The sequence below is a fragment of the Elephas maximus genome, chromosome 17, assembly GCF_024166365.1.
Source record: "Elephas maximus indicus isolate mEleMax1 chromosome 17, mEleMax1 primary haplotype, whole genome shotgun sequence".
NCBI lineage: Eukaryota > Metazoa > Chordata > Mammalia > Proboscidea > Elephantidae > Elephas > Elephas maximus.
In genome coordinates, this window is record NC_064835.1 from 21304202 (window position 1) to 21376290 (window position 72089).

A 72089-nucleotide genomic window follows, 5' to 3' on the forward strand; every position below is an offset into this window, starting at 1 on the left:
ACACAAATTCTAACAGCACTGCAAAGAGAAATAGATAGCTCCACAATAGTAGTAGACTGCAACACACCACTTTCGGTGAAGGACAGAGCATCCGGAAAGAAGCTCAATAAAGACACAGAAGATTTAAATGCCACAATCAACCAACTTGATCTCGTGGACATATAAAGAACGCTGCACCTAATAAAAAAAAAAAAAACAGGCAAGTATACTTTCTTTTCCAATGCACATGTAACATCTTCCAGATTAGACCACATTATTAGGCCACAAAGCAAGCCTTAACAGAACCCAAAACATCAAAATAACACAAAGCACCTTCTGTGACCAAAATGCCATAAAGTAGAAATCAATAACAGAAATAGCAAGAAAAAAAAAAAATCAAATACATGGAAACAGAAAAATACCTTGCTCAAAAACTACTGGGTTATAAAAGAAATCAAGGATGGAATAAAAAAAAATTCATAGACTCAAATGAGAATGAAAACACATCCTACCAGGACCCTGGGGACACAATAAAGCAGTGCTCAGAGGTCAATTTATAGCAATAAAGGCACATATCCAAAAACAAGAAAGGGCCAGAATCAAAGCATTAACCCTACAACCCTAACAAACAGAAAGAGAAGAGCAAAAGAAGCCCTCAGCCACCAGAATAAAACAATAAAAATTATTGAAACAGAGAATAGAAAAACTATTGAAAAAGTCAAGAGTACCAAAAGCTGGTTCTTTGAAAAGATCAACAAAATCAACAAACCATTGGCCAAACTGACAAAAGAAAAACAAGAGAGGAAACAAATAACTTGAGTAAGAAATAACATGGATGATATCAAAACAGATCCAAATGCAATGAAAAGGGTCATAACAGACTATTGTGAAAATCTGTACTCCAACAAATTTGAAAAACTAGAGAGAACGGACAAGTTTCCAGAAACACATTACCTGCCTAAACTAACACAACCCGAGGTAGACAAACTAAATAGATCTGTAACAAAAGAAGATGTTGAAAAGGTAAAAAAAAAAAAAAAATCCTAACCCTGATGGCTTCACTGGAGAATTCTACCAAACTTTCAGAGAAGAGCTGACATCACTCCTATTAAAGGTATTTCAGAGCATAGAAAATGCTGGAATACTCCTGAACTCATTCTATGATGCCTGCATAACCCTGATACCAAAAGCAGGTAAAAGCACCACAAATGAAGAAAATTATAGACCAATACCCTTTGTGAGCATAGATGCAAAAATCCTGAACAAAATTCTAGTCAATAGAATTCAACATGTCAAAAAAATAATTCACCATGACCAAGAGGGATTCATACCAGGCATGCAGGGATGGTTCAACATTAGAAAAACAATCAATGTAATCCATCACATAAATAAAACAAAAGATAAAAACCACACGATCTTACCAATTGATGCAGAAAAGACATTTGACAAAGTCCAACACCCATTTGTGATAAAAACTCTTAACAAACCAAAAATAGAACAGAAACTCCTCAGCATAATAAAGGGTATTTATACAAAGACGACAGCCAACATCATAAACAGAAAGAGTCTGAAAGCATTTCTCTTGAGAACAGGAACCAGACAAGGATGCCCTTTATCACCACTCTTATTCAACATTGTGCTGGAAGTCCTAGCCGTAACAATAAAGAAAGAAAAAGAAATAAAGAGCATCGAATTGCTAAGGCAGAAGTAAAAATATCCCTATTTGTAGATGCTATGATCTTATACACATAAAACCACAAAGAATTCACAAGAAAACTAGTAGAACTAATAGAAGATTTCAGCAAAGTATAAGGATACTAGATAAACATACAAAACTCAGGTGGATTCCTCTCCTTCGACAAAGACAACTTCGAGGAGGAAATCACCGTATCAATGCCATTAACAGATAAAATACTTAGGAATAAATTTAACCAGAGATGTAAAAGACCTATACGAAGAAAACTATAAGACACTACTGCAAGGAACCAAAAGAGACCTACGTAAGTGGAAAAACATACCTTCTACTTATGGAAAAATATACATGAGAAAAACATATTAAGTTAAATCATATGAAATTGTACATGATTCAGTCTAATATGATCTTCATCACTGGGCCTCGTGAGGATTAAATGTGTTAATGTAACAGGGTTAGTATTGTGTGTGGCATATAGTAAGTGTTCAATAAAAATAGTCTTCAAAACTACAAAGAGCAACACTAACAATTATTTCTCTAAACTTTAAATAAATAGAAAAAAAATAAAACATGCCTTCAAATATTTCAGAAATTACATTCACATTGGAAACTGTTGTCATGAGGACCTCCTAGAGCAATGCCAGGCCTTAATTTCTAGTCAATAATGCACTGACTACAATTTTTTTTTTTTTTACTATTTCTTCACCTAGAGAGAATATTACACACAAGGGAGCTAATGAGAGCATCATAAGGACAAGAAAAGGAAATTTTAATTGCTCCTTTTTCCCAACAGCTCATCCCTGGTGAACAAAAATCTTGAGGGACCTTCTATCTGTATGTTTTTGATGAGATCTCTTGAATTTCCAAACCCTGGATAAAAACACTCCACTTTGGCAAGCATCTCAGGTGGCACTATGAGGGAGCTACACTAGGGATCATGACTTTGATTCCTAATATTTACATTAGCTACTCAGAGGCTGAGATTTGCATTCTGAACCCTCCACAAAAGAGAACCAAGGGATCTCTATTTTGAACTGCCACCACCAACATTACTAAAAACTATTTCCTTTAGAGGGCACTCGGTCTAAAGAATACAGAGCACCCTGGCTAACCATTCCATGCAGAGAAACGGTGAGTATCTGAATCCCATGTGTCCTAGACAATTTTAGTCTTCATGAAGGCTTAATCTCCTTACAATAATATTTGAAATGCTTAAAGCCATCTCCGTCAAATGGTTACTCATTTTTCCATGTAATGCATTTGAAGACAAAAAATTATCTTTTTTTTGTATTTCAACCTATCCTACTTTTGGACATTTATCGTTAGAAAGGTTCTGATGCTGAGACATTATACATAGCTCCACCATCTGAGGTAACAATCCCTCTGCTGGTCATGTTGATATTTCTTATAAATCATTTGGATCCAAATCTTCAATTTTGCTGGATAATTATAATTTATAAATGGCCATCCTAAAATATAGCACCTAGAACGAAGCACAGTCCACCAGATTCAGTTGATCTTGTGTGACTATCATCTTCCTTATTCTGGATATTACGTTCCTTTTAATAAATCCTTTGGGATTCCTTGCATTTTTTAGATGCTTTTTTCTCTTGATGCAGATCTTTTGAAAATGAAGGTTCACTAGTTCACTGCTTCTCAATTGTGAATGTTGTGATAGACTGGCTTACTCCTACTTCTCCTTCTAGATTCAGGCTTCTCTAGGGAGTCTTCAATGATCCTGGGGTGAAGGCAGTGTAATGAGCTCACAGGGACGATCTCTAAGTTGCCCCCCACCAATTTCAAGATGAATAGATGTTGATAGAGGTGATGCATCAGCAAAAATGCCTTCCCCTGTCTTCTCTGGCCTCCTCAGTCAGGTGTCTTACATACTTGTGGTGTCTGGTGATGTCATTCCATGCCTTGTCTGGCATCTCCTTGGGCTTGCACTCAGAAGCAAGTGCCTCCCTGTGCCCCCACCCCCACCCCCACTATGCCTCTGCAATGACCCCCCATTCATATTCACTGTGTTACTCTAGGACCTGTGCAACCATAACATCCATTACAGTTTCTAGTCTGCCCTTCTCTCTTTCTAGATTGTGAGATTCTGAAGAGTAGGGAATTCTATCTTATTCATCTCTCTATTTTAAGTGCCCTTTGGGAGCCCTGGTGGTACAGTGGTTAAGAGCTTGGCTGCTAATCAAAAGATTGGCAGTTCAAATTCACCAGCTGCTCCTTGGAAACCCTATGAGAGCAGTTCTGCTCTGTCTTATAGGGTCACTATGAGTCAGAATTGACTCAATGGCTTTAGGTTTGGTTTGGTTTAAATAACTCTTGTCTCATGATATGTGCCCAAATATCTATGAAATGAATAACTTTATGTTCCATAGAAAATTTTATGTTTATTACTGTTAAATTTAATTTGCACAGCCTAACAAAATTTTCTTGAATCCTTATCATCATGAAAATATTCATTACTCTTTTCTATGTCGATGCTATCTATAAATTTTATAATAATTTCTTCTATGGCTTCATCCAATTATTCATAAAACAATTTCTCAAGACAAAACTATATATAAAGTCCTATGGAATGATAACTTGAGATTATTCACTTTATATTCAGTCTTGGGATCCTCTTTGCATTCATGTAATTATGAGATATTTTTCATATTTTCATCCACCACATATAACTACATCATGTACATAAGAATATTACAAGAGATTTAACAAATACTTAATTTTTTTTTTTTTTTACTAAAATCAGGATAACCTAGGACTAGGTCTTTTATTCTACAAATCAGTAAAACTCAAAACCAAAATGCGTGGCATTATTTAGCAATCTTATGCTGGCTTCGAATCATCCCTGCTTTCCTTTTTGAGCTCTCTGTCTCTCTCTATATATACACACACACATACATATATAATTTTTTTTCAGGATTCATTGCTCTCTAAGGTGAATCAGTCTACATAGGCTAAGACCCCTGACATAGGGTGGGTGATTTTGTGAATCCTCCAGAAATAGCAGTCACAGGGCGTTCAAACAGACAGGTGTTAAACAGAGTGGCCAAACAGAAAACAAGAATTAAACGCATGTGTCAGAGTCAGTTTTGGGGGGCGTTGGCCATGTGTACTATATTTTTACACAGATAACAAGTGCCTTCTATGTTTGTTTGCCAACCACTCCCTCCGCCCCGAGATATTTTCAGAAGCGCTTCTATGCCTTTTTTTTTTTTTTTACACATTGCTGTAAAAAATTAGCAAAGTGTTTGCTAAAATACCTCAAGGTGGGGGGGGGGAGGGAGTGGGTGGCAAACAAATGTAAAAGGTGCTTATTATTTATATAAAAATACAGTAACGGATCACAGCCCTATATCTGAGTTAGACTTACAAAGACAATAGATAATTGGGCTCCTCTGATGGGGGCTATTATTAGTGGGCCAGCCTTGTGAGACAAAGAATACAGGAAAACCAGTCAACTGGCCAATGTAAAGAGTCAGAGATATGAGGAATATAGCAGCTCAGCTCCTTTAAAATCAAAACCAAACTTTTTGCCATCAATTGTGTTCTGGCTCATAGCAGTCCTGTAGGACAAAGTAGAACTGCCTCCTTAGGGTTTCTAAGGGGCAGGTGGTAGATTCAAACTACTGACTTTTTGGTTAGCAGCCAAAAGCTTTATCACTGCACCACCAGGGCCCCTGTGTACAAAAGTGTTTGACGTATCTTAGCAATCTTATGCTGGGTTTGAGTCATCACTGCTTTCTTTTAGGAGAGCTCACTGTATATATATATATATATATATATATTTGCTCAGGATTCATTGGTCTCTAAAGTGAGTCAGTCACCATAGGCTAAGACCACTGACACAGAGCAGGTGATTTTGTGAATCCTCCTTTAATAGGGGTAAAGTAAAGGGACAGATTTAAAAGCATAACTGAGATTTTATGAACAGTAATTTTTTAACTGGTAAGTCACAATTTCTGGGTTTATAAGAGCAGCAGATTTGGCTTGATCATGAATGGACAGGTTTGTAATGTAAACCTGTTGCCCTCGATTTGATTCTGGTTCATGTCGACTGCCTGTGTTACAGAACAGAACTGAGGTCCACAGAGTTTTTTGGCTCTAATCTTTATGAACACAGATTGCCAAACATTTTCCCTGGCACAGCTGAATGGGTTCAATCCACCGACCTTTCAGTTGGTAACCAAGCACAAACCGCTTGTACTCTAGACATCTTTAAATTCTTCATAGTAAAGTATGGAACTGACCCAGCGTCAGGGCATATTGCTGTCTGCAGATGGCTGACTGGCTATCTGGGAGTCACAGGAAAGCTGATGTCAGGTAACCCTTTACTAGATAAAAGATACCTCGCTTAAATCTGCTGGGCATTTTCTGACACTCTATGCAGCTGTATTGTGATTTCGGACCTTCTAAGCTACATTTGGAAACCCTGGTGGCATAGTGGCTGAGAGCTACAGCTGTTAACCAAAGGTGGTATTGTTGTTGTTAGGTGCCATCAAGTCGGTTCCCCCTCATAGCGAACCTATACACAACAGGAAGAAACACTGCCCGGTCCTGCGCCATCCTTACAATCATTGTTATGCTTGAGCCCATTGTTGCAGCCACTGTGTCAATCCACCTCATTGAGAGTCTTCCTCTTTTCCGTTGACCCTGTACTCTGCCAGACGTGATGTCCTTCTCAAGTCTCGCCATCCTTGCTTCTAAGAAGCATTCTGGTTGTACTTCTTCTAAGACAGATTTGTTCGTTCTTTTGGCAGTCCTTGGTATATTCAATATTCTTCACAAACACCACAATTCAAAGGGGTCAATTCTTCTTCGATCTTTCTTATTCATTGTCCAGCTTTCACATGCATATGATGCGATTGAAAATACCATGGCTTGGGTCAGGCGCACCTTAGTCTTCAAAGGTAGCCAGTTGGAATCCCCCATGTGCTCCTTAGAAACCATATAGGGCAGTTCTACTCTGTCCTATAGGGTTGCTATGAGTTGAAATTGACTGGACGGTAACAGGTTTGGGTTTGTTTTTTAGTATGCTACATTTAGGAGTCCTTGTGGTGCAGTTGCTATGAGTCGGAATCAACTAGAGGGCAATGGATGTGGTACAGTGGTTAAAGCACTTGACTGACTACCAAAAGGTCAGCTGTTCAAACCCACCAGTCACTCTGTGGGAGAAAGATGTGGAAGCCTGCTTCTGTAAAGATTTACAGCTTTGAAAGCACTATGGGACAGTTGTATCCTGTCCTATACAGTCACTATGAGCCAGATTTGATTCAGTGACAATGGATTTATTTTTATGTTTATTTTTACATTTCTTGATTTGTTTTCTCTGATAATAGACATAGAAGAAAATTTTAAATAGAATATGTGCCTATCACATGAGTGTAGCTTATTAATAATTCCTGATTGAAAGGCCTATATTTTTCTTGCTAATGTATTAGAGAGAAAAAAGAAAAGACTATAATTTTAAAAGATTATCAGAGTTTTTGAGCCAATATAGCTTACTTTTGGGGGGCTGCAAGGTTACTTCATTGTTTGGAGAAGACCTTAATGGTAGGTTTGAAATAAATAAAGAGGTGTACACCAGGTGCAACCTAGATGGGAAAGGCTTAGAGAAGGAGGGTAAACTATCATCATTCAGTTATTATTTTGTTGATGTTGCTTTGGAGATGTTGGTTAATTTTATTATTTATACCATCCTTGACAAAGAATCACATACCACAAAATTTAACCATTTAAAGGGTACGGGTCAGTGTTTTTAAGTATGTTCATAGAGTTGTACAACCCTCACCACTATCTAACTTTTGAGCATTTTCATCATCCCCTCCAAAACAATCCCCATACTCACTGGCTGTCACTCTTCACTGTCCCCTTCCCCTACCACCTGACAGACACTAAGTTCTTTTCTGTCTCTACAAATCTGGCTATTTTGAACTTTTCATACAAATGGAATCATGCAATATGAGGCCTTTTGTGAATGGCTTCTTCCATTTAATGTAATATTTTCAGGTTTCATTCATGATGTGACATGTCTCAGTATTTCATTCCTTCTTATAATAGAATATCATTCCCTTTTATGGATATACCATATTTTGTTTATCCATATATCACTTGGTGGACATCTGGGCTATTTCCACTCTTTGACTGTTATCAATAATTCTTCCCTGAACTTTCATGCAGAAGTTTTTAGGTGTATGTTTCAATTCTCTTTGTTATGTACCTAAGAGAGTAATTGCTGGCTAACTCTGTTTAAGATTTTGATGAACTGCCAAAGCAGTGTACCATTTTACAATCCCACCAGCAATATATGAGGGTTCCAATTTCTCCATATCCTTGTCAAAACTTGATATTGCCTGTATTTTGAGTTACAGTCATCCTAGTGGTTGAGAAATTGTGGCTCATTGTGGTTATCTCTCCATTCTCCTATTGATCAATGATGTTCGGTATCTTTTTTTTTTTTTTAACAACTTTCAAAGTAATTTTTTTATAATTTTTTTTGTGCTTTAAGTGAAAGTTTACAAACCAAGTCAGTCTCTCACAGAAAAACCCATATATACCTTGCTACACACTCCCAATTACTCTCCCCTTATTAATGATACAGCCCGCCCACTCCCTCCACTCTCTCTTCTCGTGTCCATTTCGCCAGGTTCTAACCCCCTCCACCCTCTCATCTCCCCTCCAGGCAGGAGATGCCGACATAGTCTCAATTGTCCACCTGATCCAAGAAGCTCACTCCTCACCAGCATCCCTCTCCAACCCATTGTCCAGTCTAACCCATGTCTGAAGAGTTGGCTTTGGGAATGGTTCCAGTCCTGGGCCAATAGAAGGGCTGGGGGCCATGACCACCGGGGTCTTTCTAGTCTCAGTCAGGCCATTAAGTCTGGTCTTATGAGAATTTGAGGTCTGCATCTCACTGCTCTCCTGCTCCCTCAGGGCTTCTCTGTTGTGTTCCCTGTCAGGGCAGTCATCGGTTGTACCCGGGCACCATCTAGTTCTTCTGGTCTCAGAAGGATGTAGTCGTTGGTTCATGTGGCCCTTTCTGTCCCTTGGGCTCATAATCGCCTTGTGTCCTTGGTGTTCTTTCATTCTCCATTGATCCAGGTGGGTTGAGACCAATTGATGCATCTTAGATGGCTGCTTGCTAGCGTTTAAGACCCCAGATGCCACTCTTCAAAGTGGGATGCAGAATGTTTTCATAATAGATTTTATTATGCCAATTGACTTAGATGTCCCCTAAAACCATGGTCCCCAGACCCCTGCCCCTGCTACACTGGCCTTCGAAGCATTCAGTTTATTCAGGAAACGTCTTTGCTTTTGGTTTAATCCAATTGTGCTGACCTCCCCTGTATTGTGTGCTGTCTTTCCCTTCACCTAAAGTGATCTTATCTACTATCTAATTAGTGAGTGCCCTTCTCTCACCCTTCCTCCCTCCCCCCCTCATAACCACAAAAGAATGTTTTCTTCTCAGTTTAAACTATTTCTCAAGTCATAATAGTAGTCTTATACAATATTTGTCCTTTTGCAGCTGAGTAATTTCACTGAGAATAATGCCTTCCAGGTTCCTCCATGTTATGAAATGTTTCACAGATTCATCACTGTTCTTTATCAATGCGTAGTATTCCATTGTGTGACTATACAATAATTTATTTATCCATTCATCCATCGATGGGCACCTTGGTTATTGTAAACAGTGCTGCAGTAAACATGGGTGTGCATGTATTTGTTCACGTGAAGGCTCTTATTTCTCTAGGATACATTCCAAGGAGTGAGATGGCTGGATCGTATGGTAGTTCTATTTCAAGATTTCTAAGGAAGTGCCAAATTGATTTCCAAAGTGGTTGTATCATTTCACATTCCCATCAGCAGTGTAGAAGTGTTCCAATCTCTCCACAGCCTCTCCAACATTTATTATTTTGTGTTTTTTGGATTAATGCCAGCCTTGTTGGAGTGAGATGAAACGTCATCGTAGTTTTGATCTGCATTTCTCTAATGTCTAAGGATCGTGAACATTTCCTCATATATCTGTTAGCTACCTGAATGTCTTCTTTAGTGAAGTGTCTATTCATATCTTTTGCCCATTTTTTAATTGGGTTATTTGTCTTTTTGCAGTTGTTTTTGCAGTATCACGTAGATTTTAGAGATCAGGCGCTGATCAGAAATGTCATAGCTAAAAACTTTTTCCCAGTCTGTAGGTAGTCTTTTTACTCTTTTGGTGAAGTCTTTGGATGAGCATAGGTGTTTGATTTTTAGGAGCTCCCAGTTATCTAGTTTTTCTTCTGTGTTTTTAATAGTGTTTTGTATACTCTTTATGCCATGTATTAGGGCTCCTAATATTGTCCCTATTTTTTCTTCCATGATTTTTATTGTTTTAGATTTTATATTTAGGTCTTTGATCCATTTTGAGTTAGTTTTTGAGCATGGAGTGAGGTATGGGTCTTGTTTCATTTTTTTGCAGATGGATATCTAGTTATGCCAGCACCATTTGTTAAAAAGACTGTCTTTTCCCCATTTAACTGTTTTGGGGCCTTTGCCAAATATCAACTGCTCATATGTGGATGGATTTATATCTGGATTATCAATTCTATTCCATTGGTCCATGTATCTGTTGTTGTACCAGTACCAGGCTGTTTTGACTACTGTGGCCTTATAATAGATTCTAAAATCAGGTAAAGTAAGGCCTCCCACTTTGTTCTTCTTTTTCAGTAATGTCTTATTTATCCGGGGCCTTTTTCCCTTCCATATGAAGTTGGTGGTTTGTTTCTCCATCTCATTAAAGAATGTCATTGGAATTTGGAACAGAATTGCATTAAATGTATAGATCACTTTTGGTAGAATAGACATTTTTCTAATGTTAAGTCTTCTTATCCACGAGCAAGGTATGTTCTTCCACTTATGTAAGTCTCTTTTGGTTTCTTGCAGAAGTGTACTGTAGTTTTCTTTGTATAAGTCTTTTACATCTCTGGTAAGATTTATTCCTAAGTATTTTATCTTCTTGGGGCCTACTGTAAATGGCATTGATTTGGTGATTTCCTCTCGATGTTCTTTTTGTTGGTGTAGAGGAATCCAACTGATTTTTGCATGTTTATCTTGTATCCCAATACTCTGCTGAACTCTTCTATTAGTTTCAGTAGTTTTCTGGAGGATTCCTTAGGGTTTTCTGTGTATAAGATCATGTCATCTGCAAATAGAGATAATTTGACTTCTTCCTTGCCAATCTGGATGCCCTTTATTCCTTTATCTAGCCTAATTGCTCTGGCTAGGACCTCCAGCACAATGTTGAATAAGAATGGTGATAAAGGGCATCCTTGTCTGGTTCCTGATCTCAGGGGGAATGCTTTCAAGCTCTCTCCATTTACGGTGATGTTGGCTGTTGGCTTTGTATAAATGCCCTTTATTATGTTGCGGAATATTCCTTCTATTCCTATTTTGCTGAGAGTTTTTATCATGAATGAGTGTTGAACTTTGTCAAATGCCTTTTCTGCATCAATTGATAAAATCATGTGATTCTTGTCTTTTGTTTTATTTATGTGGTGGATTACATTAATTGTTTGTCTAAAGTTGAACCATCCCTGCATACCTGGTATGAATCCCACTTGGTCATGATGAATTATTTTTTTGATATGTTGTTGAATTCTTATGGTTAGAATTTTGTGGAGGATTTTTGCATCTACATTCATGAGGGATATAGGTCTATAATTTTCTTTTCTTGTCGTGTCTTTACCTGGTTTTGGTATCAGGGATATGGTGGCTTCATAGAATGAGTTTGGTAGTATTCCTTCTTTTTCTGTGCTCTGAAATACCTTTAGTAATAGTGGTGTTAACTCTTCTCTGAAAGTTTGGTAGAGCTCTGCAGTGAAGCCGTCCTGACCAGGGTTTTTTTTTGCTGGGAGTTTTTGGACTGCCTTTTCAATATCTTCTTTTGCTATGGGTCTATTTAGTTGTTCTACCTCTGTGTTAGTTTAGGTAGGTAGTGTATTTCTAGGAATTCATCCATTTTTTCTAGGTTTTCAAATTTGTTTGAGTATAGTTTTTCACAGTAATCTGATATGATTCTTTTAATTTCAGTTTGGTCTGTTGTAATATCGTCCATCTCATTTCTTTTTTGGGTTATTTGCTTCCTCTCCTGTTTTTCTTACGTCAGTTTGGCCAGTGGTTTATCAATTTTGTTGAGTTTTTCAAAAAACCAGCTTTTGGTCTTGTTAATTCTTTCAATTGATTTTCTGTTTTCTATTTCATTTAGTTCAGCTCCAATTTTTATTATTTGTTTTCTTCTGGTGCCTGTGGATTTCTTTTGTGGCTCTCTTTCTATTTGTTCAAGTTGTAGGGATAGTTCTTTGATTTTGGCCCTTTTTTCTTTTTGGATCTGTGCATTTATTGATATAAATTGGCCTCTGAGCACCGCTTTTGCTGTGTCCCAAAGGTTCTGATAGGAAGTGTTTTCATTCTCATTGGATTCTATGAATTTCTTTATTCCATCCTTAATGTCTTCTTTAATCCAGACTTTTTTGAGCAGGGTATTGATCAGTTTCCAAGTGTTTGATTTCTTTTCCCCGCTTTGTCTGTTATTGATTTCCACTTTTATGGCCTTATGGTCAGAGAAGATGTTTTGTAATATTTCAGTATTTTGGATTCTGCTAAGGCTTGCTTTATGACCTAATATGTGGTATTCTGGAGAATGTTCCATGTGCTCTAGAAAAGAAAGTATAGTTGGTTGCTGTTGGATATCTACAAGGTCAAGTTGGTTGATTGTGACATTTAGATCTTCTGTGTGTTTATTGAGCTTCTTTCTGGATGTCCTGTCCTTCACCGAAAGTGGTGTGTTGAAGTCTCCTACTATTATTGTGGAGCCGTCTATCTCACTTTTCAATGCTGATAGAATTTGCTTTATGTATCTTGCAGCCCTGTCATTGGGTGCATAAATATTTAATATGGTTATATCTTCTTGCTGTATTGTCCCTTTAATCATTATATAGTGTCCTTCTTTATCCTTTATGATGGATTTAACTTTAAAGTCTATTTTGTCAGAAGTTAATATTGCCACTTCTGCTCTTTTTTGATTGTTGTTTACTCGAGGTATTTTTTTCCATCCTTTGAGTTTTAGTTTGTTTGGGTCTCTAAGTGTAAAGTGTGTCTCTTGTAGAAAGCATATAGATGGATCTTGTTTTTTAATCCATTCTGCCACTCTCTGTCTCTTTATTGGTGCATTTAGTCCATTTACATTATGGAGAGGTATGAATTTAGTGCTAACATTTTGATGTCTTTTTTTGTATGTTGACAGTTTCTTTTTCCCGCTTGATTTTATGTGCTGAGTAGATTTTCCTCATATATTGTCCTTCCTCATAGTAGTTGTTGTTGATTTTGTTTCTGCTGAGTCTGTATCTTTCCCTTGTATTTTATTTTGATGAGTAGGATAATTTGTCTCCTTTGTGGTTAACTTATTATTTACCCCTATTTTTCTAAATTTGAAACTTTTATTTTTTTGTATTTATCTTTCTCTCCATATGGAAGGTGTAAGATTACATTTCTTAGTCCCTCTTTATTATTTTAATGTTGTCTTCTTTGATATAATAACATGACCGTTACCATGTTTGGAGCTTTCTTTTTTTTTTTTTTTTAATAATCTTGCTTTGTTTTTTTGGATTTTCCTGTCTGGGTTGACTTTTGATTGCTCTGCCCAGTGTTCTAGTCTTGGGTTGATACCTGATATTATTGATTTTCTAACCAAAGTGCTCCCTTTAGTATTTCTTGTAGTTTTGGTTTGGTTTTTACAAATTCCCTAAACTTGTGTTTATCTGGAAATGTCTTAATTTCACCTTCATATTTAAGGGATAGTTTTGCTGGATATATGATTTTTGGCTGGCAACTTTTTTCCTCCAGTTTTTTAAGTATGTCATCCCATTGCCTTCTTGCCTGCATTGTTTCTGCCAAGTAGTCCGAGCTTATTCTTATTGGCTCTCCTTTGTAGGTGACTTTTAGTTTATCCCTCACTGCTCTTATAATTGTCTCTTTATCTTTGGTCTTGGCAAGCTTGGTTATAATATGTCTTGGTGTCTTTCTTTTAACATCTACCTTATGTGGAGTTCGATGAGCATCTTGGATAGATAACTTCTTATCTTTCATGATAGCAGGAAAGTTTTCTGCCAACAAATCTTCAACAATTTTCTCTGTATTTTCTGTTATCCCTCCCTGCTCTGGTACTCCAATCACTCGTAGGTTATTTTTCTTGATAGAGTCCCACATGATTCTTAAGGTTTCTTTATTTTTTTTAATTCTTTTATCTGATTTTTCTTCATATGTATTAGTGACAAGTGATTTATCTTCGAGTTCAGAAATTCTAGCTTCTGCTTGCTCAATTCTACTCCTCTGATTTTCTATTAAGTTGTCTAATTCTGTAATTTTATTGTTAATCTTCTGAATTTCTGATTGCTGTCTATCTATGGATTTTTCCAGCTTATTAAACTTTTCATTATGTTCCTGAATAATCTTTCTAATTTCTTCAGTTACTTTATCTGTGTGTTCCTTGGCTTGTTCTGTGTATTGTCTCATTTCTTTCCTGATGTCTTGAAGGGTTCTGTATATTAAACTTTTGTATTCTGCATCTGGTAATTCCAGGAATGCACTTTCATCTAGAAGATCCCTGGATTCTTTGTTTTGAGAGCCTGTTGAGGTGATCATTGTCTGTTTCTTCATGTGACTTGATATTGACTGTTGTCTCTGAGCCATCTATAAGTTATTGTATTGGTTTATGCTTGCTTACTGTGTCATAGCTGTTTGCTTTGTTTTGTCTTGGTATACCCCTATGGGTTGCTTGAGTGAGCTATCTTAATTATTTTTGCCTTTGGAGCTCTGGTGTCCTTTCCCCAGCTGGCTAGAGCTGTTATCAGGTATATCAGTCTAGGAGTCCATTCAGTCTTCTTGTATGAATGCAGCTCAGGTTTCAGGTAGCTGATCATCAAGTGTGTGGTACAGGCTCTGTCCTACCGTCTTAGAGGGGCAGGGGTGATTGGCGTTTATACCAGTATCTGATTGCAGCAGGCGGTCATGCTCTGAACAAGGCAGGGGGCTGAGAACCAACCCCCAAGTGTCTCTGAGAAAAACACGTCTAGTTCCCTACAGCATGCTGGTGGCTGGGTTCTGCAGAGGGCCATGGGCATCCAAAGTTTTCAGTTGTAAAGACTGGGAGGTACCAGTTATCTTTGGATCCCTGTAGCGGGTTTTTGGGTGACCTGAGTGGCGCTATCTGTTCTTAGGTCCTGGATGTGGGTAGGTGAGGACATTGTTTAATAGGCAAAGCAATGTCAAACATCAAACACCCACCTCTCTGCTGCACAGCATAAATGGTTGGAGTTTGCCAACAAGGGTCTATTCTTCCGAAATAGGCTCACACAGGTCCATGCAGAAGGTAAAGGTGCTCAAGGTCCATGGACGGTTTTTGCCTGGACAGGAGCCACTTTTGTCCTGAGCTCCCCCAGTTACCGGAGCTAGCAAATTATCTTTTCCCCCCAGTTGCAAATTTTTTCCTTCCCCAAGTCTGGGGAGGTGGCTGCAGGTGCTCACCAGGGTCTATCTCAGGCCCTGGGATTCAGCCGTTGAAGCCAGCTTGGCGGGGGGGAGGGGGGAGCTCGGTAAAATATATGTGAGTACTTAGTTTATGCCGAGAGCGCCATTCTCCTCAGGTTCCAGAGGTGTGGGTAGGCTGTGTGGCTGGCTGCTTCTCCCTGAGGAAACTGTGGCCGAATGCTAGTATCGGCTCACCTCCACTGCCACCGCCGCTCTGGGAATGGTGCCTGAGGGGTCCCCGCGATTCAGGTCCTGTAACTCCTCTCCACTTCTGAACGATCTCCTCTTCCCCCTGCCCCTCAGTTCATTGTCTAAGCTTGCCTTTGATGCTCAGGGCTCCCAGCTTGCCTCAAATATACTCATTTCACTTGTTTTTTTGAGTCTTTGTTGTAAAGAGGGCTCTCCGGAAGCACCTGTCTTTTTCACAATCTTGACTTCGCCTTCCGATGTTCAGCATCTTTTAATGTGTTTATAGATCATTTGTATATCTTCTGCTGTGTGTTCTTCTCTTTTGATTTTCTAACTCCAGATCTTGGCACATTTCATTATAATACTTTACTTTGTCTTCTTGATTCACCCTTTGAAATCTTCTGCTCAGTTCTTCAAAAGCAAGTTTCAGTTCTCTTCTGACATCCATTTTTGGTCTTTTTTCCTCCCTTTTCTTTTTGTTTATGACCTTTTGCTTTCATCATGAATGATGTCCTTCTACAACTTGTCTCCGATCGTTAGTGTTCAATGTGTCAAATCTACTGTACATTCACGTTGGATATATTCAAGGTTGTATTTTGACTCTTGTGAACTTGTTTTAATTTTCTTCAGTTTCAATTTGAACTCACATATGAGCAATTGATGGTGTGTTTTGTAGTCATCTCCTGGCCTTCTGATGAATGATATTGGGCTTTTCCATCATCTTTTTTCCAAAGTACAGTCAATTTGATTACGGTGTATTCAGTCTGGCAATATCTACTTGTTTAATAGTGATTTATGTTGTAAAAATGCATTTCCAGTGAATAAGTTGTTGGTCTTGTAAAATTTACAATGAAATCTTCCAAGCCATTTGTATCATGAAGGCCATGTTTTCCAACTACAGATCTTTTTTCTTTGTTTCCAACTCACATTATTTTTTAAAGCAAGTTAATTAATTGTGTACCTGAGAAGGAAAGCAGTTTTTCCTGGCACTATTACTAAATTCTAGGCAAATCACTTCTAAATCATAATTTTGCAGTGCAGTGATGTAATCTAAAGACTAACAGACCCTCCCTCTAGGATTCCTTCACAATCATGGGTAAACTCTACTCCTATAGATAAGAAGCTTCAACAACAAAACTATTTCCTAATAATAAACAACAAAAAAATCTTTCAAAACATAATTATTTAAAACTTTAGAGGACTTCAGTTTCAAGGATTACCCATAAAGTAGTAAGCATGTGAAAATTGCTAATACCAAAGACTGAGATTACTTTACAATAACCTTCATCATTAGTATTGCACTTGGAACATCTTGGAACATGAAATCAAAGGACTCCACAGAAGGTGACATTTTAGCAATAATTTATATTTGCTTGTTTTCATGTAGCACTTACACAGTGTAAACAAGGATAACTTCAGTAAACATTTTAGTGGCAGAATGGTACCTTACTCTTATAATTGGAGAATTTTAAATGAAATTGACAATTTGGGAAAGATAATGGCTTTTTTTAAAATTTCAAATTGTGTACGTATTTATTTCCCTTTATCCATCTACCATTCATTGAGCAATCTGAGCATGGATAAATAACAAGTACAGGATTCATCTCTGTGTGATCTGGTCTAGATGCTGGTCTAATTGGAATCACACAAAAAATGTTAATTATTGCTATCACAACTTTTTTCTAGCTCTTACGTTCTTTGAATCTAGCATGCATTTTGCACGTTATTATTATTATTTAGCAGATTGGTACTTCCAGAAGATGTCAGCATTCATTCAAGACTTTTATTATAAATTTTATTCTCCATAGATAGATCAGATTTACCTGTAGTATTATGAAACCATCATCCACATCTGTATTGAAAATCCAAAGGGTCACCATTAATAACTCAAGCCTCTAAAGTTTCAGTTATTCCACCTATAAAATAGGAATAATAAGCTCATACCATGTATAGTTGCTGGGGAAAATATACCAAATAATATTTATGAAGTACCTGGACAGTTCTAATCATATGATGTCTTAGCTAGTGCTACTATAACACAAATACCACAAGTGGATGGCTTTAACAACAGAAATTTTTTCTCTCACAATTTAGCAGGCCAGAAGCCTGAATTCAGGGTGCCAGTTTCAAGGGAAGGCTCTCTCTGTCAGATCTGGGGGAAGTCCTTGTCATCAATCTTCCCCTGGTATAGGAGCATTTCAGGTAAGGGATCCCTGGTCCAAAGGACACATGTTCCTGGTTCTGATTCTTGGTGGTATAAGGTCCCCTTGTACTTCTGTTTGCTTCTTTCTTTTATATGTCAAAAGAGATTGCCTAAAAATGCAACCTAATCTTGTAGATTGGGCCCTGCCCAATTAACATAACTGCTGCTAATCCATCTCATTAACATCATAGTGATAGGATTTATAACACACAGGAAAATACATCAGGTGACAAAGTCTGCACAATCACACAATACTTGGAATCATGGCCTAACCAAGTCGACACATTTTTGAGGTACAAAATTCAATCCATGATAATACCCCAGCTAACAGGGGACACAATTCAATCCATGACACATTGTAAACACGGAATAATATCACATCGCCCTCACATTCAGTCTTATCTCAACACTCTTTCCATTGTTTTTGACACACCACTAATCTTTTTTTTTTTTGTAGTGATGTCACTTATTGGTCCAGTCGTGAAGATTTTTTTCTAATTTTTATTGTGTTTTAAGTGCAAGTTTACAAATCAAGTCAGTCTCTCATACAAAAACGTATGTACACCTTGCTATAAACCCCTAGTTGCTCTCCCCCAATGAGACAACACATTCCTTCTCTCTACCCTGTATTTCCGTGTCCATTTAGCTTGTTTCTGTCCCCCTCGGCCTTCACATCTCCGCTCCAGACAAAAGCTGCCAACATAGTCTCATGTGCCTACTTGATCCAAGAGGCTCACTACTCACCGGTATCATTTTCTATCTTATAGTCCAGTCCAATCCCTGTCTGAAGAGTTGGCTTTGGGAATGGTTCCTGTCTTGGGCTAACAGAAAGCATGGGAACCATGAACTCCAGGGTCCTTTTAGTCTCAGTCAGACCATTAAGTCTGGTCTTTTTATGAGAATTTGAGGTCTGCATCCCAATGTTCTCCTGCTCCTTCAGGATTTCTCTGTTGTGTTTCCTGTGATGGCAGTCATTGGCTGTAGCTGGAAACCATCTAGTTCTGACTCAGGTTGATGTAGTCTCTGATTTATGTGAGTCTTTCTGTCTCTTGGGCTCATAATTAACTTGTCTCTTTGGTGTTCTTCATTCTCCTTTGCTCCATGTGGGTTGAGACAAATTGATGCATCTTAAAATGGGATGCAGAATGTTTTCTTAATAGATTTTATTATGCCAATGGACCTAGATGTCCCCTGAAACCATGGTCTCCAAACCCTTGCATCTGCTATGCTGGCCTTCAAGGCATTCAGTTTATTCAAGAAACTTCTTTGCTTTTGATTTAGTCCAGTTGTGCTGACCTGTCCTGTATTGTGTGTTGTCTTTACCATCACCTAATGTAGTTCTTATCTACTATCTTATTAGTGAATACTCATCTCTCTTTCTCCCTCCTTCTCTGCTCTCAGAACCATCAAAGAATATTTTCTTTTCCTTTTGAACTATTTCGTAAGTTCTTATAATAGTGATCTCATACAATATTTGTCCTTTTGCGACTAATTTCACTCAGCATAATGCCTTCCAGATTCCGCCATGTTATGAAATATTTCACAGATTCATCTTTGTTCTTTATTAATGCATAATATTCCTTTGTGTGAATATACCATAATTTATTTATCCATTCATCCATTAATAGGCACCTTGGTTGCTTACATCTTTTTGCTATTGTAAACACTGCTGCAATGTACATGGGTGTGCATATATCAGTTTGTGTAAAGGCTCTTATTTCTCTAGGATATATTCTAAGGAGTGTGATTGCTGGATCATATGGTAGTTCTATTTCCAGCTTTTTAAGGAAGCGCCAAATCGATTTTCAAAGTGGTTGTATCATTTTACACTTCCATCGCAATGTATAAGTGTTCCAGTGTCTCCACAACCTCTCCAACATTTATTATTTTGTGTTTTTTGGATTAATGCCAGCCTTGTTGGAGTGAGATGGAATCTCATTGTAGTTTTGATTTACATTTCTCTAATTGCTAATGGAGGAAACCCTGGTGGCATAGTGGTTAAGTGCTACGACTGCTAACCAAAGGGTGGACAGTTTGAATCCACCAGGTGCTCCTTGGAAACTCTATGGGGCAGTTCTACTCTGTGCTATAGGGTCGGTATGAGTTGGAATTGACTAGACGGCAATTGGTTTTTTTTTTTTTTTTTTGGTTAATGGCTAATGATTGTAAGCATTTCCTCAGCTATCTGTTAGCTACTTGAATGACTTCTTTAGTGAAGTGTCTGTTCATGTCCTTTGCCCATTTTTTAATCTGGTTATTTGTCTTTTTGTTGTTGAGTTTTTGCAGTAACATGTAGATTTTAGAGATCAGCCGCTGATTGGAAATGTCATAGCCAAAAGCTTTTTCCCAGTCTGTAGGTAATCTTTTTACTCTTTTGGTGAAGTCTTCGGATGAGCATAGGTGTTTGACTTTTAGGAGCTTTCAGTTATCTAATTTCTTTTCTGGTGTTTGTGCATTGTTAGTAACGCTTTGTATACTGTTTAGGCTGTGCATTAGGGCTCCTAGCTTTGTCCCAATTTTTTCTTCCATTTTCTTTATGGTTTTAGATTTTATGTTTAGGTCTTTGATCCATTTTGAGTTGGTTTTTGTGCATGGTATGAGGTATGGGTCTTGTTTCATTTTTTTGCAGATGGATATTCAGTTATGCCAGCACTATTTGTTAAAGAGACTATCTTTTCCCCATTTAACAAACTCTGGGCTTTTGTCAAATATCAGTTGCTCGTATGTGGATGGATTTATGTCTGAATTCTCAATTTCATTCCATTGGTCTATGTATCTGTTGTTGTACTAGTACCAGGCTGTTTTGACTACTGTGGTGGTATATGTCCTAAAATCAGGTAGTGTGAGGACTCCCACTTTGTTCTTCTTTTTTCAGTAATGCTTTACTTATTTGGGGCCTCTTTCCCTTCCATATGAAGTTATTGATTTGTTTCTCCATCTTATTAAAACAAAGTCACTGGTATTTGGATTGGGATTGCATTATATCTATAGATCGTTTTAGCCAGAATAGACATTTTTACCATGTTGAGTCTTCCTATCCATGAGCCAGATATGTTTTTCCACTTATGGAAGTCTCTTTTGGTTTCTTGCAGTAGTGTCTTACAGTTTTCTTTGTATAGGTCTTTTACATCTTTTGTTAGATTTATTCCTAAGTATTTTATCTTCTTAGGGGCTATTGGTAATGGTATCAATTTAGTGATTTCCTCTTCGATGCCATCTTTATTGGTGTAGAGGAATCCAACTGATTTATTTGTGTTTATCTTGTATCCTCATACTCTGCTGAACTCTTCTATTAGTTTCAGTAGTTTTCTTGAGGATTCTTTAGGGTTTTCTCTGTATAAAATCATGTCATCTGCAAACAGAGATACTTTTACTTTTTTGCCAATTTGAATGCACTTTTTTTCTTTATCTTGCCTAATAGCTCTGGTAAGACTTCTAGCATAATGTTGAAGAAGAGTGGTGATAAAAGGCTTCCTTGTCTGGTTCTGATTCTCAAGGGGAATGCTTTAAATCTCTTTCCATTTAGGATGATAATGGTTGTTGGCTTTGTATAAATGCCCTTTATTATGTTGGGGAATTTTCCTTCTATTCCTATTTTGCTGAGAGTTTTCATCATGAATGGGTGTTGGACTTCGTCAAATGCCTTTTCTGCATCACTTGATATGATCATGTGGTTCTTGTCTTTTGTTTTATTTATGTGATGGATTACATTGATTGTTTTTCTAACCTTGAACCATCCCTGCATACCTGGTATAAATCCCATTATGTCGTGGTGAATTGTAGTTGGGTTTGTTTTTGATGAGTCTTTATGTTTTTCCTGTTTTTTATTTTGATGTGTAGGATTGTTAGTCTTCTTTGTGATTACCTTAATATTTACCCCTATTTTTCTAAGTTTAAACCTAACTTGTATCTTGACTTCCTCTCCATATGGAAGATCTATGCCTACTTTATTTAGTCCCTCTTTATCAATTGAATGTTGTCATCTTTTACATAATGTCATCTCTGATTCCTCATTTTAAGCACTTTTTTTAAAATCTTGATTTGTTTTTGTGATTTCCCTATCTGGGTTGATATCTGGTCACTCTGTCCAGTGTTCTAGTGTTGGGTTGATATCTGATATTACTGATATTCTAACCAGAGAATTCCCTTTAGTATTTCTTGTAGTTTTGGTTTGGTTTTTGCAAATTCCCAAAGCTTCTGTTTATCTGGAAGTGCTTTAATTTCACCTTCATATTTGAGAGACAGTTTTGCTGGATATATGATTCTTGCCTGGCAGTTTTTCTCCTTCAATGCTTTATATATGACATCCCATTGCCTTCTTGCCTTCATGGTTTCTGCCGAGTAGTCTGAGTTTATTCTTATTGATTCTCCTTTGTAGGTAGCTTTTGGCTTATCCCTGGCTGCTTTTAAAATTTTCTTTTTATCTTTGGTTTTGGCAAGTTTGATTACAATATGTCTTGATGATTTTCTTTTGGAATCTACCTCATATGGGGTTCAAAGAGCATCTTGGATAGATATCCTTTCATGTTTCACAATGTCAAGGAAATTTTCTGCCAACAAATCTTCAACAATTCTCTCTGTATTTTCTATTATTCCCCCCCCCCGTTCTGGTATTCCAATCACTCGCAGTTATTCTTCTTGATAGAGTCCCACATGATTCTTAGGATTTCTTCATTTTTTAAAAATTCTTTTATCTGATTTTTCTTCAAATATATTGTTGCCAAGTGTTTTATCTTTTGTCTCACTAATTCTTCCTTCCACTTCCTCAATTATGCTCCTCTGACTTTCTATTGAGTTGTCTAATTCTGTAATTTTATTGTTAATCTTCTGAATTTGTGATTGCTGTCTCTCTACGGGTTATTGCAGCTTATTAAAATTTTCATTATGCTCTTGAATAATCTTTTTAATTTCTTCAACTGCTTTATCTGTGTGTTCATTGGCTTGTTCTGAATTTTGCCTGATGTTGTTCCTGATGTTGTTCCTTATGTCTTGAAGAGTTCTGTATATTAATCTTTTGTACTCTACATCTGGTAATTCCATGAATACTTCTTCATCTGGGAGAGTCCTTGATTCTTTTGGGAGTTTGTTGAAGCAATCGTGACCTGCTTCTTTATGTGATTTGATATCCACTGTTGTCTCTGAGCCATCTATAACTTATTGTATTAATTTATTTTATGTTTGCTCACTGTGTCCTAGTTTCTTGCTTTGTTTTGTTTTGATATACCAGTATAGGCTCCTAGAGTGAGCTAACTTGGTTATTGGAGCCTTTGAAGCTCCAATGTCCTGCTTCCAGATGGCTAGAGCTGTTACCTGGTATATGGACCAAGGAATCCATTCACTATTCTTGTATGGATTCAGCTCAGGTGTCCTGATAGTCAGTCACCTAGTGTGTGGTGTAGGTTCTCACCCACTATCTTAGAGGAGCAGTGGTGATTGGTGTATACACAGGTTTTTGGTAGCAGCAAGGGGTCACACTCTGAGGAATGCAGGAGGCTGACAACCTTCCCCTGAGTGTCTGTGAGGAAGGCACATCCCTATTCTCTACAGCACTCTGGTGGTTGGGCTCTATGGCCATACCATAGGCACCCAATGCTTTTACTTGTAAGGACTGGTAGGCACCACTTATTCTTGGAGCCCTTTCATGGGTGGTTAGGTGGCATGGTTGGAGCCTCCAGTCCTCAGGCCCCTGCTGTGGGTAGATGAAGGCCTTGTTTAATAGTCAGAGTGGTGTCATATATCCAAAACCTGACTCTGCACCACACAGCTGAAACGGTTACAGTCAGGCTTCAAATAGATTTGTCCTATCTGGTTTAGTCAAGTCACCAAATCCATGCAGGGGTGAAAGACAAAGTCTGTAGATTGAGCTGCTTCTGCTCTGAATTTCCAGTTTAGGGGAGTTGAGAGAGTATTTTTTCCCTATTAGTTAACTTGCTACTTCTCCAAGGCCAGAAGAATGGCTCAGGGAATGCAGCAGGACCTATTTCAGTCCCAGGGAAATCAACTGTTAATGAAGCTGGCTGGGGCAGAGGGAGGAGGGATCATTTATATAGGATAGAGTTCTTTCAAAGGAGGAGCTATTAGATCCTCTCAGTAAATTAGACAAAATCACTTATCTTGTGCCGAGTGCGCTGTTTTATCTCAGATTCCAGAGGTGTGTGTAGCCTGTGCACAGTGGCTGGTTCCCCACCAAGATCGCCCCAGGGAGTTAGGGCTGCATCCTGACTTGCCTTCTTCAATTGAAGCTGCCCTGTCCTAAACACCATGGCCAGCTCTGCTTCTGTCTCACAAGGGGGCGAAGAGTGCTGGCACTTCAGTTGCCTTCTTTTGCTGAAGCTACCTCTTCCTAAACACCATGGCCTGCCCTGCTGCAGACACGCCACAGGATTAGGGGTGCGCCACTTTGCTTGCCTTCTTTTGTGGAAGTGGCAGTGTCTCTGAAAACTACCATCAGCCCTGCCACAGTCGTGTCCAGGAACTGGGCTGAGGCACTGCTGTGGGCTCGGCAACTCCTCGCTGTTTCTGCACCGACTCTCCCAACCCCATCACTGAGCCCGATTTCTTAACTTTGCCTTGATGCTCAGGGTTCCTAGCTTGTCATACATATAATTGATTCACTTGTTTTGGGGGGGGTCTTTGTTGCACTGGAAGTGTTTGACTTCTCCACCATCTTGGCTGTGCCTCCAATCTTTTTTTTTACACCAACAATCTTTGATGATATTTTTGAGTCTCTTTCTTTTGAACGTGGAACAGTCGTCTGGGTATCCCATGCCAGAAACTCATCAATTTTCTTCAAAACTCTCATCTCTGAGATACACACATTCTTTCTGCTTTGCTCTTTAATGCCATTGAGGGATTAGTAATAGATCTGATTTGAAGGTGAGAACAAAACACACCAAGACAGCATGCCTAAAACATGCAAAGACAACGTTGTCTAAACACCATGCAAAATTTCCATTCTGTAGCTATGGTTCTCCAGAACAAAAGCCCCAAGGGTCATGGACCACATCAGGTTATACGAGAATATGTAGCACATGATGCTTTGGGAATGAATGAGTTTTACCTTTACTCATAAGAACTTTTGGATTCTCTTCATTAGAAAACACACTTCTTTCTTGGATGTGGCACTCAATTTGAGTGATATACTTAATGTTGGCCATTCAGTTACTTTCCAGAACCATTATTTCTATATTTTTGAATTGGTTCCGGTATTCAACGTGCTCTCTAAAGGGAAACCAGCCTACATGAGTGGTCAATATATTATTTTTTACTTTCCATTAATACTTGTCTCTCATTAATTGCAGTGAATGGTTTCTCTGATATGACAGATATAAGACAGGAGAGCAGACATGAGTAGCTAAAAGAAGAAATGGAAGGTGAAATGGGGAAGAACCCATATAGAGATAGACAGGCCTTCTGTCATATACTGATGACTTTTTACAATATGCCCAACTATGGGAAAAAATTAAACCATTATAAGCCTTAGTGACCTAGTACATAAAATAAGTATACTAGTAATTGTTGTGCAATCCCTATATAGTGCAAATGTTTAAGGTGCCAAAGAAGAAAGTCCTGGATATACACTTCCAAAAAATCTGCATTGAAAACCCTGTGAAGTGTAGCTCCATTTTGACACACATGAGGTCACCATGAGTCAGAATCAACTCAATGGCAACAAGTACTTAGTAACTGGTAGTATATGTTTTCCAGAAGAGTTGAGAAGATTGCAAATAAGGCATGGAAAGTGCTTTGTTTTTGATGCTGTTAGGTATCACTGAGTAAATGTTCAATACTTATTGATCCCATGTGACAGATCAGAACTACCCCATAGGGTTTTCTAGGCTGTAATCTTTACAGAAGCATATTGCCAAGTCTTTGTCCTGCAGAGTCACTTGGCGGGTTAGAACTGCCAACATTCCAGTTAACATCTGAGTGCTTAACCATTGCACCACCACAGCTCAGAACACTCTTTATACTAAGTTGTTAGAACAGTTCTTTAGACATTCAGAGACTGGTCAGAACAAAGACCCACTCTTATAGCACAGAAAGAAAAAAGATATAATTCCATCTGTTGTTTATTTCCATGACCCATAATACAAGGATCCCAGAGTCTGTAACTTCCCACATAGAAAAGAGACAGGGAGGAAGAATTGGAGATATCTGCATAAGAATTGGATCTGTTTCACAATGCATAAATAAACATCTACCTCAAATTTCCTCTTCTCTTCCTCCATAAAATTCCCAGAGGAAAATGGCAGCAGGCAATGACTCCACAGTGACTGAGTTCATCCTTGCTGGGCTAACAGACAAACGAGAACTCCAGCTTCCCCTCTTTCTTTTCTTCTTAGGGACCTATGTGGTCACAGTGATGGGGAACTTGGGCATGATCACACTGATTGGGCTCACTTCTCACCTGCATACCCCCATGTACTATTTCCTCAGCAGTTTGTCCTTCATTGATCTCTGCTATTCCACTGTCATTACCCCCAAAATGCTGGTGAACTTTGTGACAGGGAAGAACATCATCTCCTACCATGAATGCATGACTCAGCTCTATTTCTTTCTTGTTTTTGCTATTGCAGAGTGTCATATGTTGACTGTAATGGCATATGATCGCTATGTTGCCATCTGTAACCCATTACTTTACAATGTCACCATGTCTCACCAAGTCTGCTCTTGGTTGATACTTGAGGTGTATATGATGGGCTTAATTGGTGCCACAGCTCACACAGGTTGCATGCTAAGAGTGATTTTCTGCAAGGCTAAAATAATCAATCATTACTTCTGTGATCTTTTTCCACTACTGGAGCTCTCCTGCTCCAGCACATATATCAATGAACTGGTACTTTTGTGCTTCAGTGTGCTCAATATTCTTGGGCCAGCCTTGACCATCCTTGGCTCGTATGTCTCCATCATTGCCAGCATCCTGAAAATCCACTCCACTGAGGGCAGGTCCAAAGCCTTCAGCACATGCAGCTCTCACATCTCAGCTGTTTTAATTTTCTATGGTTCTCTAGCATTCATGTACCTGCAGCCATCAAATGTCAGCTCCATGGATCAAGGCAAAGTGTCTTCTGTGTTTTACAGCATTATTGTGCCAATGCTGAACCCCCTGATCTACAGCCTGAGAAATATGGATGTCAAAGTTGCCTTAAATAAAATCATTGAGAAAAGATTATTTTGCATTAACAAAGATTTATAATTTTTGGAGAAGATTCAAGAAGGAAGGAGTCCAGAGACAGTAACATATGTACACAAGTAGTGAGATTATTGCCAACCCTTGATTATTTGGAGGAAAGTTCCCAAGGATAAGACTGGATTCTTAGTATCACTTGGAGGACAGTCACATGGATGGTAGTGTCAATTCCAGATTTTCCATAGGTCACCCATAGTAACCCGAATTACCTCTAATCATTTTTTTTTAAATCTTCAAAGGCCTTCATGTGGGGAGATTATAATTTGTGTACATGGAATTTGGCAATTTGTTAGATAAGATTTACCTATCATAACTCATAAAATGATCTGTTTGGTCTGTATCCTTTGAACCTCTTAATACTTATTGTATTGGCCCTTGTTTATTAATAAGTGTACAAATAAACTGGAAAAAAATAAAGTCTCTAAAATAAATTTTAATTCATTTAAAATGTACAAAATTCAATCCTATTAGTTACTAATTGCAGAGAATTTTATTAAGGAATACAGGGGCAGGTAATGGATAATAAGACATAATTACTATACACAAAATGATAACTCTGTGGTAGAAGAGATTGATAGACTAAACAGAGCTGAAGATATTATGTGTGTTTTTAATTATTTCTTTTGCAACATTCTTTTCTTCAGTTTTAGTATCGTGCTACCACCTCCATTTCCCAGAGAACACTATATTCATTTTTCTCTAATTCTAAAAGGTTTTTCTTTTCACACATATTATAGAATCACAGATATAGAAGTGACATTCTCTGACTATGCATTAAACCATATGGATCACTTACGTGACCCTAATACCTCACAGCATGTTTTTTCCTTTCCAAAAAGGACATGAGGTTGGACAAGACACTGGTGAGGTTCATGGTTACAAGTGGGTATCCAGGGAAGTAAAGTTCTGGCCACGAGTCCACTAGGAACTGGGCTTATTTCAGAGGGGATTCCCTAATGAAGAGACATCTTAAAATTTTGTGTAATCAAGTGTGGCCTCATACCAGCTCCCTGATGGGGTCAGATGGCCTATGAATGATCTGTTTTGTTTTTGAACTAACAAGTGAGATAAAAAAAAAAGCTGCATGTAGAATGTTTTATGACATTATGGAATGAGAAAAAGGATAAAGCTTTTGTTTTAGTCCTTCCTCTGCAGACCAAAAATGAAGGTGGAGAAAGGAATGAAGAACCATTGAATGTTTTTCTCATTCCCCCACATCGAAAAGCCCCCATCAGCACCTAAGAGTGACTCCTGTCTTGTGGTATCAGAGGATGAGGTTGAGAAGCTTTAAAAGGGGGTGGAGGAGGTGAGACATATATGGTCTCCACTCCCCATACCAGGTGTTGGGTACAATTCACCCCAGTTCCCCCAGGAGGGCTTTACCCACTCTGGAAGGTGTCAGTCCCAGCTGCAGGAGGGCCACCTCAGATAATGGGGGTCCATAATCCATTCTGAAGCATGACAGCAGAGATCTAAGAGAAGGTAGAAAAAGTATGAAGATGAAGGATAAATATGGGTGGAGAAAAAAGAGATTCTGGATGATAGGTATTATAAAAATATTTACTGAAAATTGTAAAGTCAGGAACAGCCTATTAAATAGAAAGGGGATTTTCAGAGTTTTAAGAAAGGGGAAGCTCTTCATAGATATAAGAACATATAAGTAACCATGAGGGAATGACATTTTCACTTCAGAGGAAATTAATTAGAGAAGCAGGCTGAGCACCTGTGCATTCTAGGCTACTTCAAGTGCTGGGGAAAATGGTGGTTAAGAAAGAAATAAACTCTGCCTGAACTGGTCTTGGTTTTCCAAGTGCTGCTTTGGAAACAAGGACCTTGAAATGGGGAATTTATGGTAGTTCATGAAACTAAACATATCCTTCTTTTGCTTCTGTTAATAAATCACCTTCAAGCGTACAAGCCTGCATAATGAAGAGCACTGTATGCAAGTGGAGTGAAAAAATGAATAAATGAGTATGTATACTACTGAATTGGGAGGGGGTAGGGGCTAGAAAGGAGGCTAAGAAAAAGAAAGAGACCAGGACATGAAGAAACAGGCCACTGCTCTAGGAACATCTAGAGGAAAACAATGAGACCAAGGTAAGGATAGGCCCTTCCCAGCCAAAAAATGTGCATTTTGCACAGAGGACAGACACTAGAAAAATGAGTCCCCCAAAAGAAAGAATGGAAAAGGGCCAGAATGGAAAAGGGGGAGAAGCTTTTTCAAGGAGTTATGAAAGAGCAGGAGGAGGACTCTGAATGACAGAGACTGGGGGAGACAGCTTTTAACTTCCCTCCTACCAACCCCTTAGTAAAACTTAGATGTCAGAAGAGACTCTGAAACTTACTTTTGAACATTGAGTAGCTAACGCGAAAGGAAGAAATGATGATCTAAAAGAGTCGAACAGAAGATTTCAAAGGAGACCTTGAGAAGACAAAGTATTATAATGACATGTGCAAAGAGCAGGAGACAGAAAACCAAAAGGGAAGAACATGCTCAGCATTTCTCAAGCTGAAAGAATTGAAGAAAAAATTGAAGCCTCAAGTTGCAATAGTGAAGGACTCTGTGAGGAAAATATTAAACAACGCAGAAAGCATCAAAAGAAGATGGAATGAATACACAGAGTTATTATACCAAAAGAACTGGTTGACCAACGTTCAACCATTTTAAGAGATGGCATATGATCAGGGACCAATGGTACTGAAGGAGGAAGTCCAAGCTGCACTGAAGGCACTGGTAAAAAACAAGGCTCCAGGAATTGACACAATACCAACTGAGATGTTTCAACAAATGGATGCAGAACTGGAAGTGCTCATTCATCTATGCCAAGAAACTTGGAAGAGAGCTACCTGGCCAACTGACTCGAAGAGACCCATATTTATGCCTCTCCCCCAGAAAGGTGATCCAATCGAATGTGGAAATTATCAAACAATATCATTAATATCACACACAAGTAAAATTTTGCTGAAGATTGTTCAAAAGAGGCTGCAGCAGTATATCCACAGAGAACTGCCGGAAATTCAGGCCAGATTCAGAAGAGGACATGGAACCAAGGATATCATTGCTGATGTCAGAAGGAGCCCGGCTGAAAGCAGAGAGTACCAGGATAATATTTACCTGTGTTTTATTGACTATGCAAAGGCATTCGACTGTGTGGATCATAACAAATTATGGATAACATTGCAAAGAATGGGAATTCCAGAACTCTTAATTATGCTCATGACAAACCTGTACATAGATCAAGAAGCAGTTGTTTGGACAGAACAAGGGGATACTGCATGGTTTAAAGACAGGAAAGATATGTGACAGGGTTGTATCCTTTCACCATACCTATTCAATTTGTATGCTGAGAAATTATCTGAGAAGCTGGACTATACAAAGATGAACAGAGCATCAGGATTGGAGGAAGACTCATTAACAACCTGCATTATGCAGATGACACAACCTTGCTTGCTGAAAGTAAAGAGGACTTGAAGCACTAACTGATGAAGATCAAATACCACAGCCTTCAGTATGAATTACACCTCAACATAAAGAAAACAAAAGTCTTCGCAACTGGACCAATAAGCAGCATCATGATAAAGGGAGAAAAGATTGAAGTTCTCAAGGATTTTATTTTACTTGGATTCATTATCAATACCCATGGACGCAGCTGTGGCACGATGGCAGTGTATTTGGTTTTTGGAGTTTGGATGATATAAAGAATATATCTCGGGTGGTGGTGGGGAGAGTGCTACCAACAAAACTGCATCTTTAGGAAATAAACTAGAATTTTCTCTTTGCAATATTATGTTATTACGTTCAAATCATAAAAATTTTATTTTTTTTAAATTTTTTTTCCCTAAGTGCTTTCAAATAGGAGTCAAGTCATTGCTAATCTGTTCTCTTTAACAGGAGAATCATTCCAGGGTCATTTCTTTGGTAAATACTAATTACACAAAGGCAGGGGATTTTTTTTTTTTTTTTAGGGGAACTTATACCTTAAAACTCACAATGGCATTCACAATAAAATCAAAGAGGCATGTATAGAATATGTGAATTAAGGAGGGAATTTTTTATTCCCAAGAGGGTAGCAGCCTGCCTGATACTGAGATTCCCTGGAACTCCAGTCTGTGTTTTCCATTTTCTGTGCTATATCAAAATTAATTTTTGCTACTATGCTTATTGCTAAGGGGTCCTGGTGGCACAATGTCTAAAGAGCTCAGCTGCTAGCCAAAAGGTTGATGGCTGAACCCTACCAGCCACCCCTGGAAGAAAGATGTGGCAGTATGATTCTGTAAGGATTTACAGCATTTTAAATCCTATGGGGCAGCTCTACTCTGTCCTAAAAGGTCACTCGGAATAGGAATCAACTCCACAGCAACAGACTTTTTTGGTCTTCATAGTTACTGTTCTAAATGTAGAGATTATAGCAGATGGCTACAAATGGAACTGACTTGACTTACACTTACCTCTCAAGATATAGAAAAGTAGCCAAAATAAAGGCATCATTGCTGTATAATGATAAATGCTGTTAATAGTTTAGACTCAGTGTAAATATTACCTTCCTGAATTTTGACTTCTATCTGAGAGAATTAAAGCCTCTGATGTTTATGACTAATAGAGACTCAGAGATATTTTTCCTACTCAGTCCTAAAGGGTCGCTATGAGTTGCAATCTACTCAAAGACAGTGGGTAAGTATTCCAGGTAGCCCTGATGGTGCAATGGTTAAGCTTTCAGCTGCTGACCAAAAATATTGTCAGTTTGAATCACAAGACACTCCTTGAAAACTCTATGGAGAAGTTCTATTCTGTCCTATAATGTTGCTATGAGTTGAAATCAATTTGACAGCAATGGGTGTTCTAAGTATTCCTGAGAAGCTAAACAACATTTAGATTGATCTCAAGGTTCCTTGTCTTCTGGGAGTCCAAGGTAAAACTGTACTGTGAGATGAATTTCTTTTTCAGGCTATAATCTATATTCAGTCCAAGGAAATAGCAGATCTGAGAATGAACGTGGCCAAAACCATGGAAGGGGGATGTTGAAATGTTTCAATTTTCAAACGTGAGAAAAAGCATAAAAACAAGAAGAGACAATCAGTAAGTCAATTGTCTCTAAGGAGAAATGAAAGTAAACCATAAATTACATAATTTTTAGAATTTCCAAGAAAGGCATTTATAGTATTCTTAGTCGTGTAGACCAATGTGTTATAACCCTTCAACCCCTTGTTCTGCGAATTCCATTTTTCTCAAAGCTTGGTAAAAATGGAAGGGACCTCTGAAGCAATAGAGTTCAAGTCTTTTTCTTTGGAAATGAGGCAACAAAGGTAATGACAAGTCCAAGTCACATAAATAGATACTTTTATATTGTGACTTCTCCGCACTGAATTAAATACCATTGAAGGAAAATAGGCTATTGAGTCCCAAAAATGCAACAGTAACTGAAAATATAGGTAAGCTTATCCCCACACAGACTTAGGACTCATCATTCAGAAATGCGTCTCTGTCCAACTGGATTCATTCCTCATTTCCAACAACCAATGTCGAATTCATATCACATCTAGAAAATAAAATGGAAATAACTAATTATGGTTATATTTATTCTTCATGGTTCTATAAAGAAGCAATTAATTTTAGAGAATAGTTATTCACTAATCAACACAGTCAACTATAGAGCTAGGGGAAAGTAACTGAGGCAACAAGGAGGGAAGAATGAAGACAGAATTAGAAACCAATAGAAAAATAAGTAAATGTCTCCTTACAGCCTCGAAGAGTAAACATTTTGATAATGGCGTCCATGTCTAACTCATTTTTATGTCCCTCATGACATCTGGTTTATTGTTTGACACATAATAATAATTTGGTGTTTACCAGATAATGAAAATAAATGAATTAATAAATTTCGTGTCAAAAAGTCTCCATATGGTTTTCAAAGCCCTATCTACCTAATGCCACCAATTTCAACTCTTACTATTCTAAAGGAAAAAAAAAAGCTTATTCTCCTCAGAACAGTCTTCATATTCCTCAGGCACACTGCTTCATCCCATGTCCTATTTACAAATATTTTACTCCATTCATTTAAAATTATAATTTCTATATCCTGTTTAACTTTTATTTCTTTGTCATCAAGACGTAGTTGATACTTTCTCCATGCTGCTTTCTCTGACTTCTAAAGCACATAATGAGTGGTCTGTCATTCTAATTCTGACTCAAGTATACACTTGAATCTTACATTGTTTAACTGTTTTGTGACAGGTTTTAGTCTAGCCTTCTAACTGAACTCCATGAAGGCATGAGTCTTTCCCGTATACCTTCAGGGCAAATCTCATTTTAGTTGCTCAAACAATATTTCTTGATTTTGTATGATTCCCTCGTGGTGTAGTGGCTAAGTGCTATGGCTGTGAACCAAAGGGTCGGCAGTTCAAATCCGCCAGGCGCTCCTTGGAAACTCTATGGGGTGGTTCTACTCTGTCCTATAGGGTCACTATGAATCAGAATCGACTCGACGGCACTGGGTTATATGATTCTTATAAATGTAGAGGTAGCCCTAGTGAAAGGGTAACTTTAGTTTAATTCAAGGGCACTACATATTCATATCGCAGTGTATATTTCAATGAATAAATCCAGTCCTTTTGAGAGTTCTGATTCCAACCATCATGTTGGATTATTTAGAATTTTGATTTGACATGTGAAGGAAACAAATATACTGGATTAAAATTAACAAGATAATTCCAATAAAGTCCCTGCAGCAGACAGTGTGAGGTTATTCTGAGAGCATTAGATGGCCATCAACCTCATCCCCTGAGCTCAGGCTACTGATTTGTCAGCTTCGTGGACAGCACTGGACAATACTTTTTGTGAGCATCGTGGTCAAGGCACTAAAAGTAGCAGTGATTTTTGGACACTCTTCAGATGCAAAAACGAACAAATAAACAAACAAAACAAAAAACAAAAAAAATTGAAATCAAGAAGTAGAAAACCTGAAACATTGGTCCTGTAAAGAAAAGGGACTTGAAAGAATATAAAGAGGTTCATTGCTTTTAGAAAATTTAGTGTAGCTACAGAAAATCAATTAAAGCTATGTCTAGAATAATTTTTCTGGAAGTACTGTTGAGTCCACTTTAGCCAAAGTGCTAATGTATACTAATAATTACTAACACTTCCCACATACTTACCATGTTTTAGGCATATATACTATGTTATTAATTCTTACAATAAATCTATGACCTAAGTACTGTTATTAGTGCCATTTCGAAGACAAGAAAACTGAGTGTTACAAAGATTAAGTCACTTTTCCTGTGTCATGCAGTCAGTAAAGGGCAGGACAAGGGCTTAAGCTACAATTCGTGTGACTCCAAAGTTTGCATTCTTAACTAGTACTAGCTCCCATAAGATAGAAACGTGTTTCTAGACAAAATCCTATAAATGATGTACGTGACCAAAGAGTTTTAAGCTCAGGGAAGGCCTGAAGGCACCAACTGGTAGGTAAAATGCAATACCCTAGTCAGATTACATATGTCATATTTTGATAATTTCTGGACAATATCTTGAAAGGGAAATTGACAAACTAACAGGACCCACCTAAGTGGCCAGAATGTTGAGGACTTGAGAAATGTTACATGAAACGTGACATGAGAAATATTTGACAGATGGAGATACTTTAATGTAGTGGAAACCAGAAGTTCCCCATACCTCTTCCACTTTGCTGTCAAGATGGATATAACATAACCTTAGAGTAGAACTTCTGGGCTCCATCACTTGAGTGATATCATCTAGTTATGCAAATACGTGATGCTTGAGGCCTCATTGGAAAATGGACCTGTACTTCACAGCAAGTATCATTGTTATGATTTTATGTTAAATTATTCATCATTTCTTCCTGTTCCACTAGACTAGCACTGTCCAATAGAACTTCTAGCAGCAATGGTAATGTTCTCACTGTATTCCCCAACATGGTAGTCACTAGTCATGTGGCTACTGAGCACTTGAAATGTGCTAGCATGACTGTGAAAGTAAGTATTTAATCTAATTTAATTTAGTTAAATTTTAAATAGCCCCATGTGGCTACTGGCAGCCATATTGGAGAGCACAAAACAGTACTAGACAGTCATCTCTCTAAGAAAACATACTACATTTAGTTTGCTCACCATTATAAGCTTTGCACCCAGCACAAAGCTTTGCACATAATAGGAAATAAATACCTTTAGTGGACAAGTGAATGAATGATTTTATGAGTATTTAATGATAGCATAAATTCAGTTTTATTTATTTTTCATAATGGGTAACCACATATCTCAGCTTACCATGCACAATTTTTGTTTATAACTTGTCTTTGCATAATTATTGATAGTGCCTTCATGCTCAAAAGTTGTTTAACCTCTGTCCTTCAGTTTCCTCACTCATAAAAGAGAATAAAGCATATTGATAAGCATGGGAGGGCTAAAGCAGTAGAGTGCTTCAAACATTTGATGAACAAAACCAAAATAACCAAACTCACTGCTGCCCAGTGGATTCTGACTGCAAGGTTTCCATGGCCCTAAATCTCTAAGGAAGCAGGCTGTCACCTTTTTCTCCCTTGGAGCTACTGGTGGTTTAGAACCACTGGGCTTTTGGTTCGCCGTCGATTGTTTTAACCACTGCTCCACCAGGGTAAGTGTTATGTAACTGTTTACAAAATATATATTAAGCTCAGTTAAAGACAAATTTGTTTAAAAATATAGTTTTTTTTTTTTTTTTTTTTATTTCTAAGTGTATATTTTAACACACAAAGCCCTGGTGGGGTGCTGGTTAATAGCTCGGCAACTAACCAAAAGTCGGCAATTTGAATCCATCCGCAGCTCCTTGGAAACCCTATAGGGCAGTTCTGCTCTGTCCTATAGGATTGCTATGAGTCGGTATTGACTGGATGACAATGGGTTTTTGGTATTGTAACACAGTACATGATACTTTGCCTGTGTATTAAATGAATAAATGATTGAATCCTTTAAAAATGTAGCATACTAAATGTAATCATTTATGAGCAAACGGAAGTTCATCTTACTACCTGGGTAAGTATAGGCAAATTATGTTTCTGTGGTTCAGCTCCATTATTTTTTAAGTGGGCATACTATATTAAGTTAAAAAAAGTCATATGAAATTGCCACTTGATTCAATCTAATACAATCTTCCCCAATGGGCTGTGTGAGGATTAAACGTGTTAATAAATGTAACAATTTTAGAATTGTGTATGGCACATAAGTGTTCAATAAAAAATAGTGTTCAAAACCACAAAGAGAACACTAAAAATACAATGATCTATTTCTCTAAGCCTTAAATAAATAGAAAAAAAATTAAAACATGGCTTCAAATATTTCAGAAATTATATTCATGTTGGAAGCTGTTGTCGTGAGGACCTCCTAGAACGATGTCTGCCAGGACTTAATTTCTAGTCGATAATCTAATGACTGTCTACTGTTTAACGCCGAGAGAGAATATTATACACAAGAGAGCTAATGTGAACATCATACAAACAATGAGAAAAGGAAATATTAATTACTCCTTTTTTCCCAATAGCTAATCCCTGGTAAACAGAAATCTTGAGGGACCTTCTATCTATATGTTTTTGATGAGACCTCTTGTATATCCAAACCCTGGATAAAAACATGCCACTTGTGTGTGTCTCAGATAGTACTTTGAGGAGTTACTCTAGGGAATCACAACTTGGATTCATAATATTTACATGAGCAACTCAGAATCTGATATCTGCATTCTGAACTCTCAGTAAAAGAGAACCAAGAAGTCTCTATTTTGAACTGCCACCACCAACATTACTAAGAGCTATTTCCTTTAGAGCAGCCTGGCTAAGCATTCCGCTCAGAGAAATGGTATCTGAATCCCATCTGTTCTAGAATGTTTTAATCTTCACGAAGCCTTAGCCTTCTTACAACAATATAGGAGTTTCCTAAAGCTACCTGTCAAATGGCTACCCATTTTTCCATGTAATGCATTCGAAGACAGAAAATTATCTTTTTTATATTTTAACCTATCCTACTTTCAGACACATTTATCATTAGAAATGTTTTGATGTTGAGACATTAGGCATAGCTCTGCCACCTGAGGTAACATACAGTAAGTCCAGTCTCTGTACTGTGTCATTAATCATGTGGATATTTGTTGTAAATCATCTTGATCCAAATCTTCAATTTTTCTGGATAATTATAATTTGTAAATGGCCCTCCTGAAATACAGCACCTAGAACTAAGCACAGTTCAACAGATGCAATTGATCTTGTGTGGTTATCACATCCCTTATTGTGAATATTATCATCCTTTTAGTGAATCCTTTGGGATTAATTGCATTTTCAGGTGATTTTGTCTTGATGAAAACCCTGGTGCCATAGTGGTTAAGTGCTATGGCTGCTAACTAAAGGGTCGGCAGTTCAAATCCACCAGGCACTCCTTGGAAACCCTATGGGACAGTTCTACTCTGTCCTATAGGGTCGTTATGAGACAGAACTGACTCGATGACAATGGGTTTGGTTTTTTTGGTTTTTCTCTTGATGCAGATTGTTCATGCAGAACATGAAGATCTTTTAGATCAATGCTTCTCAATTTTGAACATTGTGCAAGAGAGGCTTACTCCTACTTAACTTTCTATATTCAGGTTTCTCTTAGAAGTCATCAATGACTTAGGGGCAAAAGAGGGTAATGAGCGCACAAGGGCAATCTCTAATTTGTACCTCCACCACATTTTCAAGAATAGACATTGATAGCCATGACCTGTTAGCAGAAATGTCTCCCCCTTCCTACACACCCCCCATTAGATTGCTTCAGTCAGGTGCCTTTCACATTTGCCGTGCCTCTTAATGTTCTGAGCCTTGTCTGGTATGTGCAAGCAAGTGCTTCTCGCTGTCCCTCCTGCTATGTCTCTGCAATGACCACCCTCCCGCCCCAATTCTGAGTTAGTACCTTATTCACTTTGTTCCTATAGGGCCTGTGAGGTCAAAACATTGATTGTAGTTTCCAGTCTGCCCTTCTCTCTTTTCAGACTGTAAGATTCTGAATAACAGGGAATTCTACCATATTCATCTCTCTTTTGAGTGCCCTAAATAATTTCTGGCTCATGCTAGGTGTCCAGATATCCATGAAGTGAATAAATTTATGTTACACAGAAAATTTTATGTTTATCACTGTTAAATTTATTCTTTTAAATCTCAGTCCATTTGCACATACCTTTTTGAATCATTATTATCATATAAGCATTCATTACTATTTTCTATGTTGATGCTATCTATGATTTTGTAATAATTTTTTCTATGCCTTCATTCAATTATTCAAAAAATGATTTCTCAAGACAAAACTATGTATAAAGTCCTATGGAATGGTAACTCCAGATTATTCACCTTATATTTAGTCTTGGGATCCTCTTTGAATTCACAGATATTTTTCTATATTTCATCCACCACACATAACCACATCATGTACATGAGAATATTACAAGATATTTAGCAAATACTTTACTGAAATCAAGATAACCTAGGACTATAACATTCTTTTATTCTACCAATCCAGTAAAACTCAAGACAAAAATGGTTGACATACCTTAGCAATCTCATGCTGGCTTTGAATCGTCACTGCTTTCTTTATGAGAGCTCAAAATATATTTTTTCTTGAACTGTTTTGCTCAGGATTCATTGATTTCTAAGTTGAGTCAGTTAATGTAGGCTAAGACCACTGACACAGGGCAGGTGATTTTGTGAATCCTCCACAAACAGCAGTTACAGGAGATTCAAACAGACATGTGGTGTTAAACAGGGTGGCAGGATAGAAAGCAGCAGGAATTAAAGAGCATATGTCAGAGTCAGATTTCAAGGGCGGGAGTGCTCCTCACATATGCTTCATTTTTATTTAAATAATGTGTGCCTTCTAGGTTTGTTTGCCAACCAATCCCTTCCCCTGCAAGCTGTTTTCAGAAATGTGGCATGCCAATTTTTTTTTTTAAACATAATTCTGTAAAAAAAAAAATTAGCATAGCACACTAACTAAAATACCTCGGGTGTGGAGGGAGGGAATGGTTGGCAAACAACTGTAGAAGACACATGTTATTTATGTAAAAATATAGCAAAGGATCACAGCCCTACATCTGCAATCAGAGTTACAAAGACTGTACAATGATAATGGGGCTTCTCTGATGGGGCTATTATGAATGGGTCAGCCTTGTGAGGCAAAGAATACAGGAAAATCAGTCAACTGGCCAATGTAAAGAGTCAGGGATATGGGAGGATACAGCAACTCAGCTTCTTTAAAAGAGATCAAATAAAGGGACTGATTTAAAAATGTAACTGAGATTTTATGAAAAGTACCCACCCACTGCCATCGAGTCGATTCCAACTCATAGCAACCCTACAGGACAGAGTAGAACTGCCCCGTAGAGTTTCCAGGGAGTGCCTGGCGGATTCAAACTGCTGACCTTTTGGTTAGCAGCTGTAGCACTTGATCACTACGCCACCAGGGTTTCCTATGAAAAGTAACTAACTGGTAAATCACAATTTCTGGGGTTATGAAAGCAGCTGCAGTTTTGGCTTGATCATGAATGGGCAGATTGGTACTCTAAACCTGTTGTCCTCAGTTTGGTTCTGATTTGTGGTGACCCCCTATGTTACACAATAGAACTGAGGTGCATACAGTTTTTGGCTATAATTGTTATGGACACAAATTGCCAAGCATTTGGTTCATGGCACTTCTTGTTGGGTTCGACCACCAACCTTTCAGTTGGTAACCAAGTGCAAAGCACTTGTGCTCTAAACATCTTTAAATTCCTCATAAAAATATACAGAACTGGCCCAGACCTGAGGAACGTTGCCATCTGCTAATGGCAAGCTATCTGGGAGTCAGAGGAAAGCCTATGTCAGTTAACACATTACTGGTTACCTCACTTAAATCTGCCTGGAAGTGGCAGTCCAAACCTATCAGCTGCTGAATGGAGAAAGATGTGGCAGTCTGCTTCTGTAAAGATTTATAGCCTTAGAAACCCTATGGAGCAGTTCTACCCTGTCCTAAAGCGTCACTGTGAGTTGGAATTCACTCATTGATGATGGGTTTGATTTGGTTTGAAGCTATAATTTTATTTTTATATTTGTTCATCACTGTTCTGTGATAAATGACATAGGAGGAAATCTTAAACAGGATATATGCCTACCGTTATATATGCCCACTCTAGAAGCTGGGTCCTTGTCTGGAATGCTCAGACTTGCCAAGTATCTGGACACTGGTCTTTGAGAAAGAGAATGGAACTTTATTGCAGTGCCCAGAGCAAGGAACAGGGAAGAAGTTCCTGAGATCTATCTACCTGAGCTATGGAGAAGCAGGGCTTATATGTGATTTGGGCAGCAAGATGGAAGCCACACGGGCATACTGAGAAGGGAAAATTCTAGAAGGCAGTCAGGAAACAGGAGGTGATGTGGTTCTTTTGGATCTCTTGCTTTGGAATAGGGTTCAGATGATGATTTTCCTTCTGATTGGTTCCCCCTGTTGCTTCTCCCTCTCTTGATGCCAATTAGTGGTCACAGTTGGCCTTTCTGAACATGCAGGACAAGACAAATCTGTCTTGAGCTAGTTTAAAGATAATGAAATTTTACTGGCATTCATAGGGTCAGGTTAAAATACCACAAATATGTAATTTATTAATAATTCATGATTAAGAAACCAAAACCAAACTTGTTGCCATTGAGTGGATTCTGGCTCATAGTGTCCCTATAGGACAGGGTAGAGCTGCCCCATAGGGTTTCCAAGCCTGGTGGACTTGAACTGCTTATCTTTTGGTTAGCAGCTGAATTCTTAACCACTGTGCCACCAGAGATCCCAATTCATGATTAGCAAGACCTATATTTTCCTTCTAATGTATTAGAGAGGAAAAACCGTTATAATTGTAAAAAAGTCACAGTTTTTGAGAACTATAGCATACTTTTTTTTTGACAGGAGAATACTTCAATGTTTGGATAAGAACTTAAGGGTGTGTTTGAAATAAATAAAGAGGTATACACCAGGTGCAACCTAGATGGGAAAGGCTTAGAGGAGGGTAGAAAACTATCAGCATTCAGTTACTATTTTGTTGTTGCTGTGGTGGTGGCGGTGCTTTTTATTACTTTTATAGCAGCTTTGACATATAATCTCACACAACAAACTTATCCCTTTTAAAGTGTACATATAATTCAGTGTTTTTAAGTATGTCCATAGAGTTGTACAACCCTCACAACTATCTAGTTTTAGAGCATTTTTATCATCTCCTTCATAACAATTCCCATGCTCATTGGAGTCATTCTTCACCTCCCCTTCCCCTACCACCTGGCAGACACTAAGTTATTTTCTGTCTCTATACATCTGCATATTTTGAACTTTTCATATGAATGGAATCATACAATAGGTGGCCTTTTGTGAATGGCTTCTTTCATTTAACATAATGTTTTCAAATTTTATTTATGATGTGTCCGATCTTAGTACTTCATTTCTTCTTATTGCAGAATAACTTTCCCTTTTATGGATAAATCACATGTTGTTTATTCATTTATCACTTGGTGGACATTTGGGCTTTTATGAATAATTCTTCTCTGAACATTCATGCACAAGTTTTTGTGTGTTCTTATGTTTTCAATCCTTTTGCTTATATACCTAAGAGTGTAATTGCTGGCTAACTCTGTATTTAGCATTCATTGAACTGCCTAAGCAGTTATAACATTTTACAATCCCTCCAGCAATGTATGAAGCTTCTGATTTCTCCACATCTTTGGAAAACTTTTTATTGCTTTTCTTTGTAATTATAGTTATCCTAGTGGGTGAGAAGTGGTGTCTCATTCTGGCTTTGATTTCCATTCTTGTATTAGCTAATAATGTTGAGCATTTTCTAATGTGTTTATAGGCCATTTGTATATCTTTTTTAGAGAAATGTATATTTAAGTTCTTTGCTGGTATTTTTATTGAGGGTTTGTCTGTTGTTCAATGGAAAGAATTCTTAACATATTCTAGATGTTGTTGTGGTTAGGTACCATCTAGTCTTTGGTCATTAGTGTTCAGTCTGTCAAACCTACTCTTGAGATGGTCTCTAAATTCACATGGAATACACTTAAGGTTGTATTTTGGCTCTTGGGAACTTGTTTTAATTTTCTTCAGCTTCAATTTGAACTTGCACATTAGCAATTGATGCTCTGTTCTGTAGTTGACCCCTGCCTTTGTTGACTGATGATACCGAGTTTCTCCATTGTCTCTTTTCACAGAAATGTCTATTTGTTTCCTGTTCACTCTATGCAGCAAGGTCTATTCATTTAGTTGCCATTTATGTTGTTGTGATAAGGCATTTCCAATGAATGAGTTGTTGGTCTTGCAAAATTGTATCATGTGATCTTCCACATCATTTCTAATACCAAGGTCATGTTTTGCAACTACTGACCATTCATCTTTATTTCCAATTTTTGCATTCCAATCACCAGTAATTATCAATGCATCTTGATTGTATGTTTGATCATTTTCAGATTTCAGGAGTTGGTGAAAATCTTCATTTTTTAAAATCTTTTGCCTTGGTGGTTGATGTGTAAATTTGAATAATAGTGTATTAACTCGTCTGCCTTGTAGGCATATGGATATTATCTTATCACTGACAGGGTTGTATTTCAGGAGAGATCTTGAGATGTTCTTTTTGATGATGAATGTGACTCCAATCCTCTTCAATTTGTCATTCCTGGATAATAAACCATATGGTCGTTCAGTTTAAAATGGCTAATACCAGGAATCTAATGACATATGGTTAAGAAGTAAAAATGTTACCTTGAGGACTAGGGTGCTCCTCACTAAGGCATGGGCTTTTCATTTGCTTCATATGCATGTGAAAGGTGGACAATGAATAAGGAAGATGGAAGAAAAACTGATGCATTTCAATTATGGCATTGGTGAAAAAATGAATAAATCTGTCCTGGAAGAAGTACAGCCAGAATGCTCTTTAGAAGGGAAGATGGCAAGACTTAGCCTCAGGTACTTTGGACATAGTCTCAGGAAGGACCAGTCCCTGGAGAAGGACATCTTGCTTGGTAAAGTAGAGGGTCAGCAAAAAAGAGGAAGACCCTCAATGAGATGGAGTCACACAAGTGGCTGCAACAATAGGCTCAAACAAGCAATAATGATGAGGATGGTTCAGGTCCTGGCAGTGTTTTGTTCTTTTGGGCATATGGTTGCTAGGAGTCGGAACGACTAGATGGCACCTAAAAACAACGTTGTCAATATTTAGAAATTCAATTGAATTTTTTATGTTGATCTTTAAGCTACAACTTTTCTGTACTTTTAAAATAGGTCTAATATGTTTTTTATGGATTTTCCACATATAAATTTTATAATATTTTAATAGAGATGGTTTTACCTCCTCTTTTCCAATATGGGCAAATTTAATTCATTTTCGGACTAATCACTCTGCCATGAACCTCACGTATAATATTGAATAAAAATGGCTAGAGTATTCTTCTCTTATTCTTGATACTTGAAGGAAAGCATCCAGTCTTTAAGCGTTAAGCATTGTTATCTGTCTCTTTTTTCACAAAAAAATAAAGGAATGTTTTTCAGCAGGGCATATGCTCACTGTATTTCATCATAAACTTCTAATTTCTTACATCCAGCTGACTCTTGTTGTTGTTGCTAGGTGCTGTCGGATCAGTTCCGACTCATAGCGACCCGATGTACCACAGAACAGAACACTGCCTGGGCTGTGCCATCCTTATAGTCATTATGCCTAAGCCCATTATTGCAGCCACTGTGTCAATCCATCTCACTGAAGATCTTCCTCTTTTCCACTTACCCTGTGCTTTCCAAGCATGATGTCTTTTTCCATGGGCTGATCCCTCCTGACAACATGTCCAAAGTATGTAAGACCCAGTCTCACTATCCCTGCTCCTAAGGAGCATTCTGGTTGTACTTCTTCCAAGACAGATTTTTTTTGGTCTTTTGGCAGGCCGTGGTACATTCAATATTCTTTGCCAATACCACAATTCAAAGGTATCAATTCTTCTTTGGTCTTCCTTATTCATTGTCCAGCCTTCAAATGTATATGATGCAATTGAAAATACCATGCCTTGGGTCAGGTGCACCTTAGTCTTCAAGGTAACATCTTTGCTTTCCAATGATTTAAAGAGGTCCTTTGCAGCAGATTTGCCCAATGCAGTGAGTCTTTTGATTCCTTGACTGCTGCTTCCATGGGTATTGATTGTGGATCCAAGTAAAATGAAATCCTTGACAACTTCAATCTTTTCTCCGTTTATCATGATGTGGCTTATTGGTCCAGTTGTGTGGATTTTTATTTTCTTTACATTGAGATGTAACCCATACTGAAGGTTTTGATCATCATTAGTAAGTGCTTCAAGCCCTCTTCACTTTCAGCAAGGAAGGTTGTGTCATCAGCATAACACAGGTTGTTAATGAGTCTTCCTCCAATCCTGATGCCCCATCCTTCTTCATATAGTCCAGCTTCTCGGATTATTAGCTCAGCATACAGACTGAATAGGTATGGTGAGAGGATACATTCCCGATACACACCTTTCGTGACTTTAAACCACTCAGTATCTGCTTGTTCTGTCTGAACAACTGCCTCTTTATCTATGTGGAACATTGTCTGATATACTGCCAGAAGATGAGCCCCCCAGATTGGAAGGCTCTCAAAATACGACTGGGGAAGTGCTGCCTTCTCAATGTAGAGTTGACCTTAATGCCATGGATGGAGTAAAACTTTCGGGACCTTCATTTGCTGACATGGCATGACTCAAAATGAGAAGAAACAGCTGCAAACAGCCATTAATAATTGGAACCAAGAATGTGTGAAGTATCAATCTAGGAAAATTAGAAATCATCAAAAAAGAAACGGAAAGCATAAACATCAATATCCTAAGCATTAGTGAGGTCAAATGGTCTGGTATTGGACATCTTGAATTGGACATTCATACAGTCTACTATGCCAGGAATGACTACTTGAAGAGGAATGGTGTTGCATTCATTGTCAAAAAGAACATTTCAAGATCTATCCTGAAGTACAACGCTGTCAGTGATAGGATAATATCCATACACCTACAAGGAAGACCAGTTGTGCCCCTATTATTCAAGTTTATGCACCAACCACTGAGGCCCAAGATGAAGAAATTGAAGATTTTTATCAGCTTCTGCAGTCTGAAATTGATATAATATGCAATCAGGATGCATTGATAATTACTGGTGATTGGAATGCAAAAGATGGAAACAAGAAAAAAGGATCAGTAGTTGGAAAGTATGGCCTTGGTGATAGGAATAATGCTGGAGATCAAATGATAGAATTGTGAAAGACTAATGACTCCTTCGATGCAAATACTTTTTTTCACCAACATAAATGACGACATGGACCTTGCCAGATGGAATACACAGGAATCGAATCGACTGCATCTGTGGACAGAGATGATGGAAAAGCTCAATATCATCAGTCAGAACAACGCCAGGGGCTGACTGTGGAATAGACCATCAATTGCTCGTATGCAAGTTCAAGCTGAAATTGAAGCAAATCAGAGCAAGTCCACAAGAGCCAAAATACAACCTTGAGTATATCCCATCTGAATTTAAAGACCATCCCAAGAATAAATTTGACACCTTAAACACTAATGACCAAAGACCAGATGACTTGTGGAATGACATCAAGAACATCATACGTGAAGAAAGCAAGAAGTCATTGAAAAGACAAGAAAGAAAGAAAAGACAAAGATGGATGTCAGAGGAGACTCTGAAACTTGGTCTTGAATGTTGAGCAGCTAAAGCGAAAGGAAGAAATGATAAAGTAAAAGAACTGAACAAAAGATTTCAAAGGGCAGCTGGAGAAGACAAAGTAAAGTATTATAATAACATGTGCAAAGAGCTGGAGATAGAAAACCAAAAAGGAAGAACATGGTCCACATTTCTCAAGCTGAAAGAAGTGAAGAAAAAATTCAAGCCTCAAGTTACAATAGTGAAGGACTCTATGGGGAAAATATTAAACAATGCAGGAAGCATCAAAAGAAGGTGGAAGGAATATACAGAGTCATTATACCAAAAAGAATTAGTCGACGTTTAACCATTTCAAGAGGTAGCATATGATCAGGAACTGATGTTACTGAAGGAAGATGTCCAAGCTGCACTGAAGGCATTTGCGAAAAACAAAGCTCCAGGAATTGATGTAATATCAGTTGAGCCGACCCTTAGAATCATTTACATTTGAGGAATCTTGGCAAAAATTAGTTAATTTTTAGTACTTACATAAAAGGAAATTTTGGAGTTGCTATTTTTCCCCTCTAGGAGGAGTTATTTAGGAAGAATTTGTTCCCTAAATTTGAGAATTGGAAGAAGGATTTAGTGAGGAGTCAGAAACTTGAATGCCTTTATGGATCAAACAGGTAACAGAAATTTATAACGGGGTTTTTTTAAGACATAAAGATTAGTGATTTGAAAAATTTACATTTTGTAAAAGGCCCTAAATTCAAATATAATTCTCAAGCACTGTGTTACCAAACAAAATATATCTACTGGTCTACTTCTTCCCAAGTTCAGGGATTTGTAACTGCTGATGTAGGAAGGTAGGAGAACATGACAGACAAACTCAGGCTGCTGGAGAGACAATGCCAGTAAGACATTCTTTATGGCCGTGGCTTTCTACTACTCCATTTGCAGTTGTATTCTGGCTGTGGTATAATAACTCTTTATACTCAAACCTTTAATAAAAGTGCATTCTATTCCCCAGTCATGTTTTAGTGGCACCTTAAAAAAACAAAGGCTAGCATGAGCAGTCCTATCAGTTCCAGGAAATAGTGAGTGGCTAAGATGAGAAAGATCCAATATAGAGTTGTTTAGAAGATGGGGGCCAGGTGGCAGCAGGGAGCAGGCGATAGTGTGAAATGACTTAATAGAGCGTGTAAGACAAACACCCTTTCCTCAGTGTTAAGAATAATGGCCCAGGTGAGAGGGAGCATAGGAGCAAACTGCTGCTAATATGTGTGATTTAACTTGAATCATTTCATGTAAATGTATATTTTAATGGCACCCAGGGTAATACCTGATCTGGAGACATGTGAGTTACGTTATTATACTGGGAGTATCTAAAGATCATTTTGAAATTCATTTATGATACAATATACTAGTAATTTAGTATAACTACTGGGTTTTTTTTTTTACTGTGTATTTAGAGTCCCTGGGTAGAGCAAATGGTTAACCTACTCAGCAGCTAAACAGAAAATTTGAGGTTTAAGTCCATTCAGAGATGCAGAAAGATTGGAAATTCAAGTCTACCCAGGTGCCTCAGAAGAAAGGACTGGTGATCTACTTCCCCCAAAAGAAGCCACTGAAAACCCTGTGGTGCACTGTTCTACTCTGACACGCACGGACTTGCCATAAATCAGGCTGGACTAGACAGTGACTTTTTTGTTTTGCTGGTATGAGTCAGGATCGACTCAACGGCAGTGGGTTCGGTTTTTCTTGTTTTATGTTATACACACATTTTTTGTTTGAAATTTAAGCTCTGCTCCTCTCAGATTTCTTAGGCAAATATTCTTCCTAATTTTTAAACTTGTTTTTCCTTGATTTTGGGACTTCACATTTCTCAACCCGTTGCCATCCATTCGATTCCAATTTACAGCACCCTATTGGACACAGGGTTTTCAAGGAGCAGCAGGTGCATTTGAACTGCTGACCTTCGGATTAGCAGCCATAGCTCTTAACCACTGCACCACCAGGGCGCCCTCTTAGCTATTAGAAAATTTTTAAATATTTTTGAAACAAATGGAATTCTGAAGTATCTGAAATGTAATTTATTAAGTTGTAAGAAATGTGTTTTCAAGCAATTTAATTCAAGGCTTGCTTTGTGGGGGAAAAAAAACTACAAAAGACATTATTTTAACTTTAGATAATTTATATATTTTTTTATATATATATTTTATACTAGATATTTAATACACAAGACAGGAACCCTAGTTGTACTACAGGATCTAGAGTAGAAAAAAAGAACATTCAATCTTTAATATTGCTTGGAATGTTTGTATGTTATGTTGTAACTGCACTCTCTCATTTATATGATTTGAAATGAAATTAACTTATTAATTTTCTTTTAAATGCTTATCTACTATACTTCATTGCCACTATTATAAGCATGAAACCCTGGTGGCACAGTGGATATGTGTTATGGCTGTTAAACAAAAGGTCAGCAGCTCAAATCCACCAACTGCTCCTTGGAAACTCTCTGGAGGCAGCTCTACTCTATCCTATAGGGTCACTATGAGTTGGAAGAAATTCAACTGCAACGGTTTTGTTTTTGTTTTTTATTTTTTATAATAAGCATACATTTGACAGTTTTTTAATCTGAAGTGTATTTGAGATTTTTGTAATCCTTAAAGCATTTTATGTTTTCTGCCCTAAAAATCCTATTGTTTGATGTCATGTTTATTATACTGTTTAAGGTTTGAGGTATCTAAGGATAGATTAAGAAGTATAAATAATAATATATTCCTCATGTCAATGCCTTCATTGTACTAAGGAGAAGTTCTGCACTGGTACAACTCCATAAAAGGCTAAAATTGCAGTATTTACCAATCCATAAGACATTTTAATGGAAGAATTACCATCATTTTTTAGTGTTTTCAGAAGCACATCTAATAAGCTAGCAACATTTTTCATGGTTGAAATTATCACTTTATTTTTCTAAACAAGTCAAATAGTTGTGTACCCAAGAATGTAAACAGTTTTTCCTGGTACTATTACTAAACTCTAGACAATCACTTTTAAAATCTTAATTTTGCAGTGTCCTGATGGTATTTAGAGACTAAGAGGCCCTCACTCTAGAAGGATTCCTTCACAATCATGGGTCAACTCTACTCCTATAGATAAGAAGCTTCAACAACAAAAGAAAACTATTTTCCTATTAACAAACAAAATTTTTTTCAAAATATAATTATTTAAAAATTCAGAGGACTTAAATTTTAACAATAATCCACAAAGCACAAAGCATGTGAAAATTGTCAATACCAAAGACTGGGATAGTAATAACTTTTGTCATTAGTATTTTACTTGAAACATCTTGGAACATGAAAACAAGGGACTCCACAGAAGGCGAAATATTGGCTTTATATTTACTTGTTTTCAGGTATCACTTGCACAGTGTAAGCACAGATATGTTCAGCTAACATTTTAGTGGCAGAATGACACCTTGTGCTTATAATTGGAGAATTTTAGATGAAATTGACAATTTGGGAAAGATACTGGCATTTTAAATGGCTTTTTCATTTCTTTCAAGTTTCGAACTTAGTTACGTCCCTTTATCCATCCAGTATTCATAGAGCAACCTGAGCGTGGATAAATGACAGGTGCAGGGTGCAGCACTGCGGTATCTAATCTAGATGCTGATCTACATGGAATCACACTAAAATGTTAATAATTGCTACCACAAATTTTTCCAGCTATGACATTCTTTGAATCTAGCATGCATTTTCCACATTGTTTTTAGTAGAATGGTATTTCCGGAAGATATCAGTATTAGTTCAAGTCTTTTATTATAACTTTTATCTCCCATATGTATGTCAGATTTATCTGTACTATTAGGAAACCATCATCCACATCTATATTGAAAATCCAGGCACAACATGAACAACTCACTGAAGTCTTTCCAATTTCATTTTTTTAAACTATAAAATGGGAATAATAAGTTCATATCACATACGGTTGCTGGGGAAAATACATCAGATAATATTTATGAAGTGCATGAACAGTTTTAATCACATGGGGAAGGAAGGAAGGAAGGAAGGAAGGAAGGAAGGAAGGAAGGAAGGAAGGAAGGAAGGAAGGAAGGAAGGAAGGAAGGAAGGAAGGAAGGAAGGAAGGAAGGAAGGAAGGAAGGAAGGAAGGAAGGAAGGAAGGAAGGAAGGAAGGAAGGAAGGAAGGAAGGAAGGAAGGAAGGAAGGAAGGAAGGAAGGAAGGAAGGAAGGAAGGAAGGAAGGAAGGAAGGAAGGAAGGAAGGAAGGAAGGAAGGAAGGAAGGAAGGAAGGAAGGAAACCATTGCCATCCGTCCAGTGTATTTCGACTCATAGTGAACCTACAGGACAAATTTAAACTGTGCTATAGGGTTCCCAAGGCTGTAAATCTTTACTGATGCAGACAACCACATCTGCAACTGATGGGTTGAAACTGCCAACCTTTCGGCCATCAGCTCATGTCTTAAGCACTGAACCACCAGAACTCCTTAATCACATGATAAGTACTAAATAAATAGTAATACTATCCTCACTTTCATTCTTCTTTCAACACTCTTTACCTTGTTTTTGATACACCATCAATCTTTAATGATATATTTTGGATCTCTCTCTTTTGAAAATAGAACAGTCATCAGGGTATACCATGCCAGGACTCATCAACTTCCTTCAAAACTTACGTCTTGGAGATACACACATTCTTTCTGCTTTGGTATTTAATGCCATTGGGTGAGTGATAAAAGATTCAATTTGAAGGTGAGTGCAAAATACACCAAAACGACATGCCTAAGACATGCAAATATAGCATGGTCTAAATACCAAGCAAAATTTCCATTCTTTTGCCATGGTGCTCCAGAACAAAAGCCCCAAGGGTCATGGACCACATCAGGTTATACAAGAATATGTAGCACATGGTGTTTTGAGAATGAATGGGTTTTACCTTCTCCTCATTAGAAAACTCCCTTCCAAGATGTGGAGCTCAATTTGAGTGTTACACTTATGTTAACTATTCAGTTAGTTACTTTCCAGAGCCACTGTTTCTATACTTTTGAATTGTTGCCAGTAATCAAGGTACTCTCTAAAGGGAAACCAGCCCACATCTGTGGTCAGTACACTATTTTTGTAGTTTACATTAATATATTCCTCACATTAATTGCATTGAATGGTTTCTCTGATATGACAAAGAGATAAAGACAAGATGGTAGACATGAGTAGCTAAAAGAAGAAACAGAAGATGAAGTAGAGAAGGACCCACGTATAGACAGACAGGCCTTCTGTCATATATGATCATTTGTTGTAACATGCCTACCTACCTGCAAATTTTTAACCACAATGAGACTTAGTTACCTAATATATAAAATAATTATACTAATAATTTTTGTGGGATTCCTGAACAGTAAACTTTCCTTAAAAAAAAGTCTTGCTCATCTATGTCCAAAAATCAACCATTGAAAATTTTGTGGAGAACAGTTCTACTCTGACACACATGGGGTTGCATGAGTCCGAATCAGCTTAATGGCAACCAGTACTTGGTACCTGGTAGTATATGTTTTACAGAAGAATTGAGAGGATTGCAAATAAGGCATAGAAGGTACTTTGTTGTTGTCATTTCAGTTAGGTGCCATTGAGTCAGTTTTCAACTCATATTGATGCCACATGACAGAGTAAACTACCCTGTAGGGTTTTCTAGGCTGTAATCTTTACAGAAGCAGATTGGTAGATCTTTCTTCCACAGAGCCACTCGATGAGTTTGAACCTCCAGTCTTCTAGTTAGCAGCTGAGTACTTCACCATTGCACCACTGAGTCTCAGAACACTCATTATTCTAAGTTAACAGAACAGGTCTTTGGATGTTCAGAGACTGGTTAATACAAAGACTTACTCTTAGAGCACAGAAACAAAAAAGTATATACAATTCCATTTGATGTGTATTTGCATGACCCATAATACTGAGATCCCAGAATCTTTAACTTTTAACATACAGCAGGGACTGGGAGAAAGAACTGGAGCTACCCAAATGATAAGACTTCTGTTTCACACTGCATAAATTAACACCTACCTCTAATTTCTTCTTCTCTTCCTCTATAGAATTCCCATAGGAAAATGGCAGCAGGAAATCACTCCACAGTGATTGAGTTCATCCTTGCTGGGCTAACAGAAAAGCCAGAACTCCAGCTGCCCATCTTTCTTTTCTTCCTAGGAACCTAAGTGGTCACAGTGGTGGGGAATCTGGGCATGATCACACTGATTGGGCTCAGTTCTCACCTGCACAACCCCATGTACTATTTCCTCAACAGTTTGTCCTCCATTGATCTCTGCTATTCCACTGTCATTACCCCCAAAATGCTGGTGAACTTTGTGACAGAGAAGAACACCATCTCCTACCCCGAATGCATGACTCAGTTCTACTTCTTCATTTTTTTTATTATATCGGAATGTCATACATTGGCTGTGATAGCATACTATTGCTATGTTGCCATCCGTAATCCATTGCTTTACAACGTCACGATGTCTTGTCAGGTCTGCTCCTGGTTGGTAGTTGAGGTATATATGATGGGCTTGATTGGTGCCACAGTTCACACGGGTTGTACGCTAAGAGTGGTTTTCTGCAAGGCTAAAATAATCAACCATTACTTCTGTGATCTTTTTCCACTACTGGAGCTCTCCTGCTCCAGCACTTACATCAATGAACTGGTACTTTTGTATCTCATTGAATTTAATATTCTTGCATCAACCTTGGCCATCCTTGGCTCCTATGTCTCCATCATTTCCAGCATCCTGCAAATCTACTCCACTGAGGGCAGGTCCAAAGCCTTCAGCACATGCAGTTTCCACATCTCAGTTGTCACAATCTTCTATGGTTCTGCAGCCTTCATGTACCTTCAGCCACCAAGGGTCAGCTCCACGGACTAAGGCAAAGTGTCTTCTGTGTTTTACACCGTTATTTTGCCAATGCTGAACCCCCTGATCTACAGCCTGAGGAATAAGAATGTCAAAGGTGCTCTAAAAAAAAAAATCATTGAGAAAAGGCTATTTTGCATTAGCAAAGATTTATAACTCTTGGAGAAGATTCAGTAAGGAAGGAGTCCAGAGATAGCAACATATATACACAAGTAGTGAGATTATTTCCAACACTCTATTATTTGGAAGAAAGATCCCAAGGAGAAGACTGGATTCATAGTGCCACATGGAGGACAGTCACATGGAGGGCAGTGTCAATTCTAGGAAGTCCCAGAGGTCACCTATAGTAATCTATATTACCTCCTATCATTTTTTAAAAAATCTTCAAAGGCCTTCATGTGAGGAGATTATAAATTATATAAATGGCATTTGGAACTTTGTTAGATAAGATCTATCAGAATTCATAGAATGATCATTTTGGTCTGTGTCCTTTGATCTTAATATATTTTTGTGTATTGACTCTTGTTTACCAATGAGTGTACAAACTCTTCTGGAAAAAGTGATCTCTAAAATAAATAATTTTTAACCACTTGAAATTTACAAAATTTAATCCCTTCTAGTTATGAAGTATAGAGAAGTATATTAAGGAATGCAGATGCAGATGATGGATTTTGTTGTTGTTTTAGGTGCTGTCAAGTTTGTTCTGACTCATGGAGACCCTGTGTACAACACAATTAAACACTGCCTGGTCCTGTGGCATCATCCCAATCATTGTTATGCTTGAGTCCATTGTTGCAGCCACTCTGTCAATCCGTCTTGTTGGGGGTCTTCCTCTTTTTCACTGGTGATGGATAATAACACATAATTCCTGCCCACAAGATAATAACTCTGAAGTGGAAGACACTGATAGACTAAGCATGGCCAAATATATTAAGTGTATTATTACTTATCCCTTTATTAAAAAAAAAAAAAATTTTTTTTTATGCTACATTCTTTTCTTCACAGTTTTAGTATTGTGCTACTACCTCCCTTTCCTTGAGAATCGTATATTCATTTTCCCCTATATCTAAAAAAATTTTGTTTTCACCCATGTTATGGAATCACAGATGTAGAAGTGACATTTTTGACCATGCATTAAAATCATACAGATCACTTAGTCACATGCAAATTTAAAAACTGGAAAATTATTTTTGACTAATTACTAGTACCCCTCCTCCTCAAAGACTCAATATTTATTCTGAAAAAAGAAAAAAAAATAGGGGGACAGAATTATTTTGTAGACAATAATTGCCTGGGCCTTGAAATAAAATTTGAGGATCTCCCTCCTTACCTAGGGTTATGGATTGAATTGTGCCCCCCAAAAATATGTGTCAACTTAGCTAGGTCATGGTTCCCAGTATTGTGTGATTGTTCACCATTTTGTCATCTGATACGATTTTCCTATGTGCTATAAATCCTGCCTCTGTGATGTTAATGAAGCAGAATTAGAGGCAGTTATATTAATGAGGCAGGACTGAATCTACAAGTTTAGGTTGTGTCTTGAGTCAATCTCTTTTGAGATATAAATAGAGAAGACAGCAGAGAGATAGGGAGACTTCATTACCACCAACCATAAAAAACAAGGAGAGGAGCACATCTTTGGACCCAGAGTATTTGTGCTGAGAAGCTCCTAACCTAGGGAAAGGTTGATGACAAGGACCTTCTCCCAGAGCTGACAGAGAGAGAAAGCCTTCCCCTGAAGCTGACACCCTGAATTTGGATTTCTAGCCTGCTAGACTGTGAGAGAATAAATTCCTCTCATTAAAGCCATCCACTCGTGGTATTTCTGTAGCAGGACTAGATAGCTAAGACACCTAGTAAAGAGGAAGTTTAAAATAGAAAAATGTGACTCAGATGATAGTTTGGGAAGACTTCCAAGTAATAAATTCCCCACTCTTTCCCTTTCCCAAATAAGCTCCCATTGGTGCTTTTTAGAACAGCAACCAGAAAACTCTTATTAGTCCTCCTCAGAGGCAATAAACAACAATAACAAAATAAACAGTTGCCTTGGAGTCCTTTCTACTGAGAACTCTCAGAAGTTCTTCGTGGCACCAGGTCCTGCCAGCTCCTCCTGCCAGTTGCTGAACTCCCACACTTCTCTTGCCCATGGTAGCAGCACCTGGATCCATTTCCCTATCTTTCCCTAGAATGCTTCTTCAGACTTTTAAAGATCAGATATTTCACTTTACTTTTAGGACCATTTCTAGATTAGAACTCCTGGTGTTTTTGTTTTAATGCTGCTGAGATTCTAAGCCTCCGAAACAGTTGCATTAAGGAGACAAGCATGGACATCTCCAAACAACATCATGTTTTTGACTGCTGATCTGTATAAAGCTGTGCCCAGAGGCAGAGCACAGGGCTACTGGGACTTTTTTGACCAAGCATGAGCATTTACACCTGGTTAAAATGTATTTTTAAAATCATCTGACTGGTCTGACATGCTTTGTTTGCTTTGTCACTAGCAAATAGTTAGTATTAATACCCCAATGTGATATCACCCTTCACCTCCCACGTAAAATCACAAGTTGTAATGAGAGAGGTGACAATATTTCCCTCTTTGGAAACTGGAAGAAACTTCTTTCTTGGCTTTCTATGTGCTAATTAGTCCTTATCTCCACATCTCATATTTTAATCCTAAAAAAAAGTGTGTTTGTGTGTTCATCTGTATATGTATATATATACATGTTTGTGATCCTTATATTTGTTTATATTTATGTGTAACATAAATGTGTATGTATCTGTATTATACACTTAAATGTATACTGCTTGGACATATTTTACAAGGACTATGTATAATTTTTATTTTATTACTCCAGATATTGAACAAATAACATACGGTGAGAAGCTTTTTTTCTTTTTCCGCACTAAAGGTTTTAAAAAAAGGGTGATAGATTAAATTAATTGTCTATAAGAATTGTATGTGTTTCAGAGGATTTTTTAAAATATATTTCCAGTGTAATGAATTACTTAATATGGCCCTTGTAGCCATGGTCTTTGTGACTCACACACAATGACTGAATCAGACTATGCAAACAAAAACCAAACCTATTGTTGTTGAGTTGATCCCGACTCATAGCAACCCTATAGGACAGAGTAGAACTGCCCCTACAGAGTTTCATGCAAGTGAGGTATACAAAATCTGTGATGGCTGGAGTTAAGTGTCAACTTGGCTAGGCCATGAATCCCAATATTGTATGGCTGTCCTCCATTTTATGTGTTGTGTGTCTTGACCCCTACATGTTGATGAGGAAGGACTGGTATAGAGTGTGTCTTGGGTCACAGTCTTGCAGAAGGGCATGACTCATTCCTACCCTTACTAAAGTTATGCCCTTCCCTGGAGTGTGGCCTGCATCTAAGATACATGTTTGTGTCCTGGTGAGGCTCTTTCTCTCTCCATCTGGATCCCACTTCCAGGTAGTGACCAATTGACCTCAGATTCTTGGAACTTAAGCCAGAGGATTGCTGTCTGACTGAATTGAACTCACTTTTTATGGAAAAATTAACATTAAACTGGATATTTGAAAGAATTTTATTGTAGTGGTAGACAAAATCTTAGTTTTTTTCTTTATGTTTCTCAAAAAATAGAAAATAATTATATTTTCTCTAAAATTTATCTTGTGTTTAAACTGCAACTTTTATTGTCTGTTCATGATTGCAAAACTAATGCACAAAACTTGAAAATAGAGAAATCATAAGGAAGAAAGCAAAAAATTCTCATAATCTCACAGGTGATTCATGAGAAAGTTCAATGTTGTGTCTTCCTTTTGTAAATGTGAAGTGCATTCCCTTTTTTCTGTTTGTTGTTTTTTTAACATTCAGAACTGACTCCAGTACAAGGTCAGAGAAGCTTGGTTAGGACAAATGGGTGAGAAGAGGGTAGGTGAGAGGAACTGAATTTCCAGAGGCCTTCCGGAAGCTAGGGTTCTGAGAAAGCACTGGGCTGCTGGAATAGGCATAAACGTCAACCAAAAGTTTTTTTCACAGACATTTAATAATTTTGTATAAAACATTTGTCTTGAAAGTAATCAATGACTCAGAAAAGTAGAAATAAATCACAGCCATATTTATTTCAATATTTGCTGCATGGCCTTGGGCATTTGGGGCTTTATTGTCTCAGACTGTAGAACAGGGAAATGAGAATGAGGATCACCATGGTGGAAAACACAGGCTGTCTTCCCCTGGGTTGGCAAGTTGGGATCCTGGCAAAAATGTGGGAAGATGCTTGAGCCATGTGAACAAACAAATGACTGCAAGGTGAAAGACAAAGTTTTTGAATACTGGCCTTGCCCTCAGTTGAGCAGATTCAAAGAGGTGGGAAAGAATAAATGTGATGACATGTTGAGGGAATTTGAGGGAAGATTTTTTTTCCTTCTTTTTATTAACCAAATACTGTCAGTATATTGCTGTTCTAGATCTGATGGATTACATCATTTTAGACTGAAATTGGGGGAAGATTTCAGCAATGTGAAAGTTTAACTTATACTTGAGCCTGGACAGTGTCATTGGTACTCTTGCCAAAACAATAAATAAAACTGGGTAAAATATACAGATTAATTGATTTTAAGCAATGGACAAGTATTACAAAACTATGATTGCTGAGTAAAGAAAAGTCATGATCTAAGCCTCACAACCAGGTTTGCCCTCTGCCAGGAGACAATTTCCTGACTGCTAGGTAGCAAACTGGTATTCAAATGATGTGTGGTAGTCCCACCTTTCTGAAGAGCAAGACATCACAGACAGACATGTCTATTATGACATCCTGTTACTAGGTGCATACACATTTGGGTTTTCATGTATTTTGTCATCATAAAATATTTCTCTTTGCCCCTGGTAGATTTCTTTTTTCTTATATCTAGTTTCACTGGTATTGATTTAGCTAATCGCTCCTTGGAAACTCTATGGGGCAGTTCTACTATAGGGTTGCTATGAGTCAGGATTGACTTGATGGCAACAGGTTTGGTTACAGGTTTTGTGTTCTTTTTACATCGTACATCTGTTTCTGTCTTTTTACTGTTTAACCTCCGTCACTTTATATTTAAAGTGTGTGTGTTTTTTGGTTTTGTTTTGTTTTGTTGGTTGCTTGGCTGGTTATTTCATTTTTCTTTTAGAACACATGCATTGCTGGTTTGTTTGTTTTTTTTTTTTCTCCCCTGACATTCTCTACTTTTTAATTAGTGTTTAGATGATATTTAAAGTAATTTTTGTTATGATTAATTACAAACTTACCATATTGCTACTTGTTTTCTGTTTGTAAGAATGAATCTTTCTTCATTTAACTTGTATTCTTTTTATCTCCACTTATTGGCTTATCAGGAGCCCTGATGACACAGTGGTTAAGAACTCCACTGCTAAGCAAAAGGCTGTCAGTTTGAATTCACCAGCCATGCCTTGAAAACCCTATGGGGCAGTTCTACTCTGTTTTATAGGTTCACTAGATTTGGAATTGACAAGAGGGCAAAGAGTTTTGTTTTGGCTTTATTGGCTTATCAATGAGTCCTTGAGGTGCAAATGGTTAAGCTATTGTCTTCTAAAATGCTAAACCCATCCAGCACCTTCACAGGAGAAAGACCTGGTTATATGCTTCTATGATGAATGCAGCCAAGAAAAACTTATGGGGCTACTTTTTTTCTGTCACATGGGGTCAGTGTGAGTGGAGATCAGCTTGAGGGCGTCTAAAACAATATCAAAAACATTGACTTCTCACTTACACCTTTGTTTTTATTTTTGATGATCATTAAAGTTTTACCACTTTAGCTTATCACAGTCCATCTTCAAGTCATGTATAATGTAGGAAATTTACAGTATACTTTCCATTCCTTCTTCCCATGATCCGTACTACTGTTGTTATCTGTTTTATTCTACATATGTTATAAAATCCATAATACATTATGTGATGGTTAAGATTGCATGCCAGCTTGGCTGAGCCATGATTCACAGGGTTTTGGCAGTTATATAATGTTCTGATCACTTTCCTGTTGAAATCTGATACGTGATCACCCCCATGATGGAATCTGTTGAGTGGTACTGGTAGGGGTAGGGCCTGTGATGGCTATCGGACTCCTCACCCTTCATCCCTCCACCCTCCTCCACTAACTTACTTCTTGCTCACCTTCTAGGGCTTTTGCTTGTTTGAATCCTGCAGCTGGATTCCGCCTGTCCTCTGATTCTTGGGACTTGAGCTAGCAGCTTGCCTGAGGATCTTGAGATTCGTTGATCTTCACAGCCTGCTACAGCCCTGCACTCCAGCCTGCTGATCTTGGGTTTGCCAGCCCCTGCAGATACATGAATCAGGAGGATATTCTTTCCTACCCCACAGCTTTAGGACTTCCATCCTCTAAAAACTGCATGAGGCATTTCCTTGTTATGGATCTTTTTCTTTGTCTCTCTCTCTCTGTGTACATATATACAAACATATGCTTTACTGGTTTTGCTTCTCTAGAGAACCCAGCCTAAGACACATTGCTATTATTATTCATTAGTATTTATATCTTAAAGAAATTTTAAGATGACAGAAATGCCTTTCATATTTCCCTCCATGTTTGCCAGTCTTTATTACTTTGTGTAGATAGAAATATCCATTCAGTTTATTTTTGCCAGAAGATGAACTTTAATATTTCTTAAAGTTTATATCTAATAGAGACAATTATTGTTATTATTTATTCATCTGGAATACTTTCATTTTTGAAACATTTTTTAAGTATATTAACAGTGAGTGTAAAATTTTAGGTACACTGTTGTTTTGTTTCGAAGTTTAAAAAGGTTTTCTCATTGTCTTCTGACTTCATCATTTGAGAACTGAAATATCAAATTGCTGTTCCTTTAAAGTTAATAATCATTTCTCTAGCATATTTACGATTTTCTCCTTCTCTTTACTTTTTTAGTTGGTCCCCATTGATATGCCTAACTGTGGTTTTTCTTTTCATCTTTCTTGGGATTTATAATGCTTTGTGCGGTGGACCTGAAGCACTTGCTGATGAAGATCATACTACAGCCTTCAGTATGGATTGCACCTCAACATAAAGTAAACAAATATCCTCAAAACCAGACCAATAAGGAACATGATGATAAAGGGAGGAAATATTGAATTTGTCAAGAATTTCATTTTACTTGAACCCATAATCAATGCCCAAGAAAGCAACAATCAAGAAATCAGACGATGTACTGCATTGGACAAATCTGCTGTAAAAGACCTTTTCAAAGTGTTAAAAAGCAAAGATGTCACATGGAAGACTAAGGTGCACCTGAGCTAAACCATGGTATTTTCAAATGCCACCTATGCATTCCAAAGTTGGACAATGAACAAGGGAAATGGAAGAAGAATTGATGCCATTGAATTACAGTGTTGGTGAAGAATACTGACTATACCACAGACTACCAGAACAATGAACAAATCTATCTTGAAAGAAGTACAGCCAGAATGCTCCTTAGAAGTGAGGATAGCAAGATTTCGTCTCACATACTTTGGACGTGTTGTCAGGAGGAACGAAACCCTGGAGAAGGACGTCATGCTTGGTGGAGTAGAGTGTCAGAAAAAAGAGGAAGGCCCTCAGTGACATAGACTGACACAGTGACTACAACAATGGGCTCGAGCATAACAAGGATTCTGAGGATGGAGCAGGACCAGGCAGTGTTTGGCTCTGTCGTATATAGGGTCACGGTGAGTCAGAATGGAGTTGAGGGCACCTGAAAATGACAACAACAACAAAACTTCCCTTTGATATTTGACTGTTCCGCAAGTAAACCCAAACTATTTTTTAATTTCCAAAATAATGTAACACTATAGCTTGGATTCTCCAGAACAATCCTAACCTCAAATATTCTGTTGCTATGTTAGTCCATGTTTCACCCATGTTTCACACATTATGCTTGATCCAGGACCTTGGTGACTCTATGTCTTAGTATTGTCCATGCATGATACAATGAAATCACATTCTACTAAGATCAAGACGTTTGTCTAAAAGAAGACCAAAATGGCTCTTACAGTGTGATATCTGATGTTCAGTTCCAGCAAATTATAAGAAGACTTTGAAGGACACTACAAACTCTGATAAGCAGTTATAGTTAAGATGCCATGAAAACTAAAGATATGTATTGGTAACTGACCCATAGTGTTCATGACAATTACGGAACATAATCAGTGGCCACCACTGGAAAGTGCTTTTATTCAGTGTGTCTAAATTGAGTGCCTCATTTCAGAGAACAGTAATCCTTCTTAAGTTTTCTTAAAATTCTATTTCTGATTGTGTACTTAGGTAAACGAGAAGTAACAAGTAATGAATGTGAAAGATTTTAGATAGTATACTTTAAATTTATATTGAAACTTAGATAAATTTACACTGATCTTCAAACCATGGTCACAAAAATGTTTTCTCATATTTTGATTCTTAGCAACCATAGGAGCTGGAGAATTCAGAACTTCCCATGGACAGACAAGTCAGTCATGGGATCTTATCCCCTTGTCTTGAGAGTCTCAGGTTCCTGTAATATGAAAAAAAGGGTGGCTGCATTGGGCCCCATGCGTCCAGGCTGCATGTAGATAAACCTTTTTTTTTTGTCACAATAAAAAAAATAGAGGGATACAAAATACAAAATGATGGATGCCTGGGTGGTCACAGTGACCCCATTTGTGATATACCCTTCCAAACTGAAAAAAATCAGTGCACGCTGTCTTCATTGCAAGCCCTCAACTGACAAGAGGGTGGAAGGAGTACTGATCAAGAATGAGGAACTCACTTTTATCTTCTTGCTTTCTGGGCTTGTACTTTAAAATAATGAAGCGTACAGACTCTCTTTCGTCTTTAGGTCTGTCCTGTCCCTTCTGAGCTGTTTTCCTAATTTCATCATCATATTTGAGTGGGAGTTTTGCAGGATACATTATTCTTGGTTGGTAATTTCTTTCCGTCAAAGTTTTATGTTATTATCCCATTGCCTTCTTGCCTGCATGACTTCTGTCAAGTAATCAGAGCTTAGTCTTATTGTTTCCACTGTGTAAGTGAATTTTCCTTTTTATTGAGCTGCTGTGAGTATTCTTTGTCTTTGGTTTTAGTGAGTGAGATTATGATATGCCTTGATTTTCTTTTGAGTTCTATCCTATATGGAGTTCACTGGGCTTCTTGGATAGGCAGCTTTTCATCTTAATGATACTAGGGAAGTTTTTTGTCAGCAATTCTTCAATGATCCTCTCTGTGTTTTCCATCCTTCTTCCCCCCTTCTGGAATTTTGATCCCTTGCCAATTTTTGCTTTAGATTGTAGCCTATGTCATTTTCAGGTTTGTTCATTTTTCTTTGTTCTTTTCTCTGTATTTTCCTCAAACAAAGCAGTATCCAAGGATTTGTCTTATATTTAGCTCATCCTGTCTTCCATAGTTTCAAACCTCCTCCTCTGACCTATGACATTGTCCATTTCTGAAATTTTGTTGTTTGTCTTTTGGATTTCTAACTGCTGTTTTTGTATGATTTCTAATTCTGAATTTATTTTGACATTTTGTTCTTGTATTCTTTTCCTGAATTCTTTCATTGTTTTATCTGTATTTTCCATAATTTTGTCTGCCTTTTCCATAATTTTGCCTGTTTTTCTTCATTTTGATCTGTTTTTTCCTTCAACTCTTGGATAGCTCTTACTATTAGAGATTTGAATTTTTTTTATCAGGTAGTTCCAGTGCCTCTTTTCCTTCCAGAAGGTCATCTGGTGTTTTATTTTGGATGCCTACTGGATCCATTCTGTCCTGTATTTCTATATGTTTTGATATTGCCTGTTGCCTTCGGTATATTCAGCAGTTAATTTCTTCATTTATTGATTTTATATTTGTTTGTTTTGACCTGCTTTTTCTTTTATTTGGTTATGACTGAGTAGTCCTGCTGGGCGTTCTTTGTTGTTTGCTTGTCTGTGGGCATGATGCTTCTCACCACCTTGTCTAGTGGGCAGGGCCAGTTGCTCAACTATGGTGCAGCAGGGCAGGCCCAGTAGAAGGAGAGTAGCTGGGATGGGTTGTTTGTGGCATGTACAGGGGCTGACAGGACAAGGACTGGTGTCAGTGCAGGGCAGGTTCCATGCCTGTGCTTTTCAGGTGTGTGATGGTCAGTGCACAGTGCAGATAGGTGGTGGTGGGGGGTTCTGATGCATGAAGCTAAGTGGGTGTGGAAAAGAAGAGAAAGAAACAGGAGCAAAAAAAAAAAGTGCTGAAGGATCCTGTTGTTGGAGTGGCACAGACCTGGGAAGTCATGTGCTGGTGGCTTTCTAGCCAGGCAGTGAGGCACAGCCCATCAAGAAGGGACAGACATGGCATATGTAGCTGGGTGGGTGGGAGAAAGCAAAGAAAGGAAGGGAGAGATAAGAAACTAGATTTAAAACAAATAAAGAAATGAGAGAAGCTTACTTGGTTGGGAAAAATGAATACGAGTATAGACTGAAACAAGAAACCAATAAAAAAATAATAAAATGCCCCAAGGGAGTCAACTGGATGTGGGTCCCCAGCTAATTAGAGCTGCACAGGCCATCCAGAAGTGGAGATGGGGCACGGCACTAGGTATTTAGGAGAAGGGTAAAGAAGGGAAGTAGAGAGAGAAAAGAAAAAAAAGGAGAGAAAAGAAAAATGCCCCAAGGGAGCCCACCAGAAACAAAGAGGTTTCCCAGCTAAGTGACACTGCACTGCCTGTCAAGAAGGAGCAGAGATGGCACATGGCACCAGGAGTTCAGGAGAAGGGTGTTATGGATTGAATTGTGTCACCAAAAAACATGTGCCAACTTAGTTAGGCCATGATTCACAGTCTTCTGTGGTTTTCCTCAATTTTGTGATTCTTGTTTTATTTTAAAGAGAATTAGAGTAAGACTGTAATACCTTGACCAGGTCACAACCCTGATCAATTACAAAGGGACTTTCCCTGGGGGTGTAGCCTGAACTACCATTTATCTCACAAGAGATAAAAAGGAAAGGGAAGTGAGCAGAGAGAGTGAACCTCATTATATCTAGAAAGCAGCGATGGGAGCAGAGCGCATCCTTTGGACCCAGAGTTCCTAAATGGAGAAGCTCCTAGCCTGGGAGAAAATTGATGAGAAGGCCGACAGAGAGAGAAAGCCTTCCCCTGGAGATGATTACCTGAATTTGGACTTATAGCCTACTTTACTATGAGGAAATAAACTTCTCTTTGCTAAAGCCATTCACTTGTGGTTTTTCTGTTATAGCAGCACTAGGTGACAAAGACAAAGGGTAAGGAAAGTATGTAGAAAGAAAAAAAAACTGAGGAAAAGAAGAAGAAAGAAAATAAAGGGAAAAAATGCCCAAGGGAGCCCACCAGAAACAAATCCCCAGCTGAGTGGTACTGCACAGCCAATTAAGAAAGAGCAGATATGGCAAATGGCTCTAGGTATTCAGGAGAAGGGTAAAGAAGCAAGGTAGAAGGAGACAAGAAATCAAGAAAAGAAAAGAAGAGAGAAAAACAAACAAACAAACAAAAAAGCACGGAGCGAGCCCACTGGCGTGGTGGCATGGACAGGGGAAGTGGGTTCCCAGCTGAGCGGCACTGCACAGCCCATCTAGAAGGAGCAGAGAGGGCACACGGCACCCGGTGTTCAGGGGAAAAGAAGGGAAGGATGGTAGAGAGAGGCAAGAAATTGAGGAAAAAAAAAAATCCCCAAGGGAGCCCACTGGCTTGGCAGCTCGGGCCAGGGAAGTGGCTCCCAAGCCACTAGGCACTGCACAGTCCATCTAGGAGTGGTGGAGATGGCATACAGAGCCAGGTATTCAGGAGACAGGAAAAGAAGCATATATATTTTTATAAATGGTGCATCACTAGATAAATGAGAGGAAGTACATAACTGAATAGCCCACAACATATGCACAGCCTTTTGGTAGAAGCAGAATTGACTCAGAGATTGAGAGTATAAACCATTTATGTCTTGACAGGAATATATTTTCTTCTTTCCTCTTACAGAAAGACCTTTCCTGAATACTCAGTATGTAGAGGTCAACATGTAGGCTAAGGTTCACAAGAAAGACAAACTCTTGAGTCCACCAAAAATGAAAATACCAAACCCAGTGCCATCAACTCGATTCTGACTCATGTGCTATAATCCACCTAAAATAGGGAATAACAGAGAATTGAAGAGATTTCCTGTCCATTCATACCAAGGAAACAAGTGGGCCCAAGAACAAGAAAGAGTGAATCTGGTATCACTGGGTGAGTATGCTGGTGTTCATTCTAAAAGTACAGATTATAGTTATAAAAAATAATTTTTTTTTTTTTTAGATTATAGTAGATGGGTGCAAATGGAACTGACTTAACAATGACCTCTCAAGATATAGAAGAGTAGTCAAAATAAAGGAATTATCGCTGTATAACAATAAATCCTGTTACTACTTTAGACTCAGTAGAAACATTTCTTTCTTGAATTTTAACTCATACCTGAGAGAATTAAAGTCTGTGCTGTTTATGGACTCAGAAATTTTTTTCCTCAGGAATTGACAAATTTACCATCCTCTGTGTATTCCAAGGAACACTAGTGGCACAGTGGTTAAGCATTTAGCAGCTAACCAAAAGATTGGCAGTTCTAATCTACCAGCCACTCCTTGGAAACCCTGTGAGGTAGATATACCCTGTCTTATAGGGTCTCTATGAGTTGGAATCGACTCAATAGCAACAGGTTTGGTTTTTTTAATTATTCCAGAAAAACAAAACAACATTCAGATTAATGTCACGGTTCCTTGTCTCTTGGAAGTCCAAGGTAAAGCTGTGCTGTGAGTTCCCTGAAACATAGGCCTTGCAGATGAATTTGGGTTTCAGGATATCATCTATGTTCAGTACAAGGAAATAACACATCTGAGACTGAATATGGCAAACACTATGGAGGAGGGATAATGAAAGGTTTCAATTTTTAAAAGTGAGAAAAAGCCTCAGAAGCACAAAAACAAAAAGATCCAATCAGTAAGTTCTTTGTCTCTAGGGAAAAATGATTGTAAACCATTATGTTATTTTTAAGATTTCCAAGAAAGGCATTTATCGTATTCTTAGTCACCTACACCAATGTGTTGTAGCTTTTCAATCCCTTGTTCTGTGGATTCCATTTCTCTCAAAGCTTGATAAAAATGGAAGGGACCTTGAAGGCAATAGAGTTCAAGTCTTTTTCTTTGGAAATGAGGTAACAACGGTGATGATGTGCCTGAGGTCACATAAATTGAATACTTTTATATTGTGACTTCTCCACACTGAATTAAACACCATTGAAAGAAAATAGGCTACTGAGTCCACAAACTGCAATAGTAACTGAACGTGTAGGTAAGCTTATCCCCACACATATTTAGGACTCATCATTCAGAAAGTGCATCTCTATCCAACTCAATTCATTCCTGATTTCCAACAACCAATGTAGATTTTGGTATCACATCTAGAAAATAAAATGGAAACAACTAACTATGGTTATATTTATTCTTCATGGTCTTATAAAGAAGCAATTAGTTTTAGAGAATTTACACAGTCTAAAATAGAGTTAGGGGACAGTAAACCAAGGCACCAAGGAGGGAAAAACAAGGATAGAATTAGGAAAAAAAAAAAAAGAAGTAAATGTCTCCTTTCTGCCTAGGAGAGTAAACATCTTGACAATAGGGTCCATGTCTATCTCATTTACGTGTCTCTCATGACACCCAGCTTATCGTTTGATATATAATGAGAATTTGGTGTTTACCAGACAGTGAAAATAAATGAATTAATTAATTTCATGTCAAAACTACTCCATATGACTTTCAACGTCCTATCTACCTAATGCCCCCCACTTCATCTCTTACTATTCTACAGAAAAAGAAAAAAAAAAATTCGTTCTCCTCAGAACAGCCTCCATATTCCACAAGCACACTGCTTCATCCCACGTCCTATTTATAATCGTTTTATCCCTTCTACTTAAAATTAAGATTTCTATATCCTATCTAGCTTTTATTTCTTTGTCTTCAAGATGTACTTGATAATAACTTTCTCCATGCTGCTTTCTCTGACTTCTAAAGAGACCTGACATTCAACTTCTCACTCAAGTATACACTTCAACCTTGCATTGTTTACTGTTTTGTGGCATTTTAGTCTAGCCTTCCTTTTTTTTTTTTTTCTAACTGAACTCCACGAAGGCATAAGCCTTTCCTGTATCACTTCAAGTCAAATCTCATTTTAGTTATTTAATCAATGTTTGTATGATTGAGTATAATTCCTATAAGTGTAGAGGTATAAAGAAAGGATAAAAGAAAAAGAAGAACCGTAAACTTCGAGTCGATTGTGACTCATAGCAGCCCTATAGGACAGAGTGGAACTGCCCTATGGGTTTCCAAGGAGCAGCTAGTGGATTCAATCTGTTGACATTTTTGGTTAGCAGCGGAACTCTTAACCACCACACCACCAGGGTCCAAAGCAAGGATAGCCAGAGTGAAAGGATAACTGTAGTTTATATCCAGGGCACCACATATTTCAATGAATAAATCCACTCTTTGTCAGAGTTCTGATTCCAACCCTCACGTTGGATTATTTATAATTTTGTTTTTACATGTGAAGGAAATAAGTCTGGGATTAAAATTAGCAAGATGATTCTAATAAAACAGTCTCTGCAGCAGACAGTATGAGGTTATTCCAAGAGTATCAGACTGCCACGCCTCATTCCCCACAGCTCAGGCAGTTGATCTGTGAGCTTCATGGACAGTACTGTACAGTACTATTTGTTAGCATCATGGTCAATGCACTGGGAAGTACTGGTGATTTGGGGGCACTCTTCAGATTCAAAACAAACAATCAAAATGAAATCAAGAAGTGGAAGATCCATAAGTGGTAACTTTGGTGAAGGGTAAGACAGTACACAATACTGGAGAAGCCAGCACAACTTGTAGAAGGCAAGGTCATGGAAGCTCCATAGGCACATCCAAACTCCCTGAGGGACTGAATTATTAGCTGAGGGCTCTGGGGACCATGGTCCCCTGGAATATCTAGCTCAACAAGCATAACATAATTTATAAAGAATATGTTCTACCTTCTATTTTGATGAGTAGCATCTGGAGTCTTAAAAGCCTGTGAGCAGCCATTTAAACATACTTCACTGGTCTCACTCCTTCAAAAGCAAAGAAGAATAAAGAAAACTAAAGATACACAGGAAAGATTAGTCTAAAGGACTAATGGACTGCAAGCACCACAGCCACCACCAGACTGAATCAAGTACAACTAGGTGGTACCCGGCTATGACCACTGACTACTCTGACAGGGATCATAATAGAGGGTCCCAGACAGAACTGGAGAAAAAAGTAGAGCAAAACTCTAACTCACAAAAAAAGACTAAACTTACTGGCCTGACAGAGACTGGAGAAACCCCGAGAGTATGGTCCCTGGACACTTTTTAGCTCAGTAATGAAGTCACCTCCAAGGTTCACACTTCATCCAAAGATTAGATAAGCTCATAAAACAAAAGCAGACTAAAGGGGCACACCAGCCCAGGGCAAGGACTAGAAGGCAGGAGGGGACAGGAAAGCTGGTAATAGGAAACCCAAGGTCGAGAAGGGAGAATGTTGACATGCCGTGGGGTTGTCATAAAATAATATGTGTACTAAATGCTTAATGAGAAACTAGTTTGCTCTGTAAATCTTCTTCTAACAAGCAATTAAAAAAAAAAAATGAAACAAGACCCATACCTCACATCATGCACAAAAACTAACTCAAAATGGATCAAAAAATTAAATATAAAATCTAAAACAATAGAGATCATGGAAGAAAACGTAGGGACGCTGCTAGGAACCCTAATACATGGCATAAACAGAATACAAAACATAAATAACAATGCAAAAACACCAGAAGAGAAACCAGATAGCTAGTAGTCTTGAAAATCAAACACTTTATGCTCAACAGAAGACTTCGCTAAAAGAGTAAAAAGACAACCTACAGACTGGGAAAAAATTTACGGCTACAATATATCTGATCAGGGTCTAACCTCTTAAATATTCAAGGTACTGCAAACTTTCAATGACAAAAAAGGCAAATAATCCAATTAAAAATGGACACGGAATAAGAACAGTCACTTCACCAAAGAAGACATTAGGAGGCTAACAGATACATGCGGAAATGCTCAGGATCTTTAGCCAGTAGAGAAATGCAAATCAAAACTACAATGAGATATCATCTCACCACAACAACAACAAAAAAGGCTAGAATTAATCCAAAAAACTCAAAATAATAAATATTGGAGAGGTTGTGAAGAGACTAGAACACTTATGCACTGCTGGTGGGAATGTAAAATGGTACAACCACTTTGGAAATCGATTTGGTGCTTCCTTAAAAAGCTAAAAATAGAACTACCATAGGATCCAGCAATCCCACACCCTGGAATACATCCTAGAGAAGTAATAGCCCTCACGTGAATAGATATATGCACACCCATGTTCATTGCAGCACTGTTCACAATAGCAAAAAAATAATAATAATGGAAACAACTTAGGAGCCCATCAATGGACAAACAGATAAATAGATCATGTTATATTCATGCAATGGCATACTATACAACAGTAAAGAACAACTATGAATCTGCAAAACTTCATGAACCTGGAAGGCATTATGCTGAGTGAAATTAGTCAGTTGCAAAAGGACATATAAGACCACTATTATAAGAGCTCAAGAAAAGTTTTAAACATAGAAGAAAACATCCTTTGATGGTTATGAGGGTGAGGAGGGATGGAGAGAGGAATTCACTAACTTGGTAGTAGATAAGAATTACCTGAGTTGAAGGCAAGTTCAAAACACAATACAGGGGAAGTTAGCACCACTGGAATAAAGCAAAAACTAAGATGTTTCCTGAATACAACCAAACACTTTGAGGGACAGTGTAGCAGGGGTGGGAGTCTGGGGACCATGATTTCAGAGGACATCTAGGTCAATTAGCATAAATAATTTTATTAAGAAAGTGTTCTGCATTCCACTTTGGTGAGAGGTGTCTGGGTTCTTAAAAGCTAGTGAGCAGCCATCTAAGATGCATGAATTGGTCCCAACCCACCTGGAGCAAAGCAGAATGAAGAACACCAGGAGGCAAAAGGGGCCACATAAACTGGACATTCCATCAGCCTACGACCAGAAGAACTAGATGATGCCTGGCTACCACCAATGACTGCCCTGACAGGGAACACAAAAGAGAGTCCCTGACTGAGCAGGAGAAAAGTGAGGTGCAGAACTCAAATTCTAGTAAAAATACCAGGCTTAATACTCTGACTAAGATTGGAGGAGCCCCAGAACACATGGCCTCCCCAGACTCTCTGTTAACCCAGAACTAAAACCATTCCCGAAGAAAAGTCTTCAGACAAAGAATAGACTAGACTGTAAGACAAAAAATGACAACTCGTGAAGAGCGTGCTTCTTAGTTCAAGTAGATACACGAGACTAAATGGGCAGCTCCTGTCAGCAGGTGAGATGAGAAAGCAGAAAGGGATAGGAGCTGCTTGAATGGACACAGGAAATCTGAGGTAGAAAGGAGGAATGTGCAGTCACATTATAGGGATAGCAACTAGGGTCACATAATAATGTGTGGATATATTTCTATATAAGAAACTAACTTGAGCTGTAAAAGTTCACCTAAAGAACACACACAGACACAATAGTGGAAGATCTGAAACAGCGGTCCAGTAAAAAAAGGCAACTTGATAGAAAAAGAAGCTCTTTATTTTTAGAAAATTTAGTGTAGCTACAGAAAATTATTAAAGATAAGTCTAGAATAATTTTTTCTTGAAATACCATTAGTGTAAGGAAAACTTTCAGGCATATACTTTAAGTTATTCAATTCTTAAAATAAATTCATGATATAAGTACTGTTATTAGTGTAATCTTGAAGGTAAGGAAAATGATTTCACAAAGATTAAGTCTCTTTTCCTGTGTCATGCTGTCAGTAAAGGGAAGGAAAAGGACCTCAGGTACAATTCATGTGACTCCAAAGTTCGTGTTCTTAACCAGCACTATCTCCCAAAAAACAGAAACATATTTTTAGACAAAATCCTATGATTGATATACACTACCAAAGACTTTTCAGGTCAGAGAAGGCCTAAAGGCATCAGTTGATAGATAAAATATGAAGCCCTAGTTGATTACATATGTTATATTTTAATAATTTCTGGACAATAATTTTTGAAAAGAATATTGACAAACTAACAGGGCCCACCTAAGTGGCCAGAAGGTTGATGGCTTGAGAAATATTACATGAACTGTGACGCAAGAAGTATTTGACAGAAGGAGATACTTTAGTTTAGTGCTGTGGGGCCCAGAAATTCTCCACACCTTTTCCACGTTGCCGTCAAGGTGGATATAACATAACCTTGGAGCAGAACTTCTGGGTTCTATCACATGAGTGATTTCCTCTAGTTATGCAAATGATTGGATGCCTCAGGCCAAAAATGGTGAGGCCTCATTGTAAAACATACCTGTCCTCCACAGCAAGTTTCACTGTTATGATTTTATGTTAAATTTATTATTCCGTCACTTCTCTGTCCTTCACTAGACTAGCCCTGTCCCAGAGAACTTTCATCAATAATGGCAATGTTCTTACTGCATTTTCCAATATAGTAGTCACTGGTCACATGTGGCTATTGTGCACTTGAAATGTGCTAGTGTGAATCTGAAAGTAAATATTTCACCTAATTTAATTTAGTTAAATTTTACATAGCCAAATGTGGCTAGTGGCTGCTGTACTGGGGAGCACAGCACAGTACTGGACAATCATCTCCCTAAGAAAAGGTGCTACTTTTAGTTTCTTTACCATTATAACTTTAGCACCCAGCACAAAGCTTTGTGCATAACAGGAAATAAATACTTTTAATAGACAAATGAATGAATGAGTTTAGGAGTCTTTAGCCATAACACAAATTCAGTTTTTGTTTTGTTTTGCTTTCATAACAGGTAACCACATATTTCAGCTTACTATGCACAATTTTGGTTTATACCTGTTTTCTTTGCATAATTATTGATAGTGCCTACCTGCTCAAAAGTTGTTTAACCTTTCTGTGCTTCAGTTTCCTCTTTCATAAAAGATGATAATGCTGAAAGATTAAACATGGGAGGACTAAATCTGTAGAGTGGTTCAAACATTATTTGATATATAAAACCAAAATATCCCAACCCACTGCCGTCAAGTGGATTCTGACTCATAGAGACAGTATAAGGTTTCCAGGGTGCTAAATCTCTAAGAAAGCTGACTGTCTCATCTTTTCCCCTTGGAAACACTGGTGATTTAGAGCCATCGACATTTTGGTTAGCAGTTGATCTCTTTAACAACTGCTCCCCCAGGGCAAGTGCTTATGTATTAAGCTCGGTTGAAGACAAATTTGTTTTAAAATACAGCTCTGTATTTCTAAGTGTATATTCTAACACATTAAGCCCTGGTGACACAGTGGTTAAGAGCTCGGTTGCTAACCAAAAGTTTGGCTGTTTGAATCCAGCAGCACCTCCTGGAAGACCCTATGGGGCAGTTCTACTCTGTCCTATAGGGTCGCTATGAATCAAACTCTACTGGACGCCAACAGGTTTTTGGTATTCTAATATGCAAAATGATATTTTGCCCATGTGTTAAATGAATGAATGATTTACAAATGTAACATACTAAATGTAATCATTTTATGAGCAGACT

General features: G+C 37.9%; 1 protein-coding gene across 1 annotated transcript; it reads left to right on the top strand.

Moving 5' to 3' along the window:
- The first annotated feature begins 25884 nt into the window (after positions 1–25884).
- LOC126060643 (olfactory receptor 150-like) lies at positions 25885–26835 on the top strand. The gene has a single exon (XM_049856883.1). It carries the CDS (start codon positions 25885–25887, stop codon positions 26833–26835), a length of 951 nt encoding a protein of 316 aa, XP_049712840.1.
- The last annotated feature ends 45254 nt before the right edge of the window (positions 26836–72089 follow it).

Excerpts from the sequence above, each read along its gene's own strand:
- LOC126060643 (XM_049856883.1), top strand. The coding sequence starts at position 25,885 with ATGGCAGCAGGCAATGACTCCACAGTGACTGAGTTCATCCTTGCTGGG.